At 46.8% G+C, this 64,620-nt stretch overlaps 2 protein-coding genes across 2 annotated transcripts in view; both read left to right on the top strand.

Moving 5' to 3' along the window:
• The window catches only part of LOC139422347 (protein sidekick-2-like), a 390,182-nt gene extending 387,432 nt beyond the window's left edge, over window positions 1-2,750 (top strand). The window contains exon 45 of the mRNA XM_071173549.1: window positions 2,186-2,750. Within this exon, the coding sequence (XP_071029650.1) occupies window positions 2,186-2,719 (534 nt within the window). The 3' untranslated portion in view covers window positions 2,720-2,750. The remainder of the gene's footprint in view (window positions 1-2,185) is intronic.
• An 8,899-nt stretch (window positions 2,751-11,649) lies between these two features.
• LOC139421598 (cdc42 effector protein 4-like) lies at window positions 11,650-51,606 on the top strand. The gene is made up of 2 exons (XM_071172650.1): window positions 11,650-11,998; window positions 42,724-51,606. Exon 2 carries the CDS (start codon window positions 42,926-42,928, stop codon window positions 44,033-44,035), a length of 1,110 nt encoding a protein of 369 aa, XP_071028751.1. The 5' UTR covers window positions 11,650-11,998; window positions 42,724-42,925; the 3' UTR covers window positions 44,036-51,606.
• The last annotated feature ends 13,014 nt before the right edge of the window (window positions 51,607-64,620 follow it).

The following is a 64,620-nucleotide window of genomic DNA, read 5'->3' as shown; positions in this document are numbered from 1 at the left end:
GTTAGCTGTGTGTTATCTGTCTGTTAGCTGTGTGTTATCTGTCTGTTAGCTGTGTGTTATCTGTCTGTTAGCTGTGTGTTAGCAGTCTGTTAGCTGTCTGTTAGCTTTGTGTTAGCTGTCTGTTTGCTGTCTTTTAGCTGTCTGTATTAGCTGTGTGTTAGCTGTCTGTTAGCTGTCTGTTAGCTTTGTGTTAGCTGTCTGTTAGCTTTGTGTTTGCTGTCTGTTAGCTGTCTGTTAGCTTTGTGTTAGCTGTCTGTTAGCTGTGTGTTAGCTGTGTGTTAGCTGTCTGTTAGCTGACTGTTAGCTGTGTGTTAGCTGTGTGTTAGCTGTGTGCTAGCTATCTGTTAGCTGTGTGTTAGCTGTCTGTTAGCTGTGTGTTAGCAGTCTGTTAGCTGTCTGTTAGCTGTCTGTTAGCTGTCTGTTAGCTGTCTGTCACCTGTGTTTTAGCTGTCTGTTAGCTGCCTGTTAGCTGTCTGTCACCTGTGTGTTAGCTGTCTGTTAGCAGTGTATTAGCTGTCTGTTAGCTGTCTGTTAGCTTTGTGTTAGCTGTCTGTTAGCTTTGTGTTTGCTGTCTGTTAGCTGTCTGTTAGCTTTGTGTTAGCTGTCTGTTAGCTGTGTGTTAGCTGTGTGTTAGCTGTCTGTTAGCTGACTGTTCGCTGTGTGCTAGCTGTGTGTTAGCTGTCTGTTAGCTATCTGTTAGCTGTGTGTTAGCTGTGTGTTAGCTGTGTGTTAGCTGTCTGTCACCTGTGTGTTAGCTGTCTGTCACCTGTGTGTTAGCTGTCTGTCACCTGTGTGTTAGCTGTCTGTCACCTGTGTGTTAGCTGTCTGTCACCTGTGTGTTAGCTGTGTGTCACCTGTGTGTTAGCTGCTTGGCGACAGATCTCAGATAGTAGCAGCCTAATCGACAGTCTCAACTTTTCTTTGTTAGATGAAGACCATTATAACGTGTTGGTAATCATGCCCTTTAGACCTGTAGAACAAAGCTGTTAGTAAATCAGGTTGACAATGAATCATAATTCCCATAGGAAGTCTTAATCTTCTTATTGTGTGTTTGCTTTGAGTTGCCTACACCCACTGACTAGAGTCCTCACTCATCTGAAACTGTGTTTTATGTAGTTAGTATCTACACCCACCGTTCTCACTCCTCATCTGAAACTGTTTTTGATGTATAGTAGCTAGTGTCTACTCCCACCGTTCTCACTCCTCATCTGAAACTGTGTTTGATGTAGTTAGTATCTACACCCACCGTTCTCACTCCTCATCTGAAACTGTGTTTGATGTAGCTAGTATCTACACCCACCGTTCTCACTCCTTATCTGAAACTGTGTTTGATGTATAGTAGCTAGTATCTACACCCACCGTTCTCACGCCTCATCTGAAACTGTGTTTGATGTATAGTAGCTAGTATCTACACCCACCGTTCTCACTCCTCATCTGAAACTGTGTTTGATGTAGCTAGTATCTACACCCACCGTTCTCACTCCTCATCTGAAACTGTGTTTTAATTAGCTAGTATCTACACCCACCGTTCTCACTCCTCATCTGAAACTGTTTTTGATGTAGCTAGTATCTACACCCACCGTTCTCACTCCTCATCTGAAACTGTGTTTGATGTAGCTAGTATCTACACCCACCGTTCTCACTCCTCATCTGAAACTGTGTTTTAATTAGCTAGTATCTACACCCACCGTTCTCACTCCTCATCTGAAACTGTTTTTGATGTAGCTAGTATCTACACCCACCGTTCTCACTCCTCATCTGAAACTGTGTTTGATGTATAGTAGCTAGTATCTACACCCACCGTTCTCACTCCTCATCTGAAACTGTGTTTGATGTATAGTAGCTAGTATCTACACCCACCGTTCTCACTCCTCATCTGAAACTGTGTTTGATGTAGCTAGTATCTACACCCACCGTTCTCACTCCTCATCTGAAACTGTGTTTGATGTAGTTAGTATCTACACCCACCGTTCTCACTCCTCATCTGAAACTGTGTTTGATGTAGCTAGTATCTACACCCACCGTTCTCACTCCTCATCTGAAACTGTGTTTGATGTAGCTAGTATCTACACCCACCGTTCTCACTCCTCATCTGAAACTGTGTTTGATGTAGTTAGTATCTACACCTATCCACTAAGTTTTCATTCCTCAACTAAAACCACTATTCCTTCTTGTCCGACCCCAGGGCAGCGACAGCGAGTACGAGGTGGATCAGAACCGGGTCGGGCAACAGAAGACACACTCCTTCGTCAACCACTACATCAGTGACCCCACCTACTATAACTCCTGGCGCCGCCAGGAGAAGGGCGTCTCTCGCCCCCCGGCCTACGGATATACACAGCCAGAGCCGCTGCACCCCCAACCCCTGGCTGAGCAAGATCCCATCCAGCCCACCACCAACACCACCCCGAGACACCCTCCACCCCTGCCCCCACTACCCCCCCTGCTGCCCCGGGCCCTCTCCCCATCCCCCCAGCCCCAGGGCCTCCAGGGGCTACGTAGCCAAGGGGGTCTCATCCAGGGTCTGGCACCCCAGGGTCAGGGCACACTATTCAGGCCGAAGGGCAGCCGGACTCCCACTCCCTCGCTGCTGTCCTGTTCTGTGTCTGAACCCCCCAGCCAGCACGGGACCCTCCTGTACAGCAGTAGGCCTCCAAGCAGCTTGGGCTGTTCCTCCACCCAGCAGCCTCCTACCGCGGGCTTCTCCTCTTTCGTTTGAACCACGTTTAACACACTGCTCCCAGTAGGAACATACAGTGGGGCAAAAAGTATTTAGTCAGCCACCAATTGTGCAAGTTCTCCCACTTAAAAAGATCAGAGAGGCCTGTAATTGTCATCATAGGTACACTTCAACTATGACAGTCAAAATGAGAAAAAAAATCACATTGTAGGATTTTGTAAGGAATTTATTTGCAAATGATGGTGGAAAATAAGTATTTGGTCACCTACAAACAAGCAAGATTTCTGGCTCTCATGGACCTGTAACTTCTTCTTTAAGAGGCTCCTCTGTCCTCCACTTGTTACCTGTATTAATGGCACCTGATTGAACTTGTTATCAGTATAAAAGACACCAGTCCACAACCTCAAACAGTCACACTCCAAACTCCACTATGGCCAAGACCAAAGAGCTGTCAAAGGACACCAGAAACAAAATTGTAGACCTGCACCAGGCTGGGAAGACTGAATCTGCAATAGGTAAGCTGCTTGGTTTGAAGAAATCAACTGTGGGAGCAATTATTAGGAAATGGAAGACATACAAGACCACTGATAATCTCCCTCGATCTGGGGCTCCACGAAAGATCTCACTCCGTGGGGTCAAAATGATCACAAGAACGGTGAGCAAAAATCCCAGAACCACACGGTGGGACCTAGTGAATGACCTGCAGAGAGCTGGTACCAAAGTAACAAAGCCTACCATCAGTAACACACTACGCCGCCAGGGATTCAAACCCTGCTTAAGCCAGTGCATGTCCAGGCCCATCTGAAGTTTGCTAGAGAGCATTTGGATGATCCAGAAGAAGATTGGGAGAATGTCATATGGTCAGATGAAACCAAAATATAACTTTTTGGTAAAAACTCAACTCGTCGTGTTTGGAGGACAAAGAATGCTGAGTTGCATCCAAAGAACACCATACCTACTGTGAAGCATGGGGGTGAAAACATCATGCTTTGGGGCTGTTTTTCTGCAAAGGGACCAGGACGTCTGATCCGTGTAAAGGAAAGAATGAAAGGGGTCATGTATCGTGAGATTTTTTTGCGAAAACCTCCTTCCATCAGCAAGGGCATTGAAGATGAAACGTGGCTGGGTCTTTCAGCATGACAATGATCCCAAACACACTGCCCGGGCAACGAAGGAGTGGCTTCGTAAGAAGCATTTCAAGGTCCTGGAGTGGCCTAGCCAGTCTCCAGATCTCAACCCCATAGAAAATCTTTGGAGGGAGTTGAAAGTCCGTGTTGCCCAGCAACAGCCCCAAAACATCACTGCTCTAGAGGAGATCTGCATGGAGGAATGGGCCAAAATACCAGCAACAGTGTGTGAAAACCTTGTGAAGACTTACAGAAAACGTTTGACCTCTGTCATTGACAACAAAGGGTATATAACAAAGTATTGAGATAAACTTTTGTTATTGACCAAATACTTATTTTCCACCATAATTTGCAAATAAATTCATTAAAAATCCTACAATGTGATTTTCTGGATTTATTTTTCTAATTTTGTCTGTCATAGTTGAAGTGTACCTATGATGACAATTACAGGGCTCTCTCATCTTTTTAAGTGGGAGAACTTGCACAATTGGTGGCTGACTAAATACTTTTTTTGCCCCACTGTACATCCCAGAGGTCTCTTTTTTTATCCCTCATTCACACTATAGAGCTGAGCCCTACTGGGCTAGCTAGCCCTCATTCACACTATAGAGCTGACCCTGAGCCCTACTGGGCTAGCTAGCCCTCATTCACACTATAGAGCTGACCCTGAGCCCTACTGGGCTAGCTAGCCCTCATTCACACTATAGAGCTGAGCCCTACTGGGCTAGCTAGCCCTCATTCACACTATAGAGCTGAGCCCTACTGGGCTAGCTAGCCCTCATTCACACTATAGAGCTGACCCTGAGCCCTACTGGGCTAGCTATTCCCTCATTCACACTATAGGGCTGACCCTGAGCCCTACTGGGCTAGCTAGCCCTCATTCACACTATAGGGCTGACCCTGAGCCCTACTGGGCTAGCTAGCCCTCATTCACACTATAGGGCTGACCCTGAGCCCTATTGGGCTAGCTATTCCCTCATTCACACTATAGAGCTGACCATGAGCCCTACTGGGCTAGCTAGCCCTCATTCACACTATAGAGCTGACCCTGAGCCCTACTGTGCTGGCTTGGATAGTTTATTTTCACATGATCCTGTCCAGCACGGTTCCATCTACTATATTGGATGTGTAACCTGGCCAGTGCCGTACAGCTCGCTTTGGCTCATAGTGAAAAGGGGAATATTTTGTTGTAGTTGGTTTTACTCGCGTTTACATTTTTTTCTGCTTGTTTCTTAATGACAACGATATTTAAAGGTGTTCTCTCGATATTATAGTAAACATTGCAGGCATCTTGGATAGTATTTTCGCTCACCCGTGTGTGTGTGTGTGTGTGTGTGTGTGTGTGTGTGTGTGTGTGTGTGTGTGTGTGTGTGTGTGTGTGTGTGTGTGTGTGTGTGTGTGTGTGTGTGTGTGTGTCTATGAGTGAGTGAAAGAAAGAGAGAGCGAGAGAAAGAGAGTGAGAGAGAAGAGAGTTACATTTCTAAAAAAAAAAAGACAATCATTCAGAATGTTCCTGATGCTTGGCATCATTAATAATAGTATTTTACAGGACAGCCACGACACGTGACCCAGGAGATGAGTATTGAAGCCTTCATGAACAAGAGAGCAGGACCTCGCCACAAAGGATCAGCGGACTGTGTCTTACAGAGAATAACACAGAACACAATGAAAGGGAAAAACACTTCATGTGGGCTGGAAATATGAACCAAGGACGAACGTAAGAGACAACTGTAACAGGACAAATGACTTCTGGTTCCACGACACTCAATCAGCTACAACGACTTCAACACCTTCCATGTTCTCCTCACTTAAACCCAAAACATTGTTGCTATTTTATATGTACATATGTGATGTGTATTTTGTCTTCATTTTGTTGAACCGATATTTATTTCTTAATGGTATCTATCAATCACTTCTGTAATGGTAATGTTATCAATCTAATTTTTAAAAAAGTATTGCATAATGTAATCTGTCTGCTTACAGCTACAGTACATTCCTCTGCAACTGCATAACGTTGAATGTGGTTCTTCAACGCTTTACAATATGATTTCAGCCTTAATTCCACCTAAACATGCAGATAAATACCCACATGTGTTGTATTGTAATATTCATTTTGACCCAAGTATTATGGGACATTTCTAACGGGATGGAAACCTTTGGAAGAAGGTCCCTGATCACATCCAAGGTCCATCAGGACACTTTAATCACCTGTGTTGTTGTGTGCTGAAACTCACTGTACACATCATCAACCACATGATCATGGTACTACTGCAACAATAAATGATTTTATTTTCTACAAATTGTCTCTTTGAACGCCTCAAATTGTAAGCCTTGAAATAGATACCCAGACTCTGTTGAATGCTCCTGCAGTTTATTCCGTTTCTACCTGAAGGGTCAGTCTCATAGGTCTGTAGGAGATATCAAGACCCCCACTAAAGTTTAATAATCAGGTTCAGTCTCATAGGTCTGTAGGAGATATCAAGACCCCCACTAAAGTTTAATAATCAGGTTCAGTCTCATAGGTCTGTAGGAGATAAAGACCCTCATTAAAGTTAAATAATCAGGTTCAGTCTCATAGGTCTGTAGCAGATATCAAGACCCTCACTAAAGTTAAATAATCAGGTTCAGTCTCATAGATCTGTAGGAGATATCAAGACCCCCACTAAAGTTAAATAATCAGGTTCAGTCTCATAGGTCTCTAGCAGATATCAAGACCCTGACTGAAGTTAATAATCATTAATATGTTGAAGTCTGAATAACATGAACTCGTCCATGTTCATGTACTGTAGCTAGGCAACGCTACTGAAAGAACCCCATCCTCCTTCACATAGAACACAACTCTCAGAGCCAGAAGGATGACTGACACTAGATGCTGATAGGCAGATAGATGACCTGATTCTTCCCAGCCACATCAGAGACAGAGCAGGGACAGAGACAGAACAGAGCCGAGATGAGACAGGGACAGAGACAGAACAGAGATGAGATGAGACAGGGACAGAGACAGAACAGAGATGAGATAAGAGAGGGACAGAGACAGAACAGAGATGAGACAGGGACAGAGACAGAACAGAGCTGAGATGAGACAGGGTCAGAGACAGAACAGAGATGAGACAGGGACAGAGACAGAACAGAGATGAGATGAGACAGGAACAGAGACAGAACAGAGACAGAACAGAGATGAGACAGAGACAGAACAGAGATGAGACAGGGACAGAGACAGAACAGAGATGAGATGAGACAGAACAGAGACAGGGACAGAGTTGAGATGAGACAGGGACAGAGACAGAACAGAGATGAGATGAAACAGGGACAGAGACAGAACAGAGCCAAGATGAGACAGGGGCAGAGATGAGATGAGACAGGGACAGAGACAGGACAGAGCCGAAATGAGACAGGACAGAGCCGAGATGAGACAGGGACATAGACAGAACAGAGCCGAGATGAGACAGGGACAGAAACAGAACAGAGACAGAACAGAGCCGAGATGAGACAGGGACAGAGACAGAACAGAGATGAGATCAAATCAAATCAAATTTATTTTATATAGCCCTTCGTACATCAGCTGATATCTCAAAGTGCTGTACAGAAACCCAGCCTAAAACCCCAAACAGCAAGCAATGCAGGTGTAGAAGCACGGTGGCTAGGAAAAACTCCCTAGAAAGGCCAAAACCTAGGAAGAAACCTAGAGAGGAACCAGGCTATGTGGGGTGGCCAGTCCTCTTCTGGCTGTGCCGGGTGGAGATTATAACAGAACATGGCCAAGATGTTCAAATGTTCATAAATGACCAGCATGGTGGAATAATAATAAGGCAGAACAGTTGAAACTGGTCTGTGATCTCTTGCATGAGACTAGCCGGATTTGAAAAAGTCGCTTTTTGATGAAAAAAAGTTCTGATGTCCGCAATTTTTTCCTCTTTAGACATGTCACCCACTTTGAAGCTAAAACAAAGTCAAGTCACAGGCCTTCAGATGAGACAGAGATCCCAAATAGTTGGTTTCTTAGTAAAAAAAAAAAAAAAATTGACAATTCCCATCACTTCTAAAAGTGTGAGGGAAAATCCAAGAAATCCAAGTTATCCAGTCCGCATGCTTCCCATCCGAAACAGTTCGGAAGAGTTTGTGTAAATATTATGATGACATTTTGTGACGTTTTTGTTTGTTTTGGACTTCAGTGAGGGGTTTTTTTCCGGCTGTTTGGGCGCAGCCTTTCTGGAGGCAAGCTGAAGTTCGGAGCCGAAGCTCCTTCGTTGGTGATTGGTCAACAGTAACGATTCTTTAATAATGAGAGACGACTCGTTTTCATGCATTTTTTCATTGAGAAATACTGCACCAAACATCTTAGTTAGGTGAAAGAACTTGTTCTTAACTGACTTGCTTACTTAAATAAAGGTTAAATTAAATAAAAACATTTAAAAAATGTAAAATTACGAGACTAAAATCTCCTCTGCAAAACGTCAAGGGATTCTGACTATTTTGAGGAAATATACTTCATCTCAAAATGGACAAACAGTACTATTGCCACCTTTTTCTAATTTTTCAAGCAAAGGTCTTTTAAGGGAGTATGAGAGCACTCGTTCGGATTCGGCTCGCCGAGTTAGGCTAGGCGCCAGCCGAACTGAAGAATGCTGACGCCTTAAGCCGTCCGGCCTCACACACACCAGGAAACTTCCTCTTAAACTGTGCATCCTCTACTTAAAGGCTGTTATCACCCCCTTGAGAGGAGCCCTTTTCCGTAGGCTAAAACATGTTACCTCTCCCGCCCCTGAGTCGAACCAAAGGCAATGCTCGGTCCGTCTGGGTTACCCTATCATAATGAATCTGCTATGAATCTGTTGATAGACTGCATTCCCCCCAGCAGACTTCCACCCACCTCAACAACGCATGCTGGTCATGCCCCTTTGTTTTATAAACCCTGCACCTATTGGAAATCATCTTGTAAGTCATGTGACTATAGGTCTACCTATCCCCTCCCTGGGCAGTAAGTCATGTGACTATAGGTCTACCTATCTCCTCCCTGGGCAGTAAGTCATGTGACTATAGGTCTACCTTTCCCTTCCCTGGGCAGTAAGTCATGTGACTATAGGTCTACCTCTCCCCTCCCTGGACAGTAAGTCATGTGACTATAGGTCTACCTATCTCCTCCCTGGACAGTAAGTCATGTGACTATAGGTCTACCTATCCCCTCCCTGGACAGTAAGTCATGTGACTATAGGTCTACCTATCTCCTCCCTGGACAGTAAGTCATGTGACTATAGGCCTACCTATCCCCTCCCTGGGCAGTAAGTCATGTGACTATAGGTCTACCTTTCCCCTCCCTGGGTAGTAAGTCATGTGACTATAGGTCTACCTCTCCCCTCCCTGGACAGTAAGTCATGTGACTATAGGTCTACCTATCTCCTCCCTGGACAGTAAGTCATGTGACTATAGGTCTACCTATAGTCCCCGCGATATGCAACTGTTCAGGGAAGTCAGCAACCAATAAACGCAGTCAGTCAGGAAAGCAAATGCCAGCATCTTCAGGCATAAATTTGCATCCTGTAGCTCTAACTGCAAAAAGTTCTGGGACACTGTGAAGTCCATGGAGAACAAGAGCACCTCCTCCCAGCTGCCCACTGCACTGAGGCTAGGTAACACAGTCACCACCGATAAATCCATGATTATCGAAAACTTCAACAAGCATTTCTCAACGGCTGGCCATGCCTTCCTCCTGGCTACTCCAACCTCGGCCAACAGCTCCGCCCCCCCCCCCCCCCCCCGCAGCTACTCGCCCAAGCCTCTCCAGGTTCTCCTTTACCCAAATCAGCTGGGCTTGACAATCTGGACCCTCTATTTCTGAAACTATCCGCTGCCATTGTCGCAACCCCTATTACCAGCCTGTTCAACCTCTCTTTCATATCGTCTGAGATCCCCAAGGATTGGAAAGCTGCCGCAGTCATCCCCCTCTTCAAAGGGGGAGACACCCTGGACCCAAACTGTTACAGACCTATATCCATCCTGCTCTGCCTATCTAAGGTCTTCGAAAGCCAAGTCAACAAACAGGTCACTGACCATCTCGAATCCCACCGTACAATCTGGTTTCCGAGCCGGTCACGGGTGCACCTCAGCCACGCTCAAGGTACTAAACAATATCATAACCGCCATCGATAAAAGACAGTACTGTGCAGCCGTCTTCATCGACCTTGCCAAGGATTTCGACTCTGTCAATCACCATATTCTTATCGGCAGACTCAGTAGCCTCGGTTTTTCTGATGACTGCCTTGCCTGGTTCACCTTTGCAGACAGAGTCCTCTGGCAGTCTCTACGGGGGTGCCACAGGGTTCAATTCTCGGACCGACTCTTTTCTCTGTATATATCAATGATGTTACTCTTGCTGCGGGCGATTCTCTGATCCACCTCTACGCAGACGACACCATTCTGTATACTTCCGGCCCGTCCTTGGACACTGTGCTATCTAACCTCCAAACGAGCTTCAATGCCATACAACACTCCTTCCGTGGCCTCCAACTGCTCTTAAACGCTAGTAAAACCAAATGCATGCTTTTCAACCGTTCGCTGCCTGCACCCGCACACCCGACTAGCATCACCACCCTGGATGGTTCCAACCTAGAATATGTGGACATCTATAAGTACCTAGGTGTCTGGCTAGACTGTAAACTCTCCTTCCAGATTCATATCAAACATCTCCAATCTAAAATCAAATCTAGAGTCGGCTTTCTATTCCGCAACAAAGCCTTCTTCACTCACGCCGCCAAACTTACCCTAGTAAAACTGACTATCCTACCGATCCTCGACTTCGGCGATGGCATCTACAAAATAGCTTCCAATACTCTACTCAGCAAACTGGATGCAGTTTATCACAGTGCCATCCGTTTTGTTACTAAAGCACCTTATACCACCCACCACTGCGACCTGTATGCTCTAGTCAGCTGCCCCTCGCTACATATTCATCGCCAGACCCACTGGCTCCAGGTCATCTACAAGTCCATGCTAGGTAAAGCTCCGCCTTATCTCAGTTCACTGGTCACGATGGCAACACCCACCCATAGCACGCGCTCCAGCAGGTGTATCTCACTGATCATCCCTAAAGCCAACACCTCATTTGGCCGCCTTTCGCTCCAGTTCTCTGCTGCCTGTGACTGGAACGAATTGCAAAAATCGCTGAAGTTGGAGACTTTTATCTCCCTCACCAACTTTAAACATCTGCTATCTGAGCAGCTAACCGATCGCTGTAGCTGTACATAGTCTATCGGTAAATAGCCCAACCAATTTACCTACCTCATCCCCATACTGTTTTTATTTATTTACTTTTCTGCTCTTTTGCACACCAGTATCTCTACCTGTACATGACCATCTGATCATTTATCACTCCAGTGTTAATCTGCAAAATTGTAATTATTCGCCTACCTCCTCATGCCTTTTGCACACAATGTATATAGACTGTCTTTTTTTTCTACTGTGTTATTGACTTGTTAATTGTTTACTACATGTGTAACTGTGTTGTCTGTTCACACTGCTATGCTTTATCTTGGCAAGGTCGCAGTTGCAAATGAGAACTTGTTCTCAACTAGCCTACCTGGTTAAATAAAGGTGAAATAAAATAAATAAATAAATAAATAAATACCTATCCCCTCCTTTGGCTGTGTGAGATATGGTACCTGTTGGCCCACACACATACATGAATGTGAATGTGACAATCATTCATTGCCCATCTCCGTTTGGAAAACATGCGGGGCCCACCCAGAGCCTCTAGTCTGTCTCAGTACAGTGAGAATAGCCTAATTCTAGAATACCGCCCTATCGCTTTAAGACGCCATGTGGGAGGGGCGTGGTCAGACTCACGACAGCAGTGGAAACGCGATGAACGTTGCACCGGTGTACAGCAACCCCTGACAGAAGCACAGAGGATGCATCATAGTTACTATTTTACTCTGGAAACCAACTTCACTATCTTATTTTGGTGCGGATTTGTTTAAAACAAAAAAAATAATAATATAATTGGGAGTTTGGAAGAGTCGATAGGATATATATTCTCTACATTTTGCCTGGTCCCGTTGTTGAGCGGATCCTAGCCTACTGCAAGACAAGCCAACAGACAACGTTGTTGTGTGATGAACGCGCCCTTGTCTTGAACCTGGGGCCTCTTTGAAACTGTCACGCGGATCAACGCCTTGTGGATGGGATGCTTTTCACGGTGAGTTCCGCGTGGCCTATGCATGCGCTTTAAATTAGATTCATAAAAAAAAAAAAAAACTTAATTGTGGCTCTTTTATTCCGTCTTGATCATAGTGCATGCAGTTTACAAACAGACAGAAGCGCAGATAGGGGGGACCACGGGGGGTGAATATTGGGAGCGGAGACGCTTTTGTAATCACCAACCAGGCTACTTACTGTTCCCTCGTCAGTGATCCTCGGCCGTATTGAAACTGGGCTTAACTGGGGTCATTTCATGATTCTCCTTTTAACAGCTTAATTGGAGTAGTTGTCTCCTTTCTGCTTTCTGTCGAGTGTAGATTATTCCTCACATTACAAAGAACAGCCAATTGCAACATGCGGTGGTTTTGGGCGCTGCCGGGTGCCTGTTTATTGAATGCAACGATGTTGCAAAAATAGGCTCGTGTTACTTTGTTGCCTTTTCTGTGTCCGGGTTCATGATCATTTGCTTTGCGTCTTGAACTCAATGGAATAAGACAGTGTTTTTTAGGTTTTCTGTTAGAATTCTGCTTTCAGTGGACTTATAATTATTTTCATATTAACTTAACTTTATATTGGACTGATTCATTTAGAAGTTGTGTAGCTTAAAGGAATTCAAGGAAATATGGCGCGAGTCACTTTTTATTATGGTAAAAAGAAAAGCGTCGCTTGTATTGAAGGCAGTGTGGCTGTAGCTCCTGGACACGTTGTCTAGACCAGGGGAGCGTGATGGCCTGAATCTATGAGGATGGTGGGGCTGTAGCTCCTGGATACGTTGTCTAGACCAGGGGAGCGTGATGGCCTGAATCTATGAGGATGGTGGGGCTGTAGCTCCTGGATACGTTGTCTAGACCAGGGGAGCGTGATGGCCTGAATCTATGAGGATGGTGGGGCTGTAGCTCCTGGATACGTTGTCTAGACCAGGGGAGCGTGATGGCCTGAATCTATGATGATGGTGGGGCTGTAGCTCCTGGATACGTTGTCTAGACCAGGGAGCGTGATGACCTGAATCTATGAGGATGGTGGGGCTGTAGCTCCTGGATACGTTGTCTAGACCAGGGAGCGTGATGGTCTGAATCTATGAGGATGGTGGGGCTGTAGCTCCTGGATACGTTGTCTAGACCAGGGGAGCGTGATGGCCTGAATCTATGATGATGGTGGGGCTGTAGCTCCTGGATACGTTGTCTAGACCAGGGAGCGTGATGGCCTGAATCTATGAGGATGGTGGGGCTGTAGCTCCTGGATACGTTGTCTAGACCAGGGGAGCGTGATGGCCTGAATCTATGAGGATGGTGGGGCTGTAGCTCCTGGATACGTTGTCTAGACCAGGGGAGGGTGATGGCCTGAATCTATGAGGATGGTGGGGCTGTAGCTCCTGGATACGTTGTCTAGACCAGGGGAGCGTGATGGCCTGAATCTATGAGGATGGTGGGGCTGTAGCTCCTGGATACGTTGTCTAGACCAGGGGAGCGTGATGGTCTGAATCTATGAGGATGGTGATACTGTGGGGCTCTAGCTCCTGGACACGTTGTCTAGACCAGGGGAGCGTGATGGTCTGAATCTATGAGGATGGTGGGGCTGTAGCTCCTGGATACGTTGTCTAGACCAGGGGAGCGTGATGGCCTGAATCTATGAGGATGGTGGGGCTGTAGCTCCTGGATACGTTGTCTAGACCAGGGGAGGGTGATGGCCTGAATCTATGAGGATGGTGGGGCTGTAGCTCCTGGATACGTTGTCTAGACCAGGGGAGCGTGATGGCCTGAATCTATGAGGATGGTGGGGCTGTAGCTCCTGGATACGTTGTCTAGACCAGGGGAGCGTGATGGTCTGAATCTATGAGGATGGTGATACTGTGGGGCTCTAGCTCCTGGACACGTTGTCTAGACCAGGGGAGCGTGATGGTCTGAATCTATGAGGATGGTGGGGCTGTAGCTCCTGGATACGTTGTCTAGACCAGGGGAGCGTGAGGGTCTGAATCTATGAGGATGGTGGGGCTGTAGCTCCTGGATACGTTGTCTAGACCAGGGAGCGTGATGACCTGAATCTATGAGGATGGTGGGGCTGTAGCTCCTGGATACGTTGTCTAGACCAGGGGAGCGTGATGGCCTGAATCTATGAGGATGGTGGGGCTGTAGCTCCTGGATACGTTGTCTAGACCAGGGGAGCGTGAGGGGCTGAATCTATGAGGATGGTGGGGCTGTAGCTCCTGGATACGTTGTCTAGACCAGGGGAGCGTGATGGCCTGAATCTATGAGGATGGTGGGGCTGTAGCTCCTGGATACGTTGTCTAGACCAGGGAGCGTGATGGCCTGAATCTATGAGGATGGTGGGGCTGTAGCTCCTGGATACGTTGTCTAGACCAGGGGAGCGTGATGGCCTGAATCTATGAGGATGGTGGGGCTGTAGCTCCTGGATACGTTGTCTAGACCAGGGAGCGTGATGGCTTGAATCTATGAGGATGGTGATACTGTGGGGCTGTAGCTCCTGGACACGTTGTCTAGACCAGGGGAGCGTGATGGTCTGAATCTATGTTGATGGTGGGGCTGTAGCTCCTGGATACGTTGTCTAGACCAGGGGAGCGTGATGGCCTGAATCTATGAGGATGGTGGGGCTGTAGCTCCTGGATACGTTGTCTAGACCAGGGGAGCGTGATGGCCTGAATCTATGAGGATGGTGGGGCTGTAGCTCCTGGATACGTTGTCTATACCAGGGAGCGTGATGGTCTGAATCTATGAGGATGGTGGGGCTGTAGCTCCTGGATACGTTGTCTAGACCAGGGGAGCGTGATGGTCTGAATCTATGAGGATGGTGGGGCTGTAGCTCCTGGATACGTTGTCTAGACCAGGGAGCGTGATGGCCTGAATCTATGAGGATGGTGATACTGTGGGGCTGTAGCTCCTGGACACGTTGTCTAGACCAGGGGAGCGTGATGGTCTGAATCTATGTTGATGGTGGGGCTGTAGCTCCTGGATACGTTGTCTAGACCAGGGAGCGTGATGGCCTGAATCTATGAGGATGGTGATACTGTGGGGCTGTAGCTCCTGGATACGTTGTCTAGACCAGGGAGCGTGATGGCCTGAATCTATGAGGATGGTGGGGCTGTAGCTCCTGGATACGTTGTCTAGACCAGGGGAGCGTGATGGCCTGAATCTATGAGGATGGTGGGGCTGTAGCTCCCGGACACGTTGTCTAGACCAGGGGAGGGTGATGGCCTGAATCTATGAGGATGGTGGGGCTGTAGCTCCTGGATACGTTGTCTAGACCAGGGGAGGGTGATGGCCTGAATCTATGAGGATGGTGGGGCTGTAGCTCCTGGATACGTTGTCTAGACCAGGGGAGCGTGATGGCCTGAATCTATGAGGATGGTGGGGCTGTAGCTCCTGGACGCGTTGTCTAGACCAGGGGAGCGTGATGGCCTGAATCTATGAGGATGGTGGGGCTGTAGCTCCTGGATACGTTGTCTAGACCAGGGAGCGTGATGGTCTGAATCTATGTTGATGGTGGGGGCTGTAGCTCCTGGATACGTTGTCTAGACCAGGGGAGCGTGATGGCCTGAATCTATGATGATGGTGAGACGGTGATATCTTTTCTGATGTCCTCCATCATACCATGTCCACGAACAACGTCCCCTTTGATAGCCTAACTACTAATTGGTTGCACCAAAGCACCTTCTTAAAGAACATGCATTTGATAGAATGGGAGAAAATGCATTTTTGCCAACTCACTCTGCAGCATTGGGAGAAGTGAGTTTGGATCTCAGGCCAGAGAATTGTTCAATCATTAACCAGCAGACATTAGATAAAGTGGAACTGCTGGTGACAGAATGGACAAACTGACCCTATTAAGTCCAAAACTATGCACACACACACACACACACACACACACACACACACACACACACACACATCGTAGCAGACATTTCACCTACTGTTTAGCCTCTCGTCCGTGCGTGTGTGTATGCGCTGGTACACTGGTCAAAGTGCATCCCATTCTCCCAAACCATTTACCCTCCTCGCCAGAGAGACTGTTGACATGGCAACCATGTCTGTGTCACTGGGCATCAGATCAGCTCATTGGCTGGGAGTCCTCTACTGCTGTGTTCCAAATGGCACCATAGTCACTATACAGTGCACTAGAGAGGATAGAGAGGATAGGGAGCCAATTGGGACTAAGGTTCTCTGGTCCTCCTGTCATAATGGGGGGGTTATTAGGGCTAAACTTTATTAAAAAAAATGTGCAACGGAAAATTCAACCAAACCAATCGTTTCTCATTGGACAAATGTAGGTAGTTGCCTACCCCATGTTGCACTCAGGTTTCTAACGTTTTGTTGAATCAAGAATATTGGTGGATAAATCAAACGTTTTAATTGTCATTAAATGAATGGATCTTTTCATGTGTCTGTGTTCCTGTGTGGCAGCTGTGAACCACTGAGTTCTGTCTCTCACCATGTACTGTGTTGTGGGAGGAAAGCCATGTCTTTGTAGGGGGAGAGGGGGGGGGGGGGGCATGCATCCTGCTTTAACTTAAACTCTGTCATAGAATGTGTGTGTACATGTGTGTATGGGGGGTTGACATTCCAGGAAATACCAACATAAACTGTTATTTTCTCCTAGGGAATGTCTCTGTGGACTGTGACACTTAGCTGAATGATACTGAGTATGTGGTGAAGGGTTGTACCCTGTAGTTTGGTTGACTGATGTTGTGTTGCCAGTTCAACACTTAGAAGTTGGTCTTTCAGGGACACTTTGGAGTCGGAATGGATCCATCTGTATCATTGGTTCTCCTCCTCTGGTCCTGACTGTTTACTGTTCTGACAGGTTGTATCCTAACTGACACCCTGTCCCCTATAGTCTGTATCCCAACTGACACCCTGTCCCCTATAGTCTGTATCCCAAATGACACCCTGTCCCCTATAGTCTGTATCCCAACGGCCACCCTGTCCCCTATAGTCTGTTTCCCAACTGACACCCTGTCCCCTATAGACTGTATCCCAACTGACACCCTGTCCCCTATAGTCTGTTTCCCAACTGACACCCTGTCCACTATAGACTGTATCCCAACTGACACCCTGTCCACTATAGTCTGTATCCCAACGGCCACCCTGTCACCTATAGTCTGTATCCCAACTGACAACCTGTCCCCTATAGTCTGTATCCCAGCTGACACCCTGTCCCCTATAATCTGTATCCCAACTGACACCCTGTCACCTATAGTCTGTATCCCAACTGACACCCTGTCACCTATAGTCTGTATCCCAACTGACACCCTGTCCCCTATAGTCTGTATCCCAACTGACACCCTGTCCCCTATAATCTGTATCCCAACTGACACCCTGTCACCTATAGTCTGTATTCCAACTGACACCCTGTCACCTATAGTCTGTATCCCAACTGACACCCTGTCCCCTATAGTCTGTATCCCAGTTGACACCCTGTCCCCTATAGTCTGTATTCCAACTGACACCCTGTCACCTATAGTCTGTATCCCAACTGACACCCTGTCCCCTATAGTCTGTATCCCAACTGACACCCTGTCCTCTATAGTCTGTATCCCAACGGCCACCCTGTACCCTATAGTCTGTATTCCCAACTGACACCCTGTCCCCTATAGACTGTATCCCAACGGCCACCCTGTCCCCTATAGTCTGTATTCCCAACTGACACCCTGTCACCTATAGTCTGTATCCCAACGGCCACCCTGTCCCCTATAGACTGTATCCCAACTGACACCCTGCCCCCTATAGACTGTATCCCAACGGCCACCCTGTCCCCTATAGTCTGTATCCCAACGGCCACCCTGTCCCCTATAGACTGTATCCCAACGGCCACCCTGTCCTCTATAGTCTGTATCCCAACGGCCACCCTGTCCCCTATAGTGCTCTCCATAAGATCCTGCTAGGGAAAAGGGTGGTGTTTAGGATAGAGACATCATTTGACCGTGTTGTCCTCTACTGCTTTTGGCACACAGTTCTAATGGTCTGTAACTAAGTAACTAAATAACTAAGTAACTAACTAGGTCTGTGATTTGTGCACAGGAGTTAACCTTTGACCTTTGGTTCGTTCACTGCGGCACAGCAAACTTGATGTAACCCCTGTTATGTTGCCCCAACATCTAAATTCCAAGGGGGTTTGGTGAGTCTCAAATGTCACTGTGAATACTGTGTTTGTTCCTGGGACCCTTTTGTTTCAGGCCTGATAATAATACTGTGTGTGTGTGTGCCAGCGTGATAGTAGAGTTTGTTCACAAGCCAGAGGGCATGTTTATTCAGCAACCCCCTGCTATCTGGGGTCCCAAGGACGTCCGACTCATTATACAGTCCTCTACCCTCTCAACGTTATACAGTCCTCTACACTCTCATCATTATACAGTCCTCTACACTCTCATCATTATACAGTCCTCTACACTCTCAACATTATACAGTCCTCTACACTCTCTCATCATTATACAGTCCTCTACACTCTCTCATCATTATACAGTCCTCTACACTCTCTCATCATTATACAGTCCTCTACACTCTCATCATTATACAGTCCTCTACACTCTCATCATTATACAGTCCTCTACACTCTCATCATTATACAGTCCTCTACACTCTCATCATTATACAGTCCTCTACACTCTCAACATTATACAGTCCTCTACACTCATCATTATACAGTCCTCTACACTCTCATCATTATACAGTCCTGCTCTCTCTCTCATCATTATACAGTCCTCTGCTCTCTCTCTCATCGTTATACAGTCCTCTGCTCTCTCTCGTCGTTACACAGTCCTCTGCTCGCTCTCTCTTGTCGTTACGCAGTCCTCTGCTCTCTCTGAACAGATGTCAACATTCTGATGCATCTAAAGCACAGGTAACAGTGAAAGGTCAGGAAGCACACACACTCACAGTACAGTTTAGAAGTACAGTACCACGTAATTAAAACCGTATTGCTGCTGGTTGGTTTAGAGTAGCTGGTTGGTTTAGAGTAGTGTCTGTTTATTTGTTTAGAGTATGGATTGATGTGTGTGTCCCCGAGTTAATTTCTGTTGATATGGGAGACTCCTACTCCCCCTGCCCTTCCTGTGGGCGCAGACCTTTATACACACACACACACACACACTCCCCTGTACCGCCACAGTGCGTGTCACCAGTAATTGCCATGTAAAGCTAACTGATGTCAGTTAACTTATCTTTCTAGTGTAATTAGGAACATTCCTTTAGCGCTGTGCAGTGCAGAACACAGTTCAACAGCCATGGATGTGTGCCTCAGATGTTCACCAATTAGTCCAACCAATGAGGTCAAGTCTTTGGTCCAGCTGGTGAACTGGAAGGCCAAGCCGTGTGGTTTGGGAACTGAGGACAGCAGTAATTTTAAGGAGGAAAACTTAACCATCCCCCATATCTTACTTCTGATAAAACCTCCAAGTATATAATTTTTAGATGGCTGAGAATTAGAATGCGTTTTAATATGTCTTGACTGTTCCGGAGTTCCACTCTGTTCTGATCTCCTTCACCCTCCCTATGCCCACTCTCTTTAGGCTGTGTAGTAAGTCTTCTAAATGCCATGGAGGGAGGTGCCCCCTCTGAAGACCTCTGCCTGTTTACTTCTAGATGCCACGCTCAGTGCCATTACATCACTCTGTGCAACGGTTGAAAAGGGAGGGTATATTACTGGAAAATGTCAACGTTTACCAGTAAACTACCAGCGTTTTGGTAACGTTCAAGGATTTAATGTAATTTTTTCACAAGACATCTAGTGTCCCTTTTGGGTCCTTCAGATTATCCCAGATGTGTGTAATCATCTCCGGCCCTCTGTGTGGCCTTATAGCATGTCAAATATTCAAAGATAAGATTTTTTTTAAATAATAATAGCACAAGAAGTCTGTAAATCATTATCCTGAATACAAACCATCCTTAGTGAATATCATTGGTATTTAATGAGGGTTTCGGCATGAAATATCCTTCTTGTTTTCTTTAAACAGGTTAATTTATCCTACTATATCACGGTCTCTGTTGTACATGTACTGGTGGCGGTGGTGGAAAAAGTGGATGGTTAGTTGCAGAGTTAATTGAATATAATGCCTGTGTGTACAGTGGCAGGAACCAGTAGGTATAAACCCTCTGGAATTACCAGGATTTCATCATCAGATCTGATCTTCATCTAAGTCACAACAACAGACAAACCCAGTGTGCTTAAACTAATAACACACTAATTAATGTATTTTTCTTGTCTGTATTGAATAGATCATTTAAACATCCACAGTGTGCGTTGGAAAAGTATCTGAACCCCCCGAGGCTAATGACTTCTCCAAAAGCTAATGGGAGTCAGGAGTCAGCTGACATGGAGTCCAATCAATGAGACCAGATTGGAGATGTTGGTTAGAGCTGCCCTGTCCTATAAAAAACACTCACAAAATGTTTATTTGCTGTTCCCTAGTAGGCTGGCACATTTTGGGGAATATTCAGAGGTGGAAACTTTCCTTGGGAATTAATAGAAATATGTGCAAAATAAAATATATTAAATGTAGATGTTTTTTTGCGTTGGATATATTTACCTTACCATATATGGAGACAAACCTTTTACCTTTGTTCTTCATGATGCTCTCTGCGCTTTTAACGGACCTCTGAGACTATCACAGTGCAGGTGCATTTATACGGAGACTTGATTACACACAGGTGGATTGTATTTATTATCATTAGTCATTTAGGTCAACATTGGATCATTCAGAGATCCTCACTGAACTTCTGGAGAGAGTTTGCTGCACTGAAAGTAAAGGGGCTGAATAATTTTGCACGCCCAATTTTTCAGTTTTTGATTTGTTAAAAAAGTTTGAAATATCCAATAAATGTCGTTCCACTTCATGATTGTGTCCCACTTGTTGTTGATTCTTCACAAAAAAATACAGTTTTATATCTTTATGTTTGAAGCCTGAAATGTGGCAAAAGGTTGCAAAGTTCAAGGGGGCCGAATACTTTCGCAAGGCACTGTAAATAGTTAAGCAGTTAGATTAAACAACTCCTTTGTAAGATAAATGTTTTAAAAAATTATGTATGGAAACAGGTGAATTGACACTTCTCAGTTAGCAGGTTCAAGCAAGCTAAAACCCACATGGTAGCAAAAACGAAGTAGCAGAAATTGTTAACAAGTTAGAAATGATTTAAACACACTTCGCTGTAGGCTACTATTTACAAGTTAACAAAAAATCATGTATGTCATATAAAATATTTTCACCCCACCCAGTATTGTAATCAAAACTTACCAGAAAGCGTGTAGTCCTTGGGTCAGACAGTGTAGTAGTGTGGGCTCAATAGCATCTCATTAGTGTGCAAGATCTTGAGAAGAATGTGCAGAATGCTCAATGAGGTTTAGAAGAATCCTAGAGTGTCAACTAAAGACTGACAGAAATCTCTAGAACATGCTTACATCTCTGTTGACGAGTCTACGATACGTAAAACACTAAACAAGAATGGTGTTACTGGGAGGACACCACGGAAGAAGCCACTGCTGTCCCTCTCTTCCTCCTGACCCCATCCCTCCCTGACCCCATCCCTCCCTAACCCCGTTCCTCTGTAATTCTTGTCAGTGTTTAAACAGCAGCTCAGTAACAAGACAGAGGTCACAGCACATGGAGTCTACGTCACAAGTGGCACCATATCCCCCTGTTTTTAGTGCACTACTTTTGACCTTACAATCAACACCTTTTGTATCAACAAGCCATAGTTGAACGCACTTTGTTTAGCTTTCAGGCTTATCTTTTAAACCCACGCAGGATCGCCCATAGGGTGCACTAGGCCCCATAGGGCTCTGGTCAGAAGTAGTGGACTATATAGGGAACAGGCTGCTATTTGAAACTCAACCGTAAACTAGTAGAAACATGTTCCTAACGGTCTCTCTTGGATCCTGACTGAGAGGAGAGAGCAGCATTCCATAGAACACGCTGCCTCCCTCTGTTGTCTGCGTGGGAGGTGTGACACGAGCAATGCTGATGACCTCATACACACACGTTAGGTGAGCGCTGATGGTTGGAGGTGATGGCAGCACTATGGTTTAACACTACGATGTTCGTTCACACCACAGGGTTGGTTGACACACTGCAGGGTTCACAACACACACCTGTGTGGGTGGAGGTGTGAGGAGAGACAGAGGAGTAACCAGCTCACACTGTGGTCTACAGTTAGTCTGACTCTGGCCTATATACTCTGGACATCTGTCAGCCAACAGAAAGGCCTATATACTCTGGACATCAGTCAGCCAACAGAAAGGCCTATATACTCTGGACATCAGTCTGGCCAACAGAAAGGCCTATATACTCTGGACATCAGTCAGCCAACAGAAAGGCCTATATACTCTGGACATCAGTCAGCCAACAGAAAGGCCTATATACTCTGGACATCAGTCTGGCCAACAGAAAGGCCTATATACTCTGGACATCAGTCAGCCAACAGAAAGGCCTATATACTCTGGACATCAGTCCAGCCAACAGAAAGGCCTGTTTTCTGCGTCATGACAATTGATCCTAGACAGACTTCTAAATATAGAACATCTATTTGGCTACCAATGATTCATTGAAAATGAGCTTTTCTTGAAAGTGCAACATGCTCCATTTAAAATGACGTCCCCGACTACAAGTCATTATTGTGCTGCTGTCTGCATGGTCCCACCCTGTTGGTCTGATGGAGAGATAATGGGCTGTTCCTCTTCTAAATGGGAGGTTCACCTCTGGTAAGTGGCTGTGTAGCACGACCCAGAGACATACATTAAGAGCGTGGCCAGGTTTGAGAACGGCTGCCATGGTAACGTCTCTATTCTCTAGATGTTGGTGATGTCACAATGCTAGAGTGACAGTTCCCTGCCGTAAACAAACAAAACAGAGCAGCGAATTTCCGATGTTTTTATTGATTAGCGTTCGGGATCGTGTGCATCCAAGGCGGTGTTGTGTTGTGGTGTCAAACAAATGACTTATCTGCTTTCACTGGACGTCTTCACAGGTCTAAAACCTGTCAGAAATAATCCGTGCAGCTCTGAAGTGTGGCAGTGACTACAGAGCCTTTTACCTTGGCTACTGAGGAGGAAGTGGCTCTCAGAACGTTCAGACAGAAACCTCTCTAGATACATGTATAGGACTCTGGCACAGCCCAGCAGCCTGCTAGGACTCTGGCACAGCCCAGCAGCCTGCTAGGAGTCTGGCACAGCCCAGCAGCCTGCTAGGAGTCTGGCACGACCCAGCAGCCTGCTAGGAGTCTGGCACGGCCCAGCAGCCTGCTAGGAGTCTGGCACGGCCCAGCAGCCTGCTAGGAGTCTGGCACGGCCCAGCAGCCTGCTAGGAGTCTGGCACGGCCCAGCAGCCTGCTAGGAGTCTGGCACGGCCCAGCAGCCTGCTAGGAGTCTGGCACGGCCCAGCAGCCTGCTAGGAGTCCGGCACGGCCCAGCAAGTTACTTGGTGCAGTAAAGACTGACATCTAGCAGAGACCAACTGTCTGGTGAATTACTGGGATGAGTGGCAAATCTCTGAATAGTGTAATATAACCCAGGTCACCGATGTCTGGAAACGTCCAATGTCATCAGTAGCTAGAGGAGTCTACTGTAAAAGATTGAAATAGACTATTCTAGTCTGTTCTTATTCCCAGGTCTTATGTCCAACAGTCTGGGGAATGACTGGGATAAGAGGCAGATCTCTGAAGAAACCCAGTCTAGGGTAAACCTGTGTAGAATGAACATCTAGAATAAGCCTGCCTAGCCGCCATAGCCGGTCGCTGTTTCCAGGTCTTGTGGATTGGGCCATATGTGACCCCCTCCCCCCATGCCCTCAGGTCATCCTTTCATCACTCTATCCAGGTCAGTAGTTTTTATTGGCTCCAGACTGACTGTCCAGACTGACTGCCCAGCTTCAGTCACCTTCTCTGGGGTTGGATGGGCAGCATAGTGGGGGAGGGGGATACCACCTTCTCTGGGGTTGGATGGGCAGCATGGTGGGGGAGGGGGATACCACCTTCTCTGGGGTTGGATGGGCTGCATGGTGGGAGAGGGGGATACCACCCTTCTCTGGGGGTGGATGGGCAGCATGGTGGGGGAGGGGGATACCATCTTCTCTGGGGTTGGATGGGCTGCATGGTGGGGGATACCACCTTCTCTGGGGTTGGATGGGCTGCATGGTGGGGGAGGGGGATACCACCTTTTCTGGGGTTGGATGGGCTGCATGGTGGGGGATACCACCTTCTCTGGGGTTGGATGGGCTGCATGGTGGGGGAGGGGGATACCACCTTTTCTGGGGTTGGATGGGCTGCATGGTGTAATCTAAAGGGTTAGTAAACTCCCTCTAATGGAGCTGGGCTGTTAGTAATGTAGAGTTCTGTAATCTGAAGGGTCAGTAACTCCCTCTAATGAAGCTGGGCTGTTAGTAATGTAGAGTTCTGTAATCTGATGGGTCAGTAAACTCCCTCTAATGGAGCTGGGCTGTTAGTAATGTAGAGTTCTGTAATCTGAAGGGTCAGTAAACTCCCTCTAATGGAGCTGGGCTGTTAGTAATGTAGAGTTCTGTAATCTGAAGGGTCAGTAAACTCCCTCTAATGGAGCTGGGCTGTTAGTAATGTAGAGTTCTGTAATCTGAAGGGTCAGTAAACTCCCTCTAATGGAGCTGGGCTGTTAGTAATGTAGAGTTCTGTAATCTGATGGGTCAGTAAACTCCCTCTAATGGAGCTGGGCTGTTAGTAATGTAGAGTTCTGTAATCTGAAGGGTCAGTAAACTCCCTCTAATGGAGCTGGGCTGTTAGTAATGTAGAGTTCTGTAATCTGAAGGGTCAGTAAACTCCCTCTAATGGAGCTGGGCTGTTAGTAATGTAGAGTTCTGTAATCTGAAGGGTCAGTAAACTCCCTCTAATGGAGCTGGGCTGTTAGTAATGTAGAGTTCTGTAATCTGATGGGTCAGTAAACTCCCTCTAATGGAGCTGGGCTGTTAGTAATGTAGAGTTCTGTAATCTGATGGGTCAGTAAACTCCCTCTAATGGAGCTGGGCTGTTAGTAATGTAGAGTTCTGTAATCTGAAGGGTCAGTAACTCCCTCTAATGAAGCTGGGCTGTTAGTAATGTAGAGTTCTGTAATCTGAAGGGTTAGTAAACTCCCTCTAATGAAGCTGGGCTGTTAGTAATGTAGAGATCTGAAGGGTCAGTACACTCCCTCTAATGGAGCTGGGCTGTTAGTAATGTAGAGTTCTGTAATCTGATGGGTCAGTAAACTCCCTCTAATGGAGCTGGGCTGTTAGTAATGTAGAGTTCTGTAATCTGATGGGTCAGTAAACTCCCTCTAATGGAGCTGGGCTGTTAGTAATGTAGAGTTCTGTAATCTGAAGGAGTGGATGAGGTATTCAGTAGAGGGTTGTAAAACATAACTCACAGTGTTATTTATGAATGGAGATTAGTGAATGTTTCTCCTCATAACATAAGGTTACAGCTCCCACAGTGACTGTTACTGCTGTCATTTCCTCACAGTGTGTGTGTGTGTGTGTGTGATGGAATCATTTATTTTAGTAGCTACAGTACAACTCAACAGCATTTGTCTTTCAACTCAATCAAGCCAAGTGTGTTTTGCCTCTAATTAACTCTGATTGAAGTGGAGGAAATCTGTCTGTTTTAGAGGAAGCTGAACGTTGAAGCCTCGTGGAACCCACTCGTTGCCCTTTCTCATGATTAGTGTTCAGGGCTTTCTCTCCCCATAATGTTGGGTCTTAATGAACCAGGAATATTCCAGAGTCAGTAACCTATATGTAACCTATAAACACCTAACATTTAGAGTGCACGTCCCCAATGACACCCTGTGTCCTGTATAGTGATGGGCCCTATGGGCTCTGGTCAAAAGAAGTGCACTACATAGGGAATAGGGTGCCCCTTGGGAAGCAGACAAAGTTAACACGGCGTTTCCATGGCGTTCCCAGGGTAAGAATACTGTTGGGAAAACCCTCTGGAATTCCACAATGTCTTCCTGACCAGATGTCACATGATGAGGAAAAGAGGAACATATTTAGGGATGGATTGGAGTGTGTGTGTGTGTGTGTGTGTGTGTGTGTGTGTGTGAAGGCTGTTGGTGAGTCACCGTGGGAACTCTGGGGTCACTGCTTGGGAATTGACTTTTCAAACACACGTTTACAACACACACACACACACACACACACATGCTCTTTGACAAAATGCAACATCCATGTCATGTGAGTCAGAACACAGAGAACACAGAGAACACAGAGAAGACAAACAGCTGTGGTGTCTGTACTATAATGGACATTCATAGATTGCAGTGTTCTGTCATCACTGTACTAAAGTATTCATTCTCCCCCATGGGATTTAAATACTTGAATATCACAGTCTGTATGTTGCAAACCATATTTCACAATGTTCAGAGAGAGAGAGAGAGGTAGAGCGAGAGAGATGATGAGAAAGATCGAAAAGGGTGGAGAGAGACATTCAGTCTAAACATTGCCTTCCTCCCACACCCCAACACACTCAGCACGACCCTGACCTTTGACCCAGAAGTGAATTATGGGGCCTGAGCTAGCAGGATGTCAGAGAGATGAACCATGCATAACATACTGTGGGTGCTGTGAAACATCTTAACTGATGATCTGACATTCAACACACACACAGTCTTGTACAGCTAGCCACATGAGCAGTGAAAGTAGAGGGGTCTTGGTCTTTGCAAATTGTGGTTTATAACCCTTTCGCAAAAGTGTATTATAGACTGGCATTTGCTTATGAATGATTCTCCTTCCCTTGCTAGTAGTAGCTAGCCGGTAGCCCGACTAGCTGGCTTTAGCCTGGGTAAAAACATAACAAGCTTGCTAGCCTTTTAAAATCAAATCAAATTGCATTAGTCACGTGCCGAATACAACAGGTGTAGTAGACTTTACAGTGAAATGCTGAATACAACAGGTGTAGTAGACCTTACAGTGAAATGCTGAATACAACAGGTGTAGGTAGACCTTACAGTGAAATGCTGAATACAACAGGTGTAGTAGACCTTACAGTGAAATGCTGAATACAACAGGTGTAGCTAGACCTTACAGTGAAATGCTGAATACAACAGGTGTAGTAGACCTTACAGTGAAATGCTTACTTACGAGCCCCTAACCAACAATGCAGTTTCAAAAAATACAGATGAGAGATAAAAGTAACAAGTAATTAAAGAGCAGAAGTGAAATAACGACAGCGAGACTATATACAGGGGTGTACCGATACAGAGTCAATGTGGAGGCTATATACAGGGGGTACTGGTACAGAGTCAATGTGGAGGCTATATACAGGGGGTACTGGTACAGAGTCAATGTGGAGGCTATATACAGGGGGTACCGATACTCTCTCGGTAGATAGTGTGGTCTACAGCTTATCATGAGAAACTCTACCTCAGGCGGGCAATAGCTCGAGACTTCCTTAGATATCGTGGACCAGCTGTTGTTTACATATATACATAGACCGCCGCCCCTTGTCTTAACAGACGCCGCTGTTCTATCCTGCCGATACATAGTATAACCAGCCAGCTGTATGTTGATGTTGTCGTTCAGCCACGACTCCGTGAAGCATAAGATGCCGTTTTTAATGTCCAGTTGGTAGTTTAATCTTCCCAATAACTCGTCCATTTTATTGTCCAAAGATTGCATGTTTGCTATCAGAATGGTGAGAAATGGGTGTTTATTAGATCGCCTGCGAATTCTCAGCCGGACCTTCGGCCCCTTTTTCTCCGCCTCTTCACGGTGATCGGGGCCTGTTCCTGAGGAAGCAGTATATCCTTCTCGTCGGGCTCGTCAAGGTCCTGAAAGGAATAAAGGGGTTCTGCTAGTCCGTGGTGAGTAATCACAGTCCTGAATCGCAGTCTAGAAATAATTTTTGGTCATAAGAGACAGTAGTGGCAACATTATGTACAAAATAAGTAAATCAATAAATTACGTTCTTGTTGTTTGGTTTACTGTTTGAACATTCACTGAGATTATATTTGGTTATTAATTCAAAATAGGCTTCTTTGATGAATAGCCTATATAATGTATAGATCAGATCAAGGAACGAAGCGACCACTGCCCCCACGTCTGTGGAAGGCCTGATACACGTGTCAAAATGTTCACGTAGTAAGAAAGTCAGTCGAATGCCGGAGCGTATTACAAGGAGCCGTCCCTTTTTTGTGACAAAAAAAACAATTTCGCAATCCTCAGACTTGAGTTTGCGTAGAGCGTGTAGTAAACTTACCATCTGGGTCCCCATGTCGGGTGCCATTAAGGCAGCGCGTGCTTGAGGCCTGAAGGGTGGAGTGGAGGGAGAGCGAGAGGAGGGGAGAGTGGGGGCATAGATGGAGAGGGAGGGAGGGCTTGTAGTAAACTTACCATCTGGGTCCCCATGTCGGGTGCCATTAAGGCAGCGCGTGCTTGAGGCCTGAAGGGTGGAGTGGAGGGAGAGCGAGAGGAAGGGAGAGTGGGGGCATAGAGGGAGAGTGTGCTTGAGGCCTGAGAGGAGGAGCAGAGGGAGGGAGGGCTCGTGGGAGCAGAGGTAGGGAGGGCTCGTGGGAGCAGAGGGAGTGAGGGCTCGTGGGAGCAGAGGGAGTGAGGGCTCGTGGGAGCAGAGGGAGTGAGGGCTCGTGGGAGCAGAGGGAGGGAGGGCTCGTGGGAGCAGAGGGAGGGAGGGCTCGTGGGAGCAGAGGGAGGGAGGGCTCGTGGGAGCAGAGGGAGGGAGGGCTCGTGGGAGCAGAGGGAGGGAGGGCTCGTGGGAGCAGAGGGAGGGAGGGCTCGTGGGATCAGAGGGAGGGAGGGCTCGTGGGAGCAGAGGGAGGGAGGGCTCGTGGGAGCAGAGGGAGGGAGGGCTCGTGGGAGCAGAGGGAGGGAGGGCTCGCTCGTGGGAGCAGAGGGAGGGAGGGCTCGCTCGTGGGAGCAGAGGGAGGGAGGGCTCGCTCGTGGGAGCAGAGGGAGGGAGGGAGGGCTCGTGGGAGCAGAGGGAGGGAGGGAGGGCTCGTGGGAGCAGAGGGAGGGAGGGAGGGCTCGTGGGAGCAGAGGGAGGGAGGGAGGGCTCGTGGGAGCGGAGGGAGGGAGGGCTCGTGGGAGCGGAGGGAGGGAGGGCTCGTGGGAGCAGAGGGAGGGAGGGCTCGTGGGAGCAGAGGGAGGGAGGGCTCGTGGGAGCAGAGGGAGGGAGGGCTCGTGGGAGCAGAGGGAGGGAGGGCTCGTGGGATCAGAGGGAGGGAGGGCTCGTGGGATCAGAGGGGGGGAGGGCTCGAGGGAGCAGAGGGAGGGAGGGAGGGCTCGTGGGAGCAGAGGGAGGGAGGGAGGGCTCGCTCGTGGGAGCAGAGGGAGGGAGGGAGGGCTCGCTCGTGGGAGCAGAGGGAGGGAGGGAGGGCTCGCTCGTGGGAGCAGAGGGAGGGAGGGAGGGCTCGTGGGAGCAGAGGGAGGGAGGGATCGTGGGAGCAAAGGGAGGGAGGGAGGGCTCGTGGGAGGGCTCGTGGGAGGGCTCGTGGGAGCAGTGGGAGGGCTCGTGGGAGGGCTCGTGGGAGCAGAGGGAGTGCTTGTGGGAGCAGAGGAAGGGAGGGCTTGTGGGAGCAGAGGGAGGGAGGGCTTGTGGGAGAAGAGGGAGGGAGGGCTCGTGGGAGCAGAGGGAGGGAGGGCTTGTGGGAGAAGAGGGAGGGCTTGAGGGAGCAGAGGGAGGGAGGGCTTGTGGGAGAAGAGGGAGGGAGGGCGGGCTTGTGGGAGCAGAGGGAGGGAGGGCTTGTGGGAGCAGAGGGAGGGAGGGCTTGTGGGAGAAGAAAGAGGGCGTCTTGCGTCGATCAGGAAGAGGGCGTCTTGCGTCGATCAGGAAGAGGGCGTCTTGCGTCGATCAGAAAGAGGGCGCCTTGTAAGAAAGAGGGCGTCTTGTAAGAAAGAGGGCGTCTTGTAAGAAAGAGGGCGTCTTGCGTCGATCAGAAAGAGGGCGTCTTGCGTCGATCAGGAAGCGGGCGTCTTGCGTAGATCAGAAAGAGGGCGTCTTGTAAGGAAGGGGGCGTCTTGTAAGGAAGGGGGCGTCTTGTAAGAAAGAGGGCGTCTTGTAAGAAAGAGGGCGTCTTGCGTCGATCGGGAAGCGGGCGTCTTGCGTCGATCGGGAAGCGGGCGTCTTGCGTCGATCGGGAAGAGGGCGTCTTGCGTCGATCGGGAAGAGGGCGTCTTGCGTCGATCGGGAAGAGGGCGTCTTGCGTCGATCAGGAAGAGGGCGTCTTGCGTCGATCAGGAAGAGGGCGTCTTGCGTCGATCAGGAAGCGGGCGTCTTGCGTCGATCAGGAAGAGGGCGTCTTGCGTCGATCAGGAAGAGGGCGTTTTGCGTCGATCAGGAAGAGGGCGTCTTGCGTCGATCAGGAAGAGGGCGTCTTGCGTCGATCAGGAAGCGGGCGTCTTGCGTCGATCAGAAAGAGGGCGTCTTGTAAGAAAGAGGGCGTCTTGTAAGGAAGAGGGCGTCTTGTAAGAAAGAGGGCGTCTTGCGTCGATCGGGAAGCGGGCGTCTTGCGTCGATCGGGAAGCGGGCGTCTTGCGTCGATCGGGGAGAGGGCGTCTTGCGTCGATCGGGAAGCGGGCGTCTTGCGTCGATCGGGAAGCGAACTTTGTTGATGAATTAGCTGGTACCCTAGTGGTTAGAGCAGTAACCTGAAGGTTGCAAGAGCGAATCCCCGAGCTGACAAGGTAAAAATCCCCTGAACAAGGCAGTTAACCCACTGTTCCTAGGCCATCATTGAAAATAAGAATTAGTTCTTAACTGACTTGCCTAGTTAAATAAAGGTAAAATAAAAAAATAAGTGGACCTTTTTTTGTGGGATACACATAAGGGATTCTAAGTCTTGTGGCATATTTTAGTTAAACTTTCCTTCTGCATGCATTCTGAAGTGCATTCTTCCATCACATGTACTTCTGGTTCTCAAGATCTTGCACACTAATGAGATGCTATTGAGCCCACACTACTACACTGTCTGAGCCAACAAATACATGCTTTCTGATAGGTTTTGATTACAATACTGGGTGGGGTGAATATATTTTATGACATTTATTTTTTTGTTAACTTGTAAATAGTAGCCTATAGCATACTGTGTTTAAATCATTTCTAACTTGTTAACAATTTCTGCTAGTTAGTTTTTGCTACCATGTGGGTTTTAGCTTGCTTGAGCCTGTTAACTGAGGAGTGTTAATTCACCTCTTTCCATACATGTTAAAATTTAAAACATTTATCTTACAAAGGAGTTGTTTTAATTTAACTGCTTAACAATTTAAAACATTTATCTTACAAAGGAGTTGTTTTAATTTAACTACATAACAATTTATCTGTACATGGAATTGTGTGGAATTGTGACGAGTTATTGGGAAGATTAAACTACCATCTGGACAAATACTGTGCCAAATCATATGTGAAGAATACAACAAAGATGCAGAATCATCTGGCCAAGTGCATAAAGTTCCCCCAGGGCTTACAACCTCTGACAAAAGTTCCTCTACTTCTATTCGAGATGAAAATGATGAATCAGACTCCTTATCGATAGCAACAGCTCATGGTCCAGACACAAGGGACAACAGACACACCGATCTCTACATTGCAGATGAGCTGAAGGCAGTCATCAATGACCTTGGACCACAGAAGGAGTTTGCACTGGTGACCGACAATGCTGCGAACATGAAGGCTGCTTGGTCTAAAGTGGAGGAGTCCTACCCTCACATCACACCCATTGGCTGTGCTGCTCATGCATTGAATCTGCTCCTCAAGGAAATCATGACACTGAAAACAATGGATACACTCTACAAGAGAGCCAAGGAAATGGTTAGGTATGTGAAGGGTCATCAAGTTATAGCAGCAATCTACCACACCAAGCAAAGTGAGAAGAATAAGAGCACCACATTGAAGCTGCCCAGCAACACCTGTTGGGGTGGTGTCTTCTGGAGGGGAAGGAGTCTCTCCAAGAAATGTCCATATCACAGTCTGCCGATATGGACAGCCCCATCAAGAGGATCCTCCTGGATGATGTATTTTGGGAGAGAGTGGTAAGCAGCCTGAAACTCCTGAAACCTATAGCAGTAGCGATTGCACGGATTGAGGGAGACAATGCCATCCAGTCTGATGTTCGGACTCCTCTTGCAGATGTAAGAGAATAAATCCATACTGCCCTGCCCACTTCACTGTTGCTCCAAGCAGAGGAAACTGCAGTTCTGAAATACATCAAAAAGCGTGAAGACTTCGGCCCATAAACGCCGCAGCGTACATGTTGGACCCCAAGTATGCTGGCAAGAGCATCCTGTCTGGTGCAGAGATCAACAAGGCCTATGGTGTCATCACTACCGTGTCTTGCCACCTTGACGTGGATGAGGACAAGGTTCTTGGCAGTCTGGTGAAGTACACTTCCAAGCAAGGGCTTTGTGATGGAGATGCAATATGGCAGTCGTGCCAACATGTCAGCCACCTGGAGGAAGGGACTTTGTGGATATGAGGCTCTTTCCTGTTGACTATATCATTCTCCAAATCTCACCAACATCAGCTGCCTCGGAGCTCAGCTGGTCCTTGTTTGGGAACACACACACCAAGGCACGCAACAGGCTGACCAATACAAGGGTTGAAAAATTGGTGGCCATCCGAGCAATTTTGAGGCATTTTGAGCCTGACAACGAGCCATCCTCAACACGGTTGGAAAGTGACAGTGAAGATGAGGCCTCAGAGTCCGATGTTCAAGAGGTGGACATTGAGGAGGTCCAGGGAGAAGACATGGAAGCCTGAGAGGAAGACAACCAAAGCTTTAGTTTCTAGACTATCATTTTACAGATGCATGTTGAAAACATTTTTGGGAGATGCGATGGATCATTGGGGATCATTCAATATTCCCTTACTTTTGTTGTTCAGTGAAATCATCCCATGTGAAGAGTCAACTCATTTAATTAAAGTTCAATTCGTAAATAAATTCTAATTTTTTTGTATTTTTTTCTATGGAAGTATTTAATCATTTGCTATTATGTCTTATAAGGTAAAAGGTTTGTCTCCATATAATATGGTAAATATATTCAATGCAAATAAACATCTTTTTAAATGGTATAAATATTAACTTGCATATTTTTCAGTTAATTTCCATGTATTCCAGTTAATTCCCATGTATTCCCGTTAATTCCCATGTATTCCCGTTAATTCCCATGTATTCCCGTTATCTCCCACGGAACATTTCCACCTCTGAATATTCCCCAAAATGTGCAACCCTAGGTGTAGACCAGGGAGAGGACGTGTGGTGTAGACCAGGGAGAGGACGTGTGGTGAAGACCAGGGAGAGGACGTGTGGTGTAGACCAGGGAGAGGACGTGTGGTGTAGACCAGGGAGAGGACGTGTGGTGTAGACCAGGGAGAGGACATGTGGTGCAGACCAGGGAGAGGACATGTGGTGCAGACCAGGGAGAGGACATGTGTTGCGCAGACCAGGGAGAGGACATGTGTTGCGCACCAGGGAGAGGACATGTGGTGCTGACCAGGGAGAGGACATGTGGTGCTGACCAGGGAGAGGACATGTGGTGCTGACCAGGGAGAGGACATGTGGTGCTGACCAGGGAGAGGACATGTGGTGCTGACCAGGGAGAGGACATGTGGTGCTGACCAGGGAGAGGACATGTGGTGCTGACCAGGGAGAGGACATGTGGTGCTGACCAGGGAGAGGACATGTGGTGCTGACCAGGGAGAGGACATGTGGTGCTGACCAGGGAGAGGACATGTGGTGCTGACCAGGGAGAGGACATGTGGTGCTGACCAGGGAGAGGACATGTGGTGCTGACCAGGGAGAGGACATGTGGTGCTGACCAGGGAGAGGACATGTGGTGCTGACCAGGGAGAGGACATGTGGTGCTGACCAGGGAGAGGACATGTGGTGTAGACCAGGGAGAGGACATGTGGTGTAGACCAGGGAGAGGACATGTGGTGTAGACCAGGGAGAGGACATGTGTTAGCATGCGTGCAAAGCGTTTGATTGAAGGCTGATGCATTTTGCAGCACACACACACTTGATGCCTCTGCAATGTACACACACATGCACGCTTGGTGCCTCTGCAGCCCTCAGACATTCACACAGACAGGAAGTAGTGTCGTCCACTTGCCTTGCAGGGGGGGGGGGGAGGGGTTGGTAACCACGGAGACAGAAGCAGCAAGAGTGTGGTTGCCGTGGAGACAACAGCAGGTGAGGGCATTATAAACAGGAAGTGGATTGAGGCTGTGCCTCGACTGGCAGAGGGGCGGAGCCTCGGAGAGAGAGCGAGAACGAGGTCGACGGCTCTGCTGGGCTGAACACTGCTGCCTGCTAGCAGGAAACCTCGGCAGTCAAAATCTGTGGTTTCCCCCCCCATCACCACCACCCATCCTCAACCGAGACTTTCTAAATGTGTTATGAGAGCAGAGCTAGGAGGAGAGAGATCTGGAAGGAGTGATGAGTGGAGTACACAAAGGAAGAGACGGCCGCGTCATCAGATCAGATACAGGGATTGTCAGTGGAGCAGGTCAGTACATGGGTGATGGGTTGGAGCAGGTCAGTACATGGGTGATGGGTTGATGTAGTGAAGCAGGTCAGTACATGGGTGAATGGTTGAGGCAGTGGAGCAGGTCAGTACATGGGTGATGTGTTGGAGCAGGTCAGTACATGGGTGATTTGTTGACGCAGTGGAGCAGGTCAGTACATGGGTGATGGGTTGAGGCAGTGGAGCAGGTCAGTACATGGGTGATGTGTTGGAGCAGGTCAGTACATGGGTGATGGGTTGACGCAGTGGAGCAGGTCAGTACATGTGTGATGGGTTGAAGCAGTGGAGCAGGTAAGTACATGGGTGAATGGTTGAGGCAGTGGAGCAGGTCAGTACATGGGTGATGGGTTGAAGCAGTGGAGCAGGTCAGTACATGGGTGATGGGTTGACGCAGTGGAGCAGGTCAGTACATAGGTGATGTGTTGGGGCAGGTCAGTACATGGGTGATGGGTTGACGTAGTGGAGCAGGTCAGTACATGGGTGATGGGTTGAAGCAGTGGAGCAGGTCAGTACATGGGTGATGGGTTGAAGCAGTGGAGCAGGTCAGTACATGGGTGATGGGTTGACGCAGTGGAGCAGGTCAGTACATAGGTGATGTGTTGGAGCAGGTCAGTACATGGGTGATGGGTTGAAGCAGTGGAGCAGGTCAGTACATGGGTGATGGGTTGAAGCAGTGGAGCAGGTCAGTACATGGGCGATGGGTTGAGGCAGTGGAGCAGGTCAGTTCATGGGTGATGGGTTGAGGCAGTATTTGTGTACTATGTATGTAGGTCTCTGTGTGGTACATATTGATTTGTAGGGACTCTTATTAGGAGGAGCTTTCAGCATTGCATGTTGCATCATTTCCATGTGTGACTATGTTTCCTGGTTGACTTTCACATGTTTCGCTGAAGCACTGCAGCTCTTTCTATTAGCCAACCTGTTTTCTATTGTCTGGCCCCTCTCCTTCAGGTCAGCAGCCTGGGGTGACCTATAGTAGCGGCCTGGGGTGACCTATAGTAGCGGCCTGGGGTGACTATAGCAGCACCCTGGGGTGACTATAGCAGCACCCTGGGGTGACTATAGCAGCACCCTGGGGTGACCTATAGTAGCAGCGGCCTGGGGTGACCTATAGTAGCAGCGGCCTGGGGTGACCTATAGTAGCAGCGGCCTGGGGTGACCTATAGTAGCAGCGGCCTGGGGTGACCTATAGTAGCAGCGGCCTGGGGTGACCTATAGTAGCAGCGGCCTGGGGTGACCTATAGTAGCAGCGGCCTGGGGTGACCTATAGTAGCAGCGGCCTGGGGTGACCTATAGTAGCAGCGGCCTGGGGTGACCTATAGTAGCAGCGGCCTGGGGTGACCTATAGTAGCAGCGGCCTGGGGTGACCTATAGCAGCGGCCTGGGGGTGACCTATAGTAGCGGCCTCGGGTGACCTATAGCAGCGGCCTGGGGTGACCTATAGCAGCGGCCTGGGGTGACCTATAGCAGCGGCCTGGGGTGACCTATAGCAGCGGCCTGGGGTGACCTATAGCAGCAGCCTGGGGTGACCTATAGCAGCGGCCTGGGGTGACTATAGGGGTGAGGTCAGGGCAGTAGAAGAGTCTGGTCTGAACACTGCAGGTCATAACAGTGTTGCAGTAATGTGCGTTGTCAGTTCAGCTGCCTGTCAGGACTCATCTCTCTCTCCTGGAGGAATGCTCTGAGTACACACACACACACACACACACACACACATACACACACACACACACACTCCTACTGCATCACCTGCCTTCCCTAGCTGAAGGGCATAGTTCTGTTTGTTGATCTGGTCTGTTCCCTATAAGCAGCATGGCCTCTATATCAGCCTCAGCTGGTCTGTTCCCTATAAGCAACATGGCCTCTATATCAGCCTGATCTGGTCTGTTCACTATAAGCAACATGGCCTCTATATCAGCCTGATCTGGTCTGTTCACTATAAGCAGCATGGCCTCTATATCAGCCTCATCTGGTCTGTTCCCTATAAGCAACATGGCCTCTATATCAGCCTGATCTGGTCTGTTCACTATAAGCAGCATGGCCTCTATATCAGCCTGATCTGGTCTGTTCCCTATAAGCAGCATGGCCTCTATATCAGCCTGATCTGGTCTGTTCCCTATAAGCAGCATGGCCTCTATATCAGCCTGATCTGGTCTGTTCCCTATAAGCAGCATGGCCTCTATATCAGCCTGATCTGGTCTGTTCCCTATAAGCAGCATGGCCTCTATATCAGCCTGATCTGGTCTGTTCCCTATAAGCAGCATGGCCTCTATATCAGCCTGATCTGGTCTGTTCCCTATAAGCAGCATGGCCTCTATATCAGCCTGATCTGGTCTGTTCCCTATAAGCAGCATGGCCTCTATATCAGCCTGATCTGGTCTGTTCCCTATAAGCAGCATGGCCTCTATATCAGCCTGATCTGGTCTGTTCCCTATAAGCAGCATGGCCTCTATATCAGCCTGATCTGGTCTGTTCACTATAAACAGCATGGCCTCTATATCAGCCTCATCTTGTCTGTTCCCTCTGGTCAAGGTTGTTTCTCACTGGTTACATCACTATAGTGTCAAAAAAGATGACAAGACCCGCGGATGCCTTGTTCATCTTGCCCGGGCAGAGACTGAAGTGGGAGCTTGTTTTTCCCAGTTATTTTTACATTTTGTTCACGCCTACATGAATAATCATTATTTTTGTCCCTTTTTTTTTTAAAGCATTGTATCCCAGTGGATGGTCGGTCTGTGGCCGTGACTGTCTGTGAGTGGTTGCATTTCTCCCCCCTTATCCCTTGACTGTTTACAGGAACAATGGTGAGGTGTTTGCTCTGTCCCTGTACTATAGATTGCCCTTTAACCTTTGTAGCCTTCTGGCTGGTGTGTTTAACTTGCCTAAAGTACGGTATCTTTATAGCTATTTTTTTATTTGTATTTTTTTTTCTTTCTAGTTGAGTATATTATTTATATTGCTTTGTCTTGTCCTGTGTGTGTGTGTGTGTGTGTGTGTGTGTGTGTGTGTGTGTGTGTGTGTGTGTGTGTGTAAAACTTAACAAACAGAGTTAAAACATTTTTTTTTTTTAAATGACAAGGACAGTTTCCTGTTTTAAAGTAAAAGTAGGGATGTTTTGTTTCCCCCTCTGGCCGAGGCTATGTTTCACTGTTTACACTACATTATGCTACTGTTGTGTCTACAACGATGACGAGGACATTTTCAAAGTCAAAATAGAACATTGATCTTCTTCCACCATTAAGTACTATTAGAAGACCGTTGGCAACAGTTTGGCTCTTTCTCTCTGGGTTCATATATGACTGGTCTGGGGTTTAACAGTTTGGCTCTTTCTCTCTGGGTTCATATAGAACTGGTCTGGGGTTTAACATTTTGGCTCTTTCTCTCTGGGTTCATATATGCCTGGTCTGGGGTTTAACAGTTTGGCTCTTTCTCTCTGGGTTCATATATGCCTGGTCTGGGGTTTAACAGTTTGGCTCTTTCTCTCTGGGTTCATATAGGCCTGGTCTGGGGTTTAACAGTTTGGCTCTTTCTCTCTGGGTTCATATATGACTGGTCTGGGGTTTAACAGTTTGGCTCTTTCTCTCTGGGTTCATATATGACTGGTCTGGGGTTTAACAGTTTGGCTCTTTCTCTCTGGGTTCATATAGGCCTGGTCTGGGGTTTAACAGTTTGGCTCTTTCTCTCTGGGTTCATATAGGCCTGGTCTGGGGTTTAACAGTTTGGCTCTTTCTCTCTGGGTTCATATAGGCCTGGTCTGGGGTTTAACAGTTTGGCTCTTTCTCTCTGGGTTCATATATGACTGGTCTGGGGTTTAACAGTTTGGCTCTTTCTCTCTGGGTTCATATAGGACTGGTCTGGGGTTTAACAGTTTGGCTCTTTCTCTCTGGGTTCATATATGACTGTTCTGGGGTTTAACAGTTTGGCTCTTTCTCTCTGGGTACATATAGGACTGGTCTGGGGTTTAACAGTTTGGCTCTTTCTCTCTGGGTTCATATATGACTGTTCTGGGGTTTAACAGTTTGGCTCTTTCTCTCTGGGTACATATATGACTGGTCTGGGGTTTAACAGTTTGGCTCTTTCTCTCTGGGTTCATATAGGACTGGTCTGGGGTTTAACAGTTTGGCTCTTTCTCTCTGGGTTCATATAGGACTGTGTGTGATGTATGGTACGACATGCTGTTTGTCGTGTACTATACGTTGTTATGGTTTACGACAGTGTGCTGCTTTACGGATCAATGGCTTGTCAGAATGAGTGGCACATGTCATTAAACGACAGAGTGATGTACAATGTGAAACTGTGCAGATGTGCGTTCTTTGACAGCTAAGCTAGATATAACACTGTGGTCTGGGGTTTAACAGTTTGGCTCTTTCTGTGTATTCACATAGGCCTGGTCTGGGGTTTAACAGTTTGGCTCGTTCTGTGTGTTCACATAGGCCTGGTCTGGGGTTTAACAGTTTGGCTTTTCTAGTCCAGTCTCCTGATGCATCCCAAACACCCCTCTATAATGTAGCAGTGGTACAGTCCTGTCCCCTGCTGCACCACCAGGTGCCAGAGAGAAATCCCTCCATGTCAGTCAGACAGGAACACAGAGACAGTTCAATCAGTAATACGGCGGCAGGGTAGCCTAGTGGTTAGAGATTGTAGGGCTAGTAACCGTAAGGTTGCAAGTTTGAATCCCCGAGCTGTCGTTCTGCCCCTGAACAAGGCAGTTAACCCACTGTTCCTAGGCCGTCATTTAAATAATTTGTTCTTAACTGACTTTCCTAGTTAAATAAAGGTACAATTAAAAAATACTGTGATATACAGTAATATTGTTAATCAGTAATACAGTAATATTGTTAATCAGTAATACAGTAAAATTGTTCAATCAGTAAACAGTAAAATTGTTGTCTAGGGTTTAACAGTTTGGTCCTTTCTGTGTTCATATAGTACTGTGGTCTAGGGTTTAACAGTTTGGCCCTTTCTGTGTTCATATAGTACTGTGGTCTAGGGTTTAGCAGTTTGGTCCTTTCTGTGTTCATATAGTACTGTGGTCTAGGGTTTAACAGTTTGGTCCTTTCTGTGTTCATATAGTACTGTGGTCTAGGGTTTAACAGTTTGGTCCTTTCTGTGTTCATATAGTACTGTGGTCTAGGGTTTAACAGTTTGGTCCTTTCTGTGTTCATATAGTACTGTGGTCTGGGGTTTAACAGTTTGTCCCTTTCTGTGTTCATATAGTACTGTGGTCTAGGGTTTAACAGTGGTCTAGGGTTTAACAGTTTGGCCCTTTCTGTGTTCATATAGTACTGTGGTCTGGGGTTTAACAGTTTGGCGCTTTCTGTGTTCATATAGTACTGTGGTCTGGGGTTTAACAGTTTGGTCCTTTCTGTGTTCAAATAGTACTGTGGTCTGGGGTTTAACAGTTTGGTCCTTTCTGTGTTCATATAGTACTGTGGTCTGGGGTTTAACAGTTTGGTCCTTTCTGTGTTCATATAGTACTGTGGTCTAGGGTTTAACAGTTTGGCCCTTTCTGTGTTCATATAGTACTGTGGTCTAGGGTTTAACAGTTTGGTCCTTTCTGTGTTCATATAGTACTGTGGTCTGGGGTTTAACAGTTTGGCCCTTTCTGTGTTCATATAGTACTGTGGTCTAGGGTTTAACAGTTTGGTCCTTTCTGTGTTCATATAGTACTGTGGTCTGGGGTTTAACAGTTTGGTCCTTTCTGTGTTCATATAGTACTGTGGTCTAGGGTTTAACAGTTTGGCCCTTTCTGTGTTCCTATAGTACTGTGGTCTAGGGTTTAACAGTTTGGTCCTTTCTGTGTTCATATAGTACTGTGGTCTGGGGTTTAACAGTTTGGTCCTTTCTGTGTTCATATAGTACTGTGGTCTGGGGTTTAACAGTTTGGCCCTTTCTGTGTTCATATAGTACTGTGGTCTGGGGTTTTGAACCTCAATTTCAATGCATGGTGACAGTATACTCCCCTACAGTTCAATGTCATTTTCAATGCACTTTAAAAAAAACATGGATGTGCCCCAAATATACCCTATAATAGTACACTTCTTTTGTGCAGAGCCCAATGGGCCCTGGTCTAAAGTATTGCACTATGTAGGGAATAGGGTGCCATAGTGCACTACTTTAAGTTAGTAGCCTAAACTATCCTCCCGGATGGGTTCTGTTCCACTGCAGCACGGCTATCAGGATTACTGATTGAACTGTCTTTGTTTGTGTTCCTGTCTGTCTGACTGTCTGACTCTCTGGCATCAGTATACTGGACTGTACCACTGGTCCATTATAAAGGGGTGTTTGGGATGCATCAGGAGACTGGACTGTACCACTGGTCCATTATAAAGGGGTGTTTGGGATGCATCAGGAGACTGGACTGTACCACTGGTCCATTATAAAGGGGTGTTTGGCATGCATCAGGAGACTGTACTAGAGGTTAACCGATTGTGATTTTTCAACACCGATACCGATTGGAGGACCAAAAAACACCGATATTGATTTAATTGGACGATTTTTATATATTTTTTTTATATGTTTGTAATAATGAAAATTACAAAATTACTGAATGAACAATGAACCTTTTTATTTGAACTTAATAAAATACATCAATAAAATCAATTTAGCCTCAAATAAATAATGAAACATGTTCAATTTGGTTTAAATAATGCAAAAACAAAGTGTTGGAGAAGAAAGTAAAAGTGCAATATGTGCCATGTAAGAAAGCTAACGTTTAAGTTCCTTGCTCAGAACATGAGAACATATGAAAGCTGGTGGTTCAATATTCCCAGTTCTTCAATATTTCCAGTTAAGAAGTTTTAGGTTGTAGTTATTATAGGACTATTTCTCTCTATACCATTTTGTATTTCATATACCTTTTGACTATTGGATGTTCTTATAGGCACTTTAGTATTGCCAGCCTAATCTCGGGAGTTGACAGGCTTGAAGTCATAAATAGCGCTGTGCATCCCAGCATTACTAAGAGCTGCTGGCAAACACAAAGTGTTTGAATGAATGCTTACGAGTCTGCGGCTTCCTACCACCGCTCAGTCAGACGACTCTATCAAATCATAGACTTAATGATAATATAATTAATAACTTAATTATAATAAACACAGAAATATGAGCCATAGTTTCCTGAATTTGACCATATTCATTCATTTCGAAAACAAAATGTTTATTCTTCCAGTGAAATACGGAACCATTCTGTATTTTATCGAACAGGTGGCAACCCCCTAAGTTTAAATATTGCTTTAACACTGTACAACCTTCAATGTTATGTCATAATTATGTAAATTTCTGGCAAATTAGTTCAGTTTGTAACGAGCCAGGACTCTGCCTGTACTGAACGCAAGAGAAGTTCCCTTGTTATTATTGCCTGCTAACATGAATTTATTTTATCTAAATATGCAGGTTTTAAAAAAGATACTTCTGTGTATTGATTTTAAGAAAGGCATTGATGTTTATAGTGAGGTACATTTGTGCAAAGATTGTTTTTTCGGCAATGCGCTTTTGTTAAATTATCACCCATTTAGCGAAGTTGAAGTAGACTGATTCGATGATAAATTAACAGGCACCGCACTGATTATATGCAACACAGGACAAGCTAGTTAAACTAGTGATGTCATCAACTATGTGTAGTTAACTAGTGATTATGTTAAGATTGTTTTTTTTATAAGATCTGTTTAATGCTAGCTAGCAACTTACCTTGGTTCCTTGCAGCCACAAGGTCCTTTTGACCTGGCTGCCTGTCTGACTTACGTAACAGGTGATCAGCCTTCCACACAGTTTCCTCGTGGATTGCAATGTAATCGGTGTCCAAAAACGCTGATTAACGATTGTTATGAAAACTTAAAATCGTCCCTAGTTAATCGGTCGACTTCTAGACTGTACCACCAATTATAGAGGGGTGTTTGGGATGCATCAGGAGACTGGACTGGACCACTGGTCCATTATAGAGTGGTGTTTGGGATGCATCAGGAGACCGGACTGGACCACTGGTCCATCATAAAGGGGTGTTTGGGATGCATCAGGAGACTGGACTGTACCACTGGTCCATTATAGAGGGGTGTTTGGGATGCATCAGGAGACCGGACTGGACCACTGGTCCATTATAAAGTGGTGTCAAATCAGTTTGTTTTGATCAAAAACACGTTGTTATCCACTCTTGTTTCAGAGCAATGATACGATGACATGGTATGAAACAATGTCTTGTCATGATCATATATATCTAATGTTGTTTTCCCCTCCTTTCTTTTCAGATTGAGCCACCCTGGAACTGAAGACATGTGTTATTGTTTCTGGGGACTGCAATGAGTGTGACACGGATCTACCTTGAAGACTTCCCAAAGAGAGAGATCTGTCCTTCTGGGCTACTGACTGACTGACTGACTGACTGACTGACTGTGCGTCTGTGTGACAGACTCTGTGAGTGTCTGAGGTGTGTGACCTCAACCAGCAACCATGCCCATCCTAAAGCAGCTGGTATCTGGTTCGTCCCAGACCAAACAGCGCCGCTCCCGGATGGACCTGACCCGGGAGATGATCAGCGCTCCCCTGGGGGACTTCCGCCACACCATGCACGTGGGTCGCAGCGGGGACGCCTTCGGGGACACCTCTTTCCTCTCCACCCACTCCGGGGAGGCCCCCCACCAGGCCGAACCCCAGGCCCATCCCCACTCCCCCCGCCCAGGGCTTTTATCCAGAACCTTCCGCAGCAGCAAACGCTCCCAGTCTGTCACCAGAGTGGACCAGAGAGACTGCTCGCTAGCGCCACCCGGTGGCTCGCCCACCTTCGTGAAGAACGCCATGTCTCTCCCCTTCCTCAATGATGAAAACGGTGACCATGTTGATGGAGGACACAGGGTGCCGAAGAGCCTCTCGTCCAGCCCACTGAAACAACTGAATGAGCAGGATGGAGGTGGAGGTACCAGGCCGTCTAATGGGGCCGCTGCTGGGGCCCGATCTCTGGAGCTGGATGAGAGGAGCTTTGGGGAGCTGACTGACCTGCCAAGCCCCAGCCGCGGGTACTACGGAGGGGGGATGAAGCACGCGGTGTCGGTCATGTCGTTCCACATCGACCTGGGGCCCTCCATGTTGGGGGACATCCTGGGGGTGATGGAGAAGGAGGATGATGATCTGGGATACGAGGAGGGGAAGAGCAGTGAGGGACGGGCCTCTCCTACACTACTCATGGGGAGGGAGGTGGGAGGAGAGGAGGAGGGAGAAGAAGAGGAACCGGAAGCTGAGCTACTGCAGCTGCAGGAGGAGGTGGTCCCTGTACCTGTGAGTCCAACCAGCTCTGTAGAACCTGAGGTGGGAGAGGACGAGGGTGCACCCTACACCCCAGAGTACACCCCAGAGCCCCGCCCTAAACACCTGCAGCACCGATTAGATACCTGTTCTGTGTCCAGCTCCACCTCTGGCTCCGCCCACGTGGAGCAGGAGAAACCAGACGGACAGCTCCGCGGGGGAGATACGAACAGCGCCACTTTCAGCGCACCACCTGAGGAAGAGGAGCTGGGAAAGTTTTCTTCCTTCTTGGAGGACGAGGATGATGAGATCCGTGTATGAAACGAGACGTACAAGCTCAAACCATATATGGAGCGGATGAGTGTGGATTAATACAGATGGATAGATTCTATACTGAGTGGATATGGATGAGTACAGATGGATAGATTCTATACTGAGTGGATATGGATGAGTACAGATGGATAGATTCTATACTGAGTGGATATGGATGAGTACAGATGGATATGGATGAGTACAGATGGATAGATTCAGTACTGTATAAAGTCAACTCTATAAAGCCCCACATCACAACAGAGATGTATAGACTGGATGGCTTACATGAGGCTGTGGACGACGTGTTGAGTTGATACAGGAATGAATGAATTACTACTGTGGATGAAACTACTCTATAAAGGCCCATATTATGACAGAGATGTACAGTCTATACTGGGTGGATATGGATCACAGTGCAGTAGCAGTACCTCCTCTGGTAGAGTGGATGACGTGTTGATACAACAACAAACTAATATTGTGGATGAAACTGTACTCTGTCTAGTCTGGATAGAAGGGTTGTAGTACAACACCTCCTCTGTCTAGTCTGGATAGAAGGGTTGTAGTACAGCACCTCTGTCTAGTCTGGATAGAAGGGTTGTAAGTGCAGCACCTCTGTCTAGTCTGGATAGAGGGGTTGTAGTACAACACCTCCTCTGTCTAGTCTGGATAGAGGGGTTGTAGTACAGCACCTCCTCTGTCTAGTCTGGATAGAAGGGTTGTAGTACAGCACCTCCTCTGTCTAGTCTGGATAGAAGGGTTGTAGTACAGCACCTCCTCTGTCTAGTCTGGATAGAAGGGTTGTAGTACAGCACCTCCTCTGTCTAGTCTGGATAGAAGGGTTGTAGTACAGCACCTCCTCTGTCTAGTCTGGATAGAAGGGTTGTAGTACAGCACCTCCTCTGTCTAGTCTGGATAGAAGGGTTGTAGTACAGCACCTCCTTTGTCTAGTCTGGATAGAAGGGTTGTAGTACAGCACCTCCTCTGTCTAGTCTGGATAGAAGGGTTGTAGTACGGCACCTCCTCTGTCTAGTCTGGATAGAAGGGTTGTAGTACGGCACCTCCTCTGTCTAGTCTGGATAGAAGGGTTGTAGTACGGCACCTCCTCTGTCTAGTCTGGATAGAAGGGTTGTAGTACGGCACCTCCTCTGTCTAGTCTGGATAGAAGGGTTGTAGTACAGCACCACCTCTGTCTAGTCTGGATAGAAGGGTTGTAGTACAGCACCTCCTCTGTCTAGTCTGGATAGAAGGGTTGTAGTACAGCACCTCCTCTGTCTAGTCTGGATAGAAGGGTTGTAGTACAGCAGCACCTCTGTCTAGTCTGGATGACGTGTTGAATTAAATAGAAGAAGAAACTGCTCCCTCTGTCCTTCCTGTGAGAATACAAACATCTGGACTTAGTCCTGTGGACTGGGATCTGTGGACTGGGATCTGTGGACTGGGATCTGTGGACTAGGATCTGTGGACTGGCATCTGTGGACTGGGATCTGTGGACTGGGATCTGTGGACATGGGATCTGTAGACATGGGATCTGTAGACATGGGATCTGTGGACTGGGATCCTGCTTCAGGGAGAAAGGGGAAGACAGTCTGTAGGACACTGGCTCCTTCTGGATGAATAGAAACTCCATCTGTTACATACAGAACAGCTTGCTAACTTCTCCCTCACACACACAACATTACAGCTACTCTCTGTCTGTCTGTACACTGAGAGAACTCACATGGAAGAGCAGTCCAAGTGTGTGAACTCGTGAATTTAGGAGAGACCCTTAAGAAAATAACATGTTGATAAACATGACTTTATTAAGCCTCTGTCCAGTGCTATTCATTCCCTTTACTTGTGTCATAATAATAATAATAATAAGGGCTTTTCTTCCTTGATAATCTGTGCCATTTCATATGATGTAGCTCCTCTCTTGTTCTGTGCTCCTCTCTGCCTGGTAAGTGGAACTGTGTTGGTGTAATCAAGTAGTCTGGCCGGAACAGAGATCTACTGTTACCGCGGTGATGGGGACCTGGCTGCCTGTCTGTCACAATAAAAGGCTTGTGTTGTGTGTATCACTCCACCAGCTGTGATGAGGCTTTTTCAATGCTAGAGCCTGGTAGAGAATCTTTACTAGAGCCTGCTACCTATAACATCGTGACTAGAGCCTTCTAGCTATAACATTGTGCCAAGAGCCTGCTAGCTGTAGCATTGTGACTAGAGCCTGCTAGCTACAATATTGTGACTAGAGCCTGCTAGCTACAACATTGTGACTAGAGCCTGCTAGCTACAATATTGTGACTAGAGCCTGCTAGCTACAACAGTGTGCCTAGAGCCTGCTAGCTACAACAGTGTGCCTAGAGCCTGCTAGCTACAATATTGTGCCTAGAGCCTGCTAGCTACAATATTGTGACTAGAGCCTGCTAGCTACAATATTGAGACTAGAGCCTGCTAGCTACAATATTGAGACTAGAGCCTGCTAGCTACAATATTGAGACTAGAGCCTGCTAGCTACAATATTGTGACTAGAGCCTGCTAGCTACACTATTGTTCAAAAGTTTGTGGTCACTTAGAAATGTCCTTGTTTTCCATGAAAACATACCTGAATTGAGTTGCAAAATGAATAGGAAATATAGTCAAGGTTATAAATAATGATTTTAATTGAAAAAATAGTGTCCTTCAAACTTTGCTTTCGTCAAAGAATCCTCCATTTGCAGCAATTTCAGCCTTGCAGACCTTTGGCATTCTAGTTGTCAATTTGTTAATTTGTTGAGGTAACCCCATGCTTCCTGAAGCACCTCCCACAAATTGGATTGGCTTGATGGGCACTTCTTACGTACCATACGGTCAAGCTGCTCCCAGAACAGCTCAATAGGGTAGAGATCTGGTGACTGTGCTGGCCATTCCACTATAGACAGAATACCAGCTGACTGCTTCTTCCCTAAATAGTTCTTGCATAGTTTGGAGCTGTGCTATGGGTCATTGTCCTGTTGTAGGAGGAAATTGGCTCCAATTAAGTGCTGTCCACAGGGTATGACATGGTGTTGCAAAATGATGAACCTTCCTTCTTCAAGATCCCTTTTACCCTGTACAAATCTCCCACTTTACCACCACCAAAGCACCCCCAGACCATCCCATTGCCTCCACCATGCTTGACAGATGGCGTCAAGCACTCCTCCAGCATCTTTAATTTTTTTCTGCGTTTCATGAATGTTCTTTGTGATCCGAACACCTCAAACTCAGATTAGTCCATAACACTTTTTTCAAATCTTCCTCTGTCCAGTGTCTGTTATTTTCCCAATCTTAATCTTTTCTTTTTATTGGCCAGTTTGAGAGATGGCTTTTTCTTTGCAACTCTGCCTAGAAGGCCAGCATCCCGGAGTCGCCTCTTCACTGTTGATGTTGAGACTGGTGTTTTGCGGGTACTATTTAATGAAGCTGCCAGTTGAGGACGTGTGAGGCATCTGTTTCTCAGACTAAACACTCTAATGTACTTGTCCCCTTGCTCAGTTGTGCACCGGGGCCTCCCACTCCTATTCTGGTTAGGGTCAGTTTGCACTGTTCTGTGAAGGAAGTAGTACACAGCGTTGTACGAGATCTTCAGTTTCTTGGCAATTTCTCGCATGGCCTTCATGGAGAGCCATGCTTCATTTCTCAAAACAAGAATAGACTGTCGAGTTTCAGAAGAAAGTCCTTTGTTTCTGGCCATTTTGAGCCTGTAATCGAACCCACAAGTGCAGATGCTCCAGATACTCAACTAGCCTAGAAGGCCAGTTTTATTGCTTCTTTAAATCAGGACAACAGTTTTCAGCTGTGCTAACATAATTGCAAAAGGCTTTTCTAATGATCAATTAGACTTTTTAAAATTATAAACCTGAAGTAGTTAACAAAACGTACCATTGGAACACAGGAGTGATAGTTGTTGATAATGGGCCTCTGTACGCCTATGTAGATATTCCATCAAACTTTTGAACAGTAATGTATAGCATCTTGACTAGAGCCTGCTCCCTATAACATCGTGACTGGAGCCTGCTCCCTATAACATCGTGACTCGAGCCTGCTACCTATAACATCAAGACTCGAGCCTGCTACCTATAACATCAAGACTCGAGCCTGCTACCTATAGCATTGTGACTAGAGCCTGCTAGCTATAGCATCGTGACTAGAGCCTGCTAGCTATAGCATCGTGACTAGAGCCTGCTAGCTATAGCATCGTGACTAGAGCCTGCTAGCTATAGCATCGTGGCTAGAGCCTGCTAGCTATAACAGCATCGTGACTAGAGCCTGCTAGCTATAACAACATTGTGACTAGAGCCTGCTGCCTATAACAACATTGTGACTAGAGCCTGCTAGCTGTAGCATCTTGACTAGAGCCTGCTAGCTGTAGCATCTTGACTAGAGCCTGCTAGCTGTAGCATCTTGACTAGAGCCTGCTAGCTGTAGCATCTTGACTAGAGCCTGCTAGCTGTAGCATCTTGACTAGAGCCTGCTAGCTGTAGCATCTTGACTAGAGCCTGCTAGCTGTAGCATCTTGACTAGAGCCTGCTAGCTGTAGTACCTTGACTAGAGCCTGCTAGCTGTAGCATCTTGACTAGAGCCTGCTAGCAGTAGCATCTTGACTAGCGCCTGCTAGCTGTCAGAACGATATAATCATCTAGTTAGTTCATTGTTACATCAACACCAGTTCTGTTTCACATTCTAACTGACATTTTCCTCACATTATCAGTGTCATGTTACACACGTTCATTACTGTGACATGGTACACACGTTCATTACTGTGACATGGTACACATGTTCATTGCTGTGACAAAGTAACCTATTTGTCTGTTGGTGTTTGTGCCTCAACCTCTTGTCATTTCCTGTAATAAAGTGGACTGTGGGCGGAAGGAGATTTTCCTCTGTTTACCTAGCGTTGAGAGTTTAGCCTTAACTCTCCCAGCCTGATGCTGTTGGTTAACTAGCGTTAGCAGGGTCGTAAAGCAGACAGATGGAAGCATAGGACCTTGTGGCGATTATCAAACACTGGTTACAGCAGGACGTTTAGAGCAGAGAGAAGTGTGTGTACACCAAACTGAAGAGGGGAGAGGTGTGTGTGTGTGTGTGTTCCTCTTTCTCCACCTGCAGATCAGGTTAGATCCGTTTTGTGAAATTCGGATGCAAATTCTCTGCTTCTATTTGCCTATGATTTGTCCATATTTCTCTGCAATGAAAATCCTTCTGCAAGTGTGTGTCAGTCAGGTTCTACAATCATGTCAGAGCTAACAGGCTACAGAGTGTCTGATAATAACAGCTAACCACTTCCTTCCTTCCCCACTTAAAAAGAGAGGTAGAAACTGTTCATAGCTGCAGTAGTGTAGTGCACCTGGCCTGACTGCATCAACATGTCCGTTGCATTCCAAATGGCACCCTGTTCCCTACATTGGGCCCTGTAGGCCCGGGTCCAAGATAGGGTGCCATTTGGGATGCTGTTCTCACTCACCTCTAGGGCCCTCACTAGGACAGTCCAGCTGTCTCACTATTGAACTGGACCTTTTTAGTGTTCATTAGGGCACACCGTAGCAAAATGTTTTACAATAGAAAATTAACCTTTGTGTTGTTATTGGAGACGTTTAGGTAGAATCTCTCCATTTAAATGTTGTTGTTGTTGAACCACACCGACGCATCAGCAAGCTCTGCTGTGTTTAAACCAGACGCTAACTGTGTTGTGGTCTGTAACATGTTGATGATGCTTTGTGTCTGGACATACAGACAGAGAATATCTGTTAAAATTACTATTTAATTACACAAAGTGTTAATGAAAGACGTGTATAAACAGGGGCGCAACTTTCACTGGGAACAGGGGGGGACATTCGGAAATTGTATTTTTGTCCCAGTTTTATCATTGGAACGTGATACTAAACGAGGCAACGGTGTGCTTTAGGACCATGCAGACGCCTCCGAGGTTGGGTAGGCTGTTTGGAGTGTTTATCTGACTGGATACATTTTGTTTTTGATATGTCCTCCCCAACTTCTAAAACCAAAGATTCGCCCCTGTGTATAAATATGTGTGTCTGGCTTCAGAAAGAAAAGCATTATTGAAGAAGACGACTTCTTCACAGGTATCTTATCTGTACAGGGATGCATTAAGGTGGCTGACTGTTCCTTTTTTTTACCCTGTGTGAGATTGGTCATTTTTCTAGTGTGGGCAGCAGTGAGTGAATATGCCAGTGAACAGACCTTATTCCAGGTATCTTAATAGTGACGTCTATATTAATTCTCAGTCATAACTCAGTCTACGTCCCAAATCGCAACATATTTCCTATATACTGACCTACTTTTTACCATAATCCATAGGGAATAACCCGGGTCCATTCATCCCAAATGGCACCCTTTTCCCTATATGGTGACCTACTTTTTACCATAATCCATAGGGAATAACCCGGGTCCATTCATCCCAAATGGCACCCTATTCCCTATATAGTGACCTACTTTTTACCATAATCCATAGGGAATAACCCGGGTCCATTCATCCCAAATGGCACCCTATTCCCTATATAGTGACCTACTTTTTACCATAATCCATAGGGAATAACCCGGGTCCATTCATCCCAAATGGCACCCTATTCCCTATATAGTGACCTACTTTTTACCATAATCCATAGGGAATAACCCGGGTCCATTCATCCCAAATGGCACCCTATTCCCTATATAGTGACCTACTTTTTACCATAATCCATAGGGAATAACCCGGGTCCATTCATCCCAAATGGCACCCTATTCCCTATATAGTGACCTACTTTTTACCATAATCCATAGGGAATAACCCGGGTCCATTCATCCCAAATGGCACCCTATTCCCTATATAGTGCACTAGGGACCAGAAGTAGTGTACTGTAACGGGAATAGGGTGCCATTTTGGACAAATCCTAAGACTGACCAATGAGCATCAAGTAATGTAATCACAAATAACTTTGGTTCTGGAGCTCAGAGTTATGAGAGCCTGCCAGACTTCTGGTCCTTCCCCTTCCCCTTCCTTTGATTGGTTAATCAATGTAGATACCCAGGTAAAGGTCATATATTCTGGCTCTGCTTCTTTGTTGATTTAATCGTTGTACTTTTTTCTATCGGTTGTTAAAGGCTCCCTCTCTGATTTCAGTCGAGACAGAAATAAATACTGTCATTGTTTCAACATTTTATCTCCTAGAAAAGAAAATGTTAAAAAAAACATAGAATTGATTTGTTACAGTATAGTCATAGTAGTCTGGTTGACGAGGCTATATTCACAGTTCTCTCTCTCCACTTTAACACTAACAGTCACGTATTCACATTTACCCACGTTTAAAACCATGAGGCTGCAATCAAAGCAAAATGGAGGATTCTGTTGCTATTTCCTACGTATATCCCTATATTTGTTTTGAAGCTGTATATTATCTCTTGCTATTCTTTGTCTTTGTATGAATAATGTATGGTTACACGCTCTCCTTACTCTCCCAAATAACTGCTCTATTTTGTAATAAAATACAAGCTGACCATCATTACTCCACCTGTCTGGTATGTTTCAGAGTCATGTTGCTGTGTTTGCTTTCTGACCGATTGTATTCACCTGTCGTGTTTTGAAGCAGATGCTTTACGGGATCAAAGAATATATTCTACAAAAGGTAAACAACGTCTCTAAGGCTGTGCTTTTACACAGGCAGTTCAATTCAGATTCCCCCCCCCCACTAATTTGTCTTTTGACCAATCGGATCAGATCTTTTGCCAATAATTTGGTGAAGGATCAGAATAGGTCTGCCTGGTATAAACGCAGCCTATTCTCCCAGGTGCTTCGTCGTCAATGTTTCGACCCTGATGTCTTCATTTGATTTTATTCGTTCTTGAAGAGTAGCATCCCCTTGTCAGCCACTCAGACAGTTACATGTTCTGTACATGTCTCAGCTGACATACTAAAAGTGTTGGTGTTGACTTGGGCTGGACCATGGACCAGAGGGAGGAGGACAGGCCCTGGGGGAGGACCAGAGGGAGGAGGACAGGCCCTGGGGGAGGACCAGAGGGAGGAGGACAGGCCCTGGGGGAGGACCAGAGGGAGGAGGACAGGCCCTGGGGGAGGACCAGAGGGAGGAGGACAGGCCCTGGGGGAGGACCAGAGGGAGGAGGACAGGCCCTGGGGGAGGACCAGAGGGAGGAGGACAGGCCCTGGGGGAGGACCAGAGGGAGGAGGACAGGCCCTGGGGGAGGACCAGAGGGAGGAGGACAGGCCCTGGGGGAGGCCCTGGGGGAAGAGGACAGGCCCTGGGGGAGGACCAGAGGGAGGAGGACAGGCCCTGGGGGAGGCCCTGGGGGAGGAGGACAGGCCCTGGGGGAGGAGGACAGGCCCTGGGGGAGGACCAGAGGGAGGAGGACAGGCCCTGGGGGAGGACCAGAGGGAGGAGGACAGGGGAAGGACCAGAAGGAGGAGGACAGTACTTTTGTCCATGTGTTCGGTCTGTCTGTGATCCGCACCATTTCAACAGATCAAATTCCTGGTACATGTAAATGTAGTTGTCTAATAACGATGATTCTGGAGGATCAGTACTGGGGGAGGGGTTGAAGGAGCAGGCAGTCATGGAGACCAGGACTGGGAATCTCTTTGTCCTACCTCCTGCCAGCGGTGGCTGGAGGATCAGTACTGGGGGAGGGGTTGAAGGAGCAGGCAGTCATGGAGACCAGGACTGGGAATCTCTTTGTCCTACCTCCTGCCAGCGGTGGCTGGAGGATCAGTACTGGGGGAGGGGTTGAAGGAGCAGGCAGTCATGGAGACCAGGACTGGGAATCTCTTTGTCCTACCTCCTGTCGGCGGTGGCTGGAGGATCAGTACTGGGGGAGGGGTTGAAGGAGCAGGCAGTCATGGAGACCAGGACTGGGAATCTCTTTGTCCTACCTCCTGCCAGCGGTGGCTGGAGGATCAGTAATGGGGGAGGGGTTGAAGGAGCAGGCAGTCATGGAGACCAGGACTGGGAATCTCTTTGTCCTACCTCCTGCCAGCGGTGGCTGGAGGATCAGTAATGGGGGAGGGGTTGAAGGAGCAGGCAGTCATGGAGACCAGGACTGGGAATCTCTTTGTCCTACCTCCTGCCAGCGGTGGCTGGATGGATGAACACAGATCTGATGTGACGGCTGTTTGTTAGTCTGCTGCTCTGAGTGTTGGGTGAACTCAGCTGGGGCCTTGGGGAGGATGGAAGAGGGTCCTACTGTCAACGTGGCTGTACTGAATCTGTACATGGAGGTCGTGATAGACAACCAGTTTTATTGCACTGGAAGAAATGGCAGCAGTTTTACAGGCGCCCAACCAATTGTGCTATTATGTTTTTTTTTCACGTTATTTGTAACTTATTTTGTATATAATGTTTCTGTCACCGTATCTTACGGCAAAAATAGTTTCTGGATATCAGGACAGTGATCACTACCTCGGACTAGACAAAGAGCTTCTGGATATCAGGACAGCGATCACTACCTCGGACTAGACAAAGAGCTTCTGGATATCAGGACAGCGATCACTACCTCGGACTAGACAAAGAGCTTCTGGATATCAGGACAGCGATCACTACCTCGGACTAGACAAAGAGCTTCTGGATATCAGGACAGCGATCACTACCTCGGACTAGACAAAGAACTTCTGGATATCAGGACAGTGATCACTCACCTCGGATTAGACCAAGATTGTCCTGTGCGTCCTGCTTGTTGAAGAAAACATTCTCCAAACACCCGATAGGGCCAACATCCCAGTTATTTGCAAGAGGAAGAAACGCAGGTACAGGGGGGACAGAGCGGGATGCCTCGGGAGGACCCGCAGAAGGCGAGTGGGAAAGCTGCGTTTAGCGTCAATATTACTCGCCAACATGCAATCATTGGACAATAAATTAGACGAGGTACGATCATGAATATCCTACCAACGGGACATAAACTGTAATATCCTCTATTTCACGGAATCGTGGCTGATTGACAACATGGATATTCAGCTAGCGGGATGCAGGGGCATTATAGAACGGCACACTACGGTAAGACGAGGGGGGGGTCTGTGCATATTTGTAAACAGCAGGTGTACGAAATCTGAGGAAGTCTCTGAATATTGCTCGTCTGAGGTAGAGTATATTGTGATAAATTGCAGGCCACACTACTTGCCTAGAGAGTTTTCAGCTATACTTTTCATGGCTCTTTATTTACCACCACAGACAGATGCTGACACTAAGACCGCACTCAGACAGCTGTATAAGGAAATAAGCTAACAGGAAACCCCTCATCCAGAGGCGGCGCTCCTAGTGGCTGGAGACTTTAATGCAGGGAAACTTAAATCAGTTCTACCACATCAACATGTTAAATGTGCAACCAGAGGGAAAAACATTCTAGATCACCTGTACTCCACAGAACAGAGACGCGTACAAAGCTCTCCCTCGCCCTCTATTTGGTAAAGCTAAAATTAAAGCAGGAAGCACCAGTGACTAGATCTATAAAAAAGTGGTCAGATGAAGCAGATGCTAAACTACAGGACTGTTTTGTTATCACAGACTGGAATATGTTCCGGGATTCTTCCGATGGCATTGAGGAGTACACCACATCAGTCACTGGCTTTAACAATAAGTGCATCGAGGACGTTGTCACCACAGTGACTGTACGTACATACCCCAACCAGAAGCCATGGATTACAGGCAACATTCACACTGAGAAGAAGGGCCGCTTTTGCCGTTTTCAAGGTGCGAAACTCTAACCCGGAAGCTTATAAGAAATCCTGCTATGCCCTTCGACTAACCATCAAACAGGCAATGCGTCAATACAGGGCTAAGATTGAATCATACTACACCGGCTCTGACGCTCGTCTTATGTGGCAGGGCTTGCAAACTATTACAGACTACAAAGGGAAGCACAGCCACGAGCTGCCCAGTGACACGAGCCTACCAGACGAGCTAAATCACTGATTACCAGGACGTGTGCTCCGGGCATGTGCTGACAAACTGGCAGGTATCTTCACTGACATTTTTAACATGTCCCTGATTGAGTCTCTTTCAAGCCTGTAATCAAACCCATAAATGTTGATGCTCCAGACACTCAACTAGTCAAAAGAAGGCCAGTTTTATTGCTTCTTTAATCAGGACAACAGTTTTCAGCTAACATAATTGCAAAAGGGTTTTCTAGTGATCAATTAGACTTTTAAAATGATACACTTGGATTAGCTAACACAACGTGCCATTGGAACACAGGAGAAATGGTTGCTGATAATGGGCCTGTGTAGATATTCCATAAAAAATTGTTTCCAGCAACAATACTAATTTACAGCATTAACAATGTCTACACTGTATTTCTGATCAATTTGATGTTATTTTAATGGACAAAAAATATTCTACAATATTGAAAATAGTACAAATGAAGCAAAACCCTTGAATGAGTAGATGTGTTTTTAAACGTTTGACTGGTAGTGTAGATATACACCACCCAGGAATATATACACCAGCCACCAAGGTGTAGCAGAGGTCTGACGGCTCTCAGAACTCCTCATTCTAATTCTACAGTCAGGTCAGACGGCTCTCAGAACTCCTCATTCTAATTCTACAGTCAGGTCTGACGGCTCTCAGAACTCCTCATTCTAATTCTACAGTCAGGTCTGACGGCTCTCAGAACTCCTCATTCTAATTCTACAGTCAGGTCAGACGGCTCTCAGAACTCCTCATTCTAATTCTACAGTCAGGTCAGACGGCTCTCAGAACTCCTCATTCTAATTCTACAGTCAGGTCTGACGGCTCTCAGAACTCCTCATTCTAATTCTACAGTCAGGTCTGACGGCTCTCAGAACTCCTCATTCTAATTCTACAGTCAGGTCTGACGGCTCTCAGAACTCCTCATTCTAATTCTACAGTCAGGTCAGACGGCTCTCAGAACTCCTCATTCTAATTCTACAGTCAGGTCTGACGGCTCTCAGAACTCGTCATTCTAATTCTACAGTCAGGTCTGACGGCTCTCAGAACTCCTCATTCTAATTCTACAGTCAGGTCTGACGGCTCTCAGAACTCCTCATTCTAATTCTACAGTCAGGTCTGACGGCTCTCAGAACTCCTCATTCTAATTCTACAGTCAGGTCTGACGGCTCTCAGAACTCCTCATTCTAATTCTACAGTCAGGTCTGACGGCTCTCAGAACTCCTCATTCTAATTCTACAGTCAGGTCTGACGGCTCTCAGAACTCCTCATTCTAATTCTACAGTCAGGTCTGACGGCTCTCAGAACTCCTCATTCTAATTCTACAGTCAGGTCTGACGGCTCTCAGAACTCCTCATTCTAATTCTACAGTCAGGTCAGACGGCTCTCAGAACTCCTCATTCTAATTCTACAGTCAGGTCTGACGGCTCTCAGAACTCCTCATTCTAATTCTACAGTCAGGTCTGACGGCTCTCAGAACTCCTCATTCTAATTCTACAGTCAGGTCTGACGGCTCTCAGAACTCCTCATTCTAATTCTACAGTCAGGTCTGACGGCTCTCAGAACTCCTCATTCTAATTCTACAGTCAGGTCAGACGGCTCTCAGAACTCCTCATTCTAATTCTACAGTCAGGTCTGACGGCTCTCAGAACTCCTCATTCTAATTCTACAGTCAGGTCTGACGGCTCTCAGAACTCCTCATTCTAATTCTACAGTCAGGTCTGACGGCTCTCAGAACTCCTCATTCTAATTCTACAGTCAGGTCTGACGGCTCTCAGAACTCCTCATTCTAATTCTACAGTCAGGTCTGACGGCTCTCAGAACTCCTCATTCTAATTCTACAGTCAGGTCTGACGGCTCTCAGAACTCCTCATTCTAATTCTACAGTCAGGTCAGACGGCTCTCAGAACTGCTCATTCTAATTCTACAGTCAGGTCTGACGGCTCTCAGAACTCCTCATTCTAATTCTACAGTCAGGTCAGACGGCTCTCAGAACTCCTCATTCTAATTCTACAGTCAGGTCTGACGGCTCTCAGAACTCCTCATTCTAATTCTACAGTCAGGTCTGACGGCTCTCAGAACTCCTCATTCTAATTCTACAGTCAGGTCTGACGGCTCTCAGAACTCCTCATTCTAATTCTACAGTCAGGTCAGACGGCTCTCAGAACTCCTCATTCTAATTCTACAGTCAGGTCAGACGGCTCTCATAACTCCTCATTCTAATTCTACAGTCAGGTCAGACGGCTCTCATAACTCCTCATTCTAATTCTACAGTCAGGTCTGACGGCTCTCAGAACTCCTCATTCTAATTCTACAGTCAGGTCTGACGGCTCTCAGAACTCCTCATTCTAATTCTACAGTCAGGTCTGACGGCTCTCAGAACTCCTCATTCTAATTCTACAGTCAGGTCAGACGGCTCTCAGAACTCCTCATTCTAATTCTACAGTCAGGTCAGACGGCTCTCAGAACTCCTCATTCTAATTCTACAGTCAGGTCTGACGGCTCTCAGAACTCCTCATTCTAATTCTACAGTCAGGTCAGACGGCTCTCAGAACTCCTCATTCTAATTCTACAGTCAGGTCTGACGGCTCTTACAACTCCTCATTCTAATTCTACAGTCAGGTCTGACGGCTCTTACAACTCCTCATTCTAATTCTACAGTCAGGTCTGACGGCTCTCAGAACTCCTCATTCTAATTCTACAGTCAGGTCTGACGGCTCTTACAACTCCTCATTCTAATTCTACAGTCAGGTCTGACGGCTCTTACAACTCCTCATTCTAATTCTACAGTCAGGTCTGACGGCTCTTACAACTCCTCATTCTAATTCTACAGTCAGGTCTGACGGCTCTCAGAACTCCTCATTCTGATTCTACAGTCAGGTCTGACGGCTCTTACAACTCCTCATTCTAATTCTACAGTCAGGTCTGACGGCTCTCAGAACTCCTCATTCTAATTCTACAGTCAGGTCAGACGGCTCTCAGAACTCCTCATTCTAATTCTACAGTCAGGTCAGACGGCTCTCAGAACTCCTCATTCTAATTCTACAGTCAGGTCTGACGGCTCTTACAACTTCTCATTCTAATTCTACAGTCACGTCTGACGGCTCTCAGAACTCCTCATTCTAATTCTACAGTCAGGTCAGACTTACAACTCCTCATTCTAATTCTACAGTCAGGTCTGACGGCTCTCAGAACTCCTCATTCTAATTCTACAGTCAGGTCAGACGGCTCTCAGAACTCCTCATTCTAATTCTACAGTCAGGTCTGACGGCTCTTACAACTCCTCATTCTAATTCTACAGTCAGGTCTGACGGCTCTCAGAACTCCTCATTCTAATTCTAGAGTCAGGTCTGACGGCTCTCAGAACTCCTCATTCTAATTCTACAGTCAGGTCTGACGGCTCTCAGAACTCCTCATTCTAATTCTACAGTCAGGTCTGACGGCTCTCAGAACTCCTCATTCTAATTCTACAGTCAGGTCTGACGGCTCTCAGAACTCCTCATTCTAATTCTACAGTCAGGTCTGACGACTCTCAGAACTCCTCATTGTAATTCTACAGTCAGGTCTGACGGCTCTCAGAACTCCTCATTCTAATTCTACAGTCAGGTCTGACGGCTCTCAGAACTCCTCATTCTAATTCTACAGTCAGGTCTGACGGCTCTCAGAACTCCTCATTCTAATCCTACAGTCAGGTCAGACGGCTCTCAGAACTCCTCATTCTAATTCTACAGTCAGATCTGACGGCTCTCAGAACTCCTCATTCTAATTCTACAGTCAGGTCTGACGGCTCTTACAACTCCTCATTCTAATTCTACAGTCAGGTCTGACGGCTCTCAGAACTCCTCATTCTAATTCTACAGTCAGGTCTGACGGCTCTTACAACTCCTCATTCTAATTCTACAGTCAGGTCTGACGGCTCTCAGAACTCCTCATTCTAATTCTACAGTCAGGTCTGACGGCTCTCAGAACTCCTCATTCTAATTCTACAGTCAGGTCTGACGGCTCTCAGAACTCCTCATTCTAATTCTACAGTCAGGTCTGACGGCTCTCAGAACTCCTCATTCTAATTCTACAGTCAGGTCTGACGGCTCTCAGAACTCCTCATTCTAATTCTACAGTCAGGTCTGACGGCTCTCAGAACTCCTCATTCTAATTCTACAGTCAGGTTTGACGGCTCTCAGAACTCCTCATTCTAATTCTACAGTCAGGTCAGACGGCTCTTACAACTCCTCATTCTAATTCTACAGTCAGGTCTGACGGCTCTTACAACTCCTCATTCTAATTCTACAGTCAGGTCAGACGGCTCTCAGAACTCCTCATTCTAATTCTACAGTCAGGTCTGACGGCTCTCAGAACTCCTCATTCTAATTCTACAGTCAGGTCTGACGGCTCTCAGAACTCCTCATTCTAATTCTACAGTCAGGTCAGACGGCTCTCAGAACTCCTCATTCTAATTCTACAGTCAGGTCTGACGGCTCTCAGAACTCCTCATTCTAATTCTACAGTCAGGTCTGACGGCTCTCAGAACTCCTCATTCTAATTCTACAGTCAGGTCAGACGGCTCTCAGAACTCCTCATTCTAATTCTACAGTCAGGTCAGACGGCTCTCAGAACTCCTCATTCTAATTCTACAGTCAGGTCAGACGGCTCTCAGAACTCCTCATTCTAATTCTACAGTCAGGTCTGACGGCTCTCAGAACTCCTCATTCTAATTCTACAGTCAGGTCTGACGGCTCTCAGAACTCCTCATTCTAATTCTACAGTCAGGTCTGACGGCTCTCAGAACTCCTCATTCTAATTCTACAGTCAGGTCTGACGGCTCTCAGAACTCCTCATTCTAATTCTACAGTCAGGTCTGACGGCTCTCAGAACTCCTCATTCTAATTCTACAGTCAGGTCTGACGGCTCTCAGAACTCCTCATTCTAATTCTACAGTCAGGTCTGACGGCTCTCAGAACTCCTCATTCTAATTCTACAGTCAGGTCTGACGGCTCTCAGAACTCCTCATTCTAATTCTACAGTCAGGTCAGACGGCTCTCAGAACTCCTCATTCTAATTCTACAGTCAGGTCTGACGGCTCTCAGAACTCCTCATTCTAATTCTACAGTCAGGTCTGACGGCTCTCAGAACTCCTCATTCTAATTCTACAGTCAGGTCTGACGGCTCTCAGAACTCCTCATTCTAATTCTACAGTCAGGTCAGACGGCTCTCAGAACTCCTCATTCTAATTCTACAGTCAGGTCAGACGGCTCTCAGAACTCCTCATTCTAATTCTACAGTCAGGTCTGACGGCTCTCAGAACTCCTCATTCTAATTCTACAGTCAGGTCTGACGGGCTCTCTAAGACACTCCTCATTCTAATTCTACAGTCAGGTCAGACGGCTCTCAGAACTCCTCATTCTAATTCTACAGTCAGGTCTGACGGCTCTCAGAACTCCTCATTCTAATTCTACAGTCAGGTCTGACGGCTCTCAGAACTCCTCATTCTAATTCTACAGTCAGGTCTGACGGCTCTCAGAACTCCTCATTCTAATTCTACAGTCAGGTCTGACGGCTCTCAGAACTCCTCATTCTAATTCTACAGTCAGGTCTGACGGCTCTCAGAACTCCTCATTCTAATTCTACAGTCAGGTCTGACGGCTCTCAGAACTCCTCATTCTAATTCTACAGTCAGGTCTGACGGCTCTTACAACTCCTCATTCTAATTCTACAGTCAGGTCTGACGGCTCTTACAACTCCTCATTCTAATTCTACAGTCAGGTCTGACGGCTCTCACAACTCCTCATTCTAATTCTACAGTCAGGTCTGACGGCTCTCAGAACTCCTCATTCTAATTCTACAGTCAGGTCTGACGGCTCTCAGAACTCCTCATTCTAATTCTACAGTCAGGTCAGACGGCTCTCAGAACTCCTCATTCTAATTCTACAGTCAGGTCTGACGGCTCTCAGAACTCCTCATTCTAATTCTACAGTCAGGTCAGACGGCTCTCAGAACTCCTCATTCTAATTCTACAGTCAGGTCTGACGGCTCTCAGAACTCCTCATTCTAATTCTACAGTCAGGTCTGACGGCTCTCAGAACTCCTCATTCTAATTCTACAGTCAGGTCTGACGGCTCTCAGAACTCCTCATTCTAATTCTACAGTCAGGTCTGACGGCTCTCAGAACTCCTCATTCTAATTCTACAGTCAGGTCTGACGGCTCTCAGAACTCCTCATTCTAATTCTACAGTCAGGTCAGACGGCTCTCAGAACTCCTCATTCTAATTCTACAGTCAGGTCTGACGGCTCTCAGAACTCCTCATTCTAATTCTACAGTCAGGTCAGACGGCTCTCAGAACTCCTCATTCTAATTCTACAGTCAGGTCTGACGGCTCTCAGAACTCCTCATTCTAATTCTACAGTCAGGTCTGACGGCTCTCAGAACTCCTCATTCTAATTCTACAGTCAGGTCTGACGGCTCTTAGAACTCCTCATTCTAATTCTACAGTCAGGTCTGACGGCTCTCAGAACTCCTCATTCTAATTCTACAGTCAGGTCTGACGGCTCTCAGAACTCCTCATTCTAATTCTACAGTCAGGTCTGACGGCTCTCAGAACTCCTCATTCTAATTCTACAGTCAGGTCAGACGGCTCTCAGAACTCCTCATTCTAATTCTACAGTCAGGTCAGACGGCTCTTACAACTCCTCATTCTAATTCTACAGTCAGGTCTGACGGCTCTCAGAACTCCTCATTCTAATTCTACAGTCAGGTCTGACGGCTCTCAGAACTCCTCATTCTAATTCTACAGTCAGGTCTGACGGCTCTCAGAACTCCTCATTCTAATTCTACAGTCAGGTCAGACGGCTCTCACGGAACTCCTCATTCTAATTCTACAGTCAGGTCTGACGGCTCTCAGAACTCCTCATTCTAATTCTACAGTCAGGTCTGACGGCTCAGTCAGGTCTGACGGCTCTCAGAACTCCTCATTCTAATTCTACAGTCAGGTCAGACGGCTCTCAGAACTCCTCATTCTAATTCTACAGTCAGGTCAGACGGCTCTCAGAACTCCTCATTCTAATTCTACAGTCAGGTCTGACGGCTCTCAGAACTCCTCATTCTAATTCTACAGTCAGGTCTGACGGCTCTCAGAACTCCTCATTCTAATTCTACAGTCAGGTCTGACGGCTCTCAGAACTCCTCATTCTAATTCTACAGTCAGGTCTGACGGCTCTCAGAACTCCTCATTCTAATTCTACAGTCAGGTCTGACGGCTCTCAGAACTCCTCATTCTAATTCTACAGTCAGGTCTGACGGCTCTCAGAACTCCTCATTCTAATTCTACAGTCAGGTCAGACGGCTCTTACAACTCCTCATTCTAATTCTACAGTCAGGTCTGACGGCTCTCAGAACTCCTCATTCTAATTCTACAGTCAGGTCTGACGGCTCTCAGAACTCCTCATTCTAATTCTACAGTCAGGTCTGACGGCTCTCAGAACTCCTCATTCTAATTCTACAGTCAGGTCAGACGGCTCTCTGACGGCTCTCAACTCCTCATTCTAATTCTACAGTCAGGTCTGACGGCTCTCAGAACTCCTCATTCTAATTCTACAGTCAGGTCTGACGGCTCTCAGAACTCCTCATTCTAATTCTACAGTCAGGTCTGACGGCTCTCAGAACTCCTCATTCTAATTCTACAGTCAGGTCTGACGGCTCTCAGAACTCCTCATTCTAATTCTACAGTCAGGTCTGACGGCTCTCAGAACTCCTCATTCTAATTCTACAGTCAGGTCTGACGGCTCTCAGAACTCCTCATTCTAATTCTACAGTCAGGTCTGACGGCTCTCAGAACTCCTCATTCTAATTCTACAGTCAGGTCTGACGGCTCTCAGAACTCCTCATTCTAATTCTACAGTCAGGTCTGACGGCTCTCAGAACTCCTCATTCTAATTCTACAGTCAGGTCTGACGGCTCTCAGAACTCCTCATTCTAATTCTACAGTCAGGTCTGACGGCTCTTACAACTCCTCATTCTAATTCTACAGTCAGGTCTGACGGCTCTCAGAACTCCTCATTCTAATTCTACAGTCAGGTCTGACGGCTCTCAGAACTCCTCATTCTAATTCTACAGTCAGGTCTGACGGCTCTCAGAACTCCTCATTCTAATTCTACAGTCAGGTCTGACGGCTCTCAGAACTCCTCATTCTAATTCTACAGTCAGGTCAGACGGCTCTCAGAACTCCTCATTCTAATTCTACAGTCAGGTCTGACGGCTCTCAGAACTCCTCATTCTAATTCTACAGTCAGGTCTGACGGCTCTCAGAACTCCTCATTCTAATTCTACACAGTCAGGTCAGAACTCCTCATTCTAATTCTACACGGCTCTCTCAGAACTCCTCATTCTAATTCTACAGTCAGGTCTGACGGCTCTCAGAACTCCTCATTCTAATTCTACAGTCAGGTCTGACGGCTCTCAGAACTCCTCATTCTAATTCTACAGTCAGGTCTAAGACGGCTCTCTCAGAACTCCTCATTCTAATTCTACAGTCAGGTCTGACGGCTCTCAGAACTCCTCATTCTAATTCTACAGTCAGGTCTGACGGCTCTCAGAACTCCTCATTCTAATTCTACAGTCAGGTCTGACGGCTCTCAGAACTCCTCATTCTAATTCTACAGTCAGGTCTGACGGCTCTCAGAACTCCTCATTCTAATTCTACAGTCAGGTCTGACGGCTCTCAGAACTCCTCATTCTAATTCTACAGTCAGGTCTGACGGCTCTCAGAACTCCTCATTCTAATTCTACAGTCAGGTCTGACGGCTCTCAGAACTCCTCATTCTAATTCTACAGTCAGGTCTGACGGCTCTCAGAACTCCTCATTCTAATTCTACAGTCAGGTCTGACGGCTCTCAGAACTCCTCATTCTAATTCTACAGTCAGGTCTGACGGCTCTCAGAACTCCTCATTCTAATTCTACAGTCAGGTCAGACGGCTCTCAGAACTCCTCATTCTAATTCTACAGTCAGGTCTGACGGCTCTCAGAACTCCTCATTCTAATTCTACAGTCAGGTCTGACGGCTCTCAGAACTCCTCATTCTAATTCTACAGTCAGGTCTGACGGCTCTCAGAACTCCTCATTCTAATTCTACAGTCAGGTCTGACGGCTCTCAGAACTCCTCATTCTAATTCTACAGTCAGGTCTGACGGCTCTCAGAACTCCTCATTCTAATTCTACAGTCAGGTCTGACGGCTCTCAGAACTCCTCATTCTAATTCTACAGTCAGGTCTGACGGCTCTCAGAACTCCTCATTCTAATTCTACAGTCAGGTCTGACGGCTCTCAGAACTCCTCATTCTAATTCTACAGTCAGGTCTGACGAACTCCTCATTCTAATTCTACAGTCAGGTCTGACGGCTCTCAGAACTCCTCATTCTAATTCTACAGTCAGGTCAGACGGCTCTTACAACTCCTCATTCTAATTCTACAGTCAGGTCTGACGGCTCTCATTCTAATTCTACAGTCAGGTCTGACGGCTCTCAGAACTCCTCATTCTAATTCTACAGTCAGGTCTGACGGCTCTCAGAACTCCTCATTCTAATTCTACAGTCAGGTCTGACGGCTCTCAGAACTCCTCATTCTAATTCTACAGTCAGGTCTGACGGCTCTCAGAACTCCTCATTCTAATTCTACAGTCAGGTCTGACGGCTCTCAGAACTCCT

Source organism: Oncorhynchus clarkii, chromosome 12 (genome assembly GCF_045791955.1).
Source record: "Oncorhynchus clarkii lewisi isolate Uvic-CL-2024 chromosome 12, UVic_Ocla_1.0, whole genome shotgun sequence".
Lineage (NCBI taxonomy): Eukaryota > Metazoa > Chordata > Actinopteri > Salmoniformes > Salmonidae > Oncorhynchus > Oncorhynchus clarkii.
This window is presented reverse-complemented; position numbering and strand designations above follow the sequence as displayed.

What these genes read in the sequence shown, in the direction of transcription:
- LOC139421598 (XM_071172650.1), top strand. Translation starts at nt 42,926, where the DNA reads ATGCCCATCCTAAAGCAGCTGGTATCTGGTTCGTCCCAGACCAAACAG.